This window comes from Rutidosis leptorrhynchoides, chromosome 11 (assembly GCF_046630445.1).
Source record: "Rutidosis leptorrhynchoides isolate AG116_Rl617_1_P2 chromosome 11, CSIRO_AGI_Rlap_v1, whole genome shotgun sequence".
Lineage (NCBI taxonomy): Eukaryota > Viridiplantae > Streptophyta > Magnoliopsida > Asterales > Asteraceae > Rutidosis > Rutidosis leptorrhynchoides.
The window spans coordinates 314498417-314570505 of NC_092343.1; the positions used below are offsets into that span (position 1 = coordinate 314498417).

The following is a 72089-nucleotide window of genomic DNA, read 5'->3' on the forward strand; positions in this document are numbered from 1 at the left end:
CGTATATCTATAGGTTTGAGCAGTATAGTTAATGATTGCTGAATCAGAATTGAAGAATGTATAGTGTAACATATTAATGTGGAATTTATATATTTCTAGGGTATTACCTACCCGTTAAAATATTCTCATCATTAACAGTTTGTACAAAAGGATTTTCAATTACAATCTTTATGAAAATATATGTATGTATATTTCCTTCGGATGTAATATAGATTTAATGAGTTATTAAACTCATTTGATTTTCGGTTGGAACTAGAAACGAATAATCTCTTCTATATTAAAGATTACATAATCGTCGCAGGATATTTCTCCAATGAAGTTATGAATTAATACTTCATCGTTTATAGTTATTAGTATTCTTCGGTGTCTACGGTGCGTATGAGGTTGATACTCGTGGGACAGATTGTGAAGTTGAGGTTTGCGATGCAGATGTTGTTGGTGATGGTAATGGTACTGTTGGTGTTGTTGTCGATGGTACTGTTGATGCCGGTGATGCTGCTGGTGTTTGTAACCTTTGCACCATATTCTCCAAAGCCACTACCCGAGCACGAAGCTCGTTGACTTCTTCTACTACACCAGGATGATTGGCGGTTCAGACGAGCGGATGAATAAGATCCAGAATTTGAGAGAGTATATGATCATGACGAGATATTCTGGAGATGAGAGAGAAAATGGTATCACGAACAGGTTCGCCGGTAAGTGCTTCAGGTTCTTCGCCAAGAGGGCAATGTGGTGGATGGAAGGGATCGCCTTCTTCTTGTCTCCAATAATTAAGTAGGCTACGAACCCATCCTCAATTCATCCAGAATAGATGATGGCTAATTGGTTGATCCATTCCGGTTACACTGTCTTCGGAATTCAGGTGAATATCCATATCGGAATAGCTGTCAGTGTTTGAACTAGATATGGGATCCATCTTGTATAAATAGGGAGATGATTTTTTATATGAATTAGATTATAGAATTTAGTTTGGTATTCTTCAATACATAATTTACATATGTATATATAATACCAAATTCCATAAATCACGGAGAAATTTTCGGAAGATATCAGGAAAAGTTTACAGTAATAGATACGCTAAGATATGAATTTTTGTCTATACACTATTTATGCAATAAATGCAGGAAAACGTGTCTAGACTTAAGAATGATAAGCATGTAATTTTCGATAAGAAATGATAAGCAAAACTTTTAACTTGCAGACACGGTCGAAGTCCAGACTTACTAATGCATCTTAACAACTATCAGTTAGACACATTCATAAAAGACCTGATTCGCTAGGACCAACGCTCTGATACCAACTGTGACGATCGCTCCAAATCCATATGGACAATACGTCATTCATTGATTTCATTGCGAGGTATTTGACCTCTATATGATACGTTTTGTAAACATTGCATTCTTTTAAAAAGGCACACCATAATGAATATTTAAATCAAAGGTTTTCGACATCTGATAATTTCTACATATATACAATCACTGTAAATAATAGTTTACAATAGTACTTCTGTTGACAATGCAGTCAAAATAAGATACATGGTGATGATTTGGTGAATGCAACGTTTCCTTGAAAAATATGCCATGTATGACTCCATGCACATAGCTTGTCTAACATATAAGCAAACAGCGGAAGACTTCTAGGAAACCTGAGAATAAACATGCTAACAAGTGTCAACACAAAGGTTGGTGAGTTCATAGTTTTAATGTTTCGTATAATCTGTATATAAAGGTGGATCACAAGATTTCAGTTGTTTCATCCAGAAACGTTTATCAATAGATTATATAAAAGTGGATCACAAGATTTCAGTTGTTTCATCCAGAAACGTTTATCAAAATATTCTACGAAATTGAGCACCCTGGTAACTAAACTTAACGTATATATAATTTGTACCCTTTGTATAATCATCTTAATAATACACGCAAACCAACGTGTACGCTTCTCAAATAGCATACGTCCGTTAAAAGGCTAGTGCTCTAGCTCGGACGGGGATATCAAACCCTATGGATCCATATACTACTACTCGCGCCCACCAGTTCTTATAACTGGCAGTTACTAGTTACCAAAGCTAAGGGATTTTCGGTTCAAACTCAGTGTAGAATTTAGTATGTACTTGTATCCATTGTTTTTAAAATAAAGTGCATGTATTCTCAGCCCAAAAATATATATTGCAAAAGCAATTAAAAAGGGAGCAAATGAAACTCACGCATATAAATATTGTAAATCAGTTAATAAAGCATTTGCATGTATTCTCAGCCCAAAAATGTAGAGAGTAAAAGGGATCATATGAAACTCACACAAAATCAGTTTTAGTATTTGTATCCATTTAGTAAAACAATTTATAAAACTGCGCATGTATTCTCAGCCCAAAAATATATGTAAAAAGGGATCAAATGAACTCACTGTTTAATATTGATATACAATATTGTAGGAAAGCACATAGACGCATCGGAGATGATAAACACGAGGTTTGATTCACAAAAATACCCCCGAACATTACCCATAATTTCCTTGGCAATAACCCATAATTTCCTTAGCTCTAGCTCGCTTGGAAACCATTTTGAAAGTTACTTGGACAGCACTCCGTCGTAATATTTTAGGTACATTTTTATTTTTGTATCGCAAAAATAATAATACTAATAATAAAAATAATAAGATTAATAATAATCTTATTATTAATAATAATAATAATAATAATAATAATAATAATAATAATAATAATAATAATAATAATAATAATAATAATAATAATAATAAATACGGAGTAAAAATAAATATCTGTGTGTGTGTTTGTGTGTGATTATCATCGAGCAAAACGAGCAATTTATAGCAATCAGAGCTGAAATCTATCCCCATGCGATCGCATGGGGTTTCTTCTATATGGCCATGCGATCGCATGGCCTCCAATTACAGCTCACATTTCTTTTGTTTTTTGTTTGTCGACATGAATAAATAAATATATAATATATATAATTTAAATAATTAATTATATATTATATTAAATTCACATGCATAGTTGATTTGTAATTTTAGTTCCGATAAGTCGTACGTCATCACTCAACTTATGTCCCGGTTCCGGTTTTTCAAATGTCCTTTTGTACGCTGAGAAAACTTGCATTTTACGTTTCGTGTCACATACATTTGTCAAAATATAGCCCTAAATTATCCCTAAATTATATCACTCAAATTATAACTTATACATTTGAGTGTTTTGGTCATTTACTTCTATAAATCATCGTCTCGCTATTTGTTAAAATACATTTTAAAATAGTGTTTTACTGCAGCAAAGTCAATTTTTACTGTAGCAATTCACTGTAGCAAGTCAATTTCACTGTAGCAAATAGTGATTTTCGAAAACACTGTAGCATTTTGAGTAATGTGGCAATTTGAAAACACTGTAGCAAATTAGTGTTTTACTTGTTTATTTTAAACGTTTTAGTTCACTTATCTAAATATCAATCGAATTAACAAACGAATGTTACTATCGTTTACTAAATAACTTGAAATCATATATATATATATATATATATGCACATTAAGTTATATATATATTGTTCGTGAATCATAGGGAACAGTCAAAGAATAATTGATTATATGAATATAGTTCCAAAACTGTCGTGACTCAATATTACAGACTTTGTTTATCGTGTCGAAAATGTTAATCATACAAAGATTAAGTTTAAATTTGGTCAGAAATTTTCGGGTCATCACAACAGTGATAGGAATCACCAATACAACAACCACAGCAATTACAACAATAATCGCAATAATTATCCCAACAATCGCAACATCAATCGCAACTACAACAAACGGCCCAACAACAACAACAACAACAACAACAGCAACTACAACAATCATCCCAACAACAATAATAACCGCAACAACAACAACAACAATCAGAAGCAGCTATGCCAAAGGTGTGAAAAGTATCACTCGGGGTTCTGCACCAAATTTTGCAACAAGTGTAAAAGAAATGGTCATAGCGCGGCGAAGTGTGAGGTCTACGGACCAGGGGTTAATAGAACGAAAGGAACAGATGGTGTCGGAACGAGTAATGGCCGAGCAAGTAGTGTCAGAGCAAGTTATGCCAATGTAGTTTGTTATAAATGTGGAAAACCGGGCCACATTATTAGAAATTGCCCGAACCAGGAGAACACGAATGGACAAGGCCGCGGAAGAGTTTTCAATATTAATGCGGCAGAGGCACAGGAAGACCCGGAGCTTGTTACAGGTACGTTTCTTATTGACAATAAATCTGCTTACGTTTTATTTGATTCGGGTGCGGATAGAAGCTATATGAGTAGAGATTTTTGTGCTAAATTAAGTTGTCCATTGACGCCTTTGGATAGTAAATTTTTACTCGAATTAGCAAATGGTAAATTAATTTCAGCAGATAATATATGTCGGAATCGAGAAATTAAACTGGTTAGCGAAACATTTAAGATTGATTTGATACCAGTAGAGTTAGGGAGTTTTGATGTGATAATCAGTATGGACTGGTTGAAAGAAGTGAAAGCAGAGATTGTTTGTTACAAAAATGCAATTCACATTATACGAGAAAAAGGAAAACCCTTAATGGTGTACGGAGAAAAGGGCAACACGAAGCTACATCTTATTAGTAATTTGAAGGCACAAAAACTAATAAGAAAAGGTTGCTATGCTGTTCTAGCACACGTCGAGAAAGTACAAACTAAAGAAAAGAGCATCAATGATGTTCCCATTGCAAAAGAATTTCCCTATGTATTTCCGAAAGAATTATCGGGATTACCCCCACATCGATCCGTTGAATTTCAAATAGATCTTGTATCAGGAGCTGCACCAATAGCTCGTGCTCCTTACAGACTCGCACCCAGCGAGATGAAAGAACTGCAAAGCCAATTACAAGAACTTTTAGAGCGTGGTTTCATTCGACCAAGCACATCACCGTGGGGAGCTCCTGTTTTGTTTGTCAAGAAGAAAGATGGTACATTCAGGTTGTGTATCGACTACCGAGAGTTGAACAAACTTACCATCAAGAACCGCTACCCAATACCGAGAATCGATGACTTATTTGATCAACTACAAGGCTCGTCTGTTTATTCAAAGATTGACTTACGTTCCGGGTATCATCAAATGCGGGTGAAAGAAGATGATATTCCAAAGACTGCTTTCAGAACACGTTACGGTCATTATGAGTTTATGGTCATGCCGTTTGGTTTAACTAATGCACCAGCTGTGTTCATGGACCTTATGAACCGAGTGTGTGGACCATACCTTGACAAGTTTGTCATTGTTTTCATTGATGACATACTTATTTACTCAAAGAATGACCAAGAACACGGTGAACATTTGAGAAAGGTGTTAGAAGTATTGAGGAAGGAAGAATTGTACGCTAAGTTTTCAAAGTGTGCATTTTGGTTGGAAGAAGTTCAATTCCTCGGTCATATAGTGAACAAAGAAGGTATTAAGTTGGATCCGACAAAGATAGAAACTGTTGAAAAGTGGGAAACCCCGAAAACTCCGAAACACATACGCCAATTTTTAGGACTAGCTGGTTACTACAGAAGGTTCATCCAAGACTTTTCCAGAATAGCAAAACCCTTGACTGCATTAACGCATAAAGGGAAGAAATTTGAATGGAATGATGAACAAGAGAAAGTGTTTCAGTTATTGAAGAAAAAGCTAACTACGGCACCTATATTGTCATTGCCTGAAGGGAATGATGATTTTGTGATTTATTGTGACGCATCAAAGCAAGGTCTCGGATGTGTATTAATGCAACGAACGAAGGTGATTGCTTATGCGTCTAGACAATTGAAGATTCACGAACAAAATTATACGACGCATGATTTGGAATTAGGCACAGTTGTTTTTGCATTAAAGACTTGGAGGCACTACTTATATGGGGTCAAAAGTATTATATATACCGACTAAAAAAGTCTTCAACATATATTTAATCAGAAACAACTGAATATGAGGCAGCGTAGGTGGATTGAATTGTTGAATGATTACTACTTTGAGATTCGTTACCACCCGGGGAAGGCAAATGTGGTAGCCGACGCCTTGAGCAGGAAGGACAGAGAACCCATTCGAGTAAAATCTATGAATATAATGATTCATAATAACCTTACTACTCAAATAAAGGAGGCGCAACAAGGAGTTTTAAAAGAGGGAAATTTAAAGGATGAAATACTCAAAGGATCGGAGAAGCATCTTAATATTCGGGAAGACGGAACCCGGTATAGGGCTGAAAGGATTTGGGTACCAAAATTTGGAGATATGAGAGAAATGGTACTTAGAGAAGCTCATAAAACCAGACAGACAATACATCCTGGAACGGGGAAGATGTACAAGGATCTCAAGAAACATTTTTGGTGGCCGGGTATGAAAGCCGATGTTGCTAAATACGTAGGAGAATGTTTGACGTGTTCTAAGGTCAGAGCTGAGCATCAGAAACCATCAGGTCTACTTCAACAACCCAAAATCCCGGAATGGAAATGGGAAAACATTACCATGGATTTCATCACTAAATTGCCAAGGACTGCAAGTGGTTTTGATACTATTTGGGTAATAGTTGATCGTCTCACCAAATCAGCACATTTCCTGCCAATAAGAGAAGATGACAAGATGGAGAAGTTAGCACGACTGTATTTGAAGGAAGTCGTCTCCAGAAATGGAATACCAATCTCTATTATCTCTGATAGGGATGGCAGATTTATTTCAAGATTCTGGCAGACATTACAGCAAGCATTAGGAACTCGTCTAGACATGAGTACTGCCTATCATCTACAAACTGATGGGCAGAGCGAAAGGATGATACAAACGCTTGAAGACATGCTACGAGCATGTGTTATTGATTTCAGAAACAGTTGGGATCGACATCTACCATTTGTAGAATTTTCCTACAACAACAGCTACCATTCAAGCATTGAGATGGCGCCGTTTGAAGCACTTTATGGTAGAAAGTGCAGGTCTCCGATTTGTTGGAGTGAAGTGGGGGATAGACAGATTACGGGTCCGGAGATTATACAAGAAACTACCGAGAAGATCATCCAAATTCAACAATGGTTGAAAACCGCCCAAAGTCGACAAAAGAGCTATGCTGACATTAAAAGAAAAGATATAAAATTTGAAATTGGAGAGATGGTCATGCTTAAAGTTGCACCTTGGAAAGGCGTTGTTCGATTTGGTAAATGAGGGAAATTAAATCCAAGGTATATTGGACCATTCAAGATTATTGATCGTGTCGGACCAGTAGCTTACCGACTTGAGTTACCTCAACAACTCGCGGCTGTACATAACACTTTACACGTCTCGAATTTGAAGAAATGTTTTGCTAAAGAAGATCTCACTATTCTGTTAGATGAAATCCAAATCAACGAAAAACTTCAATTCATCGAAGAACCCGTCGAAATAATGGATCGTGAGGTTAAAAGACTTAAGCAAAACAAGATACCAATTGTTAAGGTTCGATGGAATGCTCGTAGAGGACCCGAGTTCACCTGGGAGCGTGAAGATCAGATGAAGAAGAAATACCCACATCTATTTCCAGAAGATTCGTCAACACCTTCAACAGCTTAAAATTTCGGGACGAAATTTATTTAACGGGTAGGTACTGTAGTGACCCGAACTTTTACATGTTTATATATATTAATTGAGATTTATATTTACATGATTAAATGTTTCCAACATGTTAAGCAATCAAACTTGTTAAGACTTGATTAATTGAAATAGGTTTCATATAGACAATTGACCACCCAAGTTGACCGGTGATTCACGAACGTTAAAACTTGCAAAAACTATACGATGACATATATATGGTTATATATATAGTTAACATGATTTTATTATAAGTATGTATCTCATTAGGTATTTTAACAATGAGTTATATACATAAAAATGAGACTATTAATTTAAGAAACTCGAAAATGATATATATAACGATTATCGTTATAACAACGTCTTACTAGGTACATATGAATCATATTAAGATATTGATACACTTGGTTAATTATGTTAAATGATAAGTAAATATATTATTAAGTATATTAACAATGAAATACATATGTAAAAATAAGACTACTAACTTAATGATTTCGAAACGAGACAGATATGTAACGATTATCGTTGTAACGACATTTAACTGTATATATATCATACTAAGATATATTATATATCATAATATCATGATAATATACCAATTTAACATCTCATTTGTTATAATAAACAATGGGTTAACAACATTCAACAAGATCGTTAACCTAAAGGTTTCAAAACAACATTTACATGTAACGACTAACGATGACTTAACGACTCAGTTAAAATGTATATACATGTAGTGTTTTAATATGTATTCATACACTTTTGAAAGACTTCAAGACACTTATCAAAATACTTCTACTTAACAAAAATGCTTACAATTACATCATCGTTCAGTTTCATCAACAATTCTACTCGTATGCACCCGTATTCGTACTCATACAATACACAGCTTTTAGATGTATGTACTATTGGTATATACACTCCAATGATCAGCTCTTAGCATCCCATGTGAGTCACCTAACACATGTGGGAACCATCATTTGGCAACTAGCATGAAATATCTCATAAAATTACAAAAATTTGAGTAATCATTCATGACTTATATTTACATGAAAACAAAATTACATATCCTTTATATCTAATCCATACACCAATGACCAAAAACACCTACAAACACTTTAATTCTTCAATTTTATTCATCTAATTGATCTCTCTCAAGTTCTATCTTCAAGTTCTAAGTGTTCTTCATATATTCTACAAGTTCTAGTTACATAAAATCAAGAATACTTTCAAGTTTGCTAGCTCACTTCCAATCTTGTAAGGTGATCATCCAACCTCAAGAAATCTTTGTTTCTTACAGTAGGTTATCATTCTAATACAAGGTAATAATCATATTCAAACTTTGGTTCAATTTCTATAACTATAACAATCTTATTTCAAGTGATGATCTTACTTGAACTTGTTTTCGTGTCATGATTCTGCTTCAAGAACTTCGAGCCATCCAAGGATCCGTTGAAGCTAGATCCATTTTTCTCTTTTCCAGTAGGTTTATCCAAGGAACTTAAGGTAGTAATGATGTTCATAACATCATTCGATTCATACATATAAAACTATCTTATTCGAAGGTTTAAACTTGTAATCACTAGAACATAGTTTAGTTAATTCTAAACTTGTTCGCAAACAAAAGTTAATCCTTCTTACTTGACTTTTAAAATCAACTAAACACATGTTCTATATCTATATGATATGCTAACTTAATGATTTAAAACCTGGAAACATGAAAAACACCGTAAAACCGGATTTACGCCGTCGTAGTAACACCGCGGGCTGTTTTGGGTTAGTTAATTAAAAACTATGATAAACTTTGATTTAAAAGTTGTTATTCTGAGAAAATGATTTTTATTATGAACATGAAACTATATCCAAAAATTATGGTTAAACTCAAAGTGGAAGTATGTTTTCTAAAATGGTCATCTAGACGTCGTTCTTTCGACTTAAATGACTACCTTTACAAAAACGACTTGTAACTTATTTTTCCGACTATAAACCTATACTTTTTCTGTTTAGATTCATAAAATAGAGTTCAATATGAAACCATAGCAATTTGAATCACTCAAAACGGATTTAAATGAAGAAGTTATGGGTAAAACAAGATTGGATAATTTTTCTCATTTTAGCTACGTGAAAATTGGTAACAAATCTATTCCAACCATAACTTAATCAACTTGTATTGTATATTATGTAATCTTGAGATACCATAGACACGTATACAATGTTTCGACCTATCATGTCGACACATCTATATATATTTCGGAACAACCATAGACACTCTATATGTGAATGTTGGAGTTAGCTATACAGGGTTGAGGTTGATTCCAAAATATATATAGTTTGAGTTGTGATCAATACTGAGATACGTATACACTGGGTCGTGGATTGATTCAAGATAATATTTATCGATTTATTTCTGTACATCTAACTGTGGACAACTAGTTGTAGGTTACTAACGAGGACAGCTGACTTAATAAACTTAAAACATCAAAATATATTAAAAGTATTGTAAATATATTTTGAACATACTTTGATATATATGTATATATTGTTATAGGCTCGTGAATCAACCAATGGCCAAGTCTTACTTCCCGACGAAGTAAAAATCTGTGAAAGTGAGTTATAGTCCCACTTTTAAAATCTAATATTTTTGGGATGAGAATACATGCAGGTTTTATAAATGATTTACAAAATAGACACAAGTACGTGAAACTACATTCTATGGTTGAATTATCGAAATCGAATATGCCCCTTTTTATTAAGTCTGGTAATCTAAGAATTAGGGAACAGACACCCTAATTGATGCGAATCCTAAAGATAGATCTATTGGGCTTAACAAACCCCATCCAAAGTACCGGATGCTTTAGTACTTCGAAATTTATATCATATCCGAAGGGTGTCCCGGAATGATGGGGATATTCTTATATATGCATCTTGTTAATGTCGGTTACCAGGTGTTCACCATATGAATGATTTTTATCTCTATGTATGGGATGTGTATTGAAATATGAAATCTTGTGGTCTATTGTTACGATTTGATATATATAGGTTAAACCTATAACTCACCAACATTTTTGTTGACGTTTAAAGCATGTTTATTCTCAGGTGAATACTAAGAGCTTCCGATGTTGCATACTAAAATAAGGACAAGATTTGGAGTCCATGTTTGTATGATATTGTGTAAAAACTGCATTCAAGAAACTGATTTTGATGTAACATATTTGTATTGTAAACCATTATGTAATGGTCGCGTGTAAACAAGATATTTTAGATTATCATTATTTGATAATCTACGTAAAGCTTTTTAAACCTTTATTGATGAAATAAAGGTTATGGTTTGTTTTAAAATGAATGCAGTCTTTGAAAAAATGTCTAATATAGAGGTCAAAACCTCGCAACGAAATCAATTAATATGGAACGTTTTTAATCAATAAGAACGGGACATTTCATAACTAAGTTCTCATACAATAATAGCTACCATACGAATATTAAAGCTACACCTTTCGAAGCGTTGTATGGAAGGAAGTGTAGATCTCCCGTGTGTTGGAGCGAATTGGGAGATAGTCAATTGACAGGTCATGAGATTATTCAGGAGACAACGGAGAAAATCCTGCAGACTCAAGAATGATTGAGAATGGCTCGGAGTCATCAAAAGAGTTATGCCAATGTTAGAAGGCAGGATTTAGAATTCCAAGTTGGTGACAAAGTCATGCTTAAAGTATCACCCTGGAAGGGTGTTGTACGGTTCGAAAAATGAGGTAAATTGAGTCCTAGATATGTTGGACAATTTGAGATAACTGAAAGAGTTGGACCAGTGGCTTACAGATTGAAACTGCCATAAGCACTCAGTGGTATACAAGACACTTTCCATGTATCCAACCTGAAGAAGTGCCTAGCCGATGAAAACTTGGTGATTCCTTTAGAGGAACCGCGTATCGATGACCAACTTCATTTCATTGAAGAACCTGTTGAGATCATGGGCCGTGAGGTTAAACAGTTAAAGCAAAGCAAAATTCCTATCGTTAAGGTTCGCTGGAACGCGAGAAGAGGACCAGAGTTCACGTGGGAGCGTGAAGATCAAATGAAACAAAAATATCCGCAATTGATTTCAAACGAAAAAACTCCAGCCGACGTGCATTAAATTTTGGGACGAAATTTCATTAACGGGGGGATAATGTAACAACCGTGCTATTTTCGTTAAGCTTAACTGACTGTTAAGTTATTTAACGGAACTTACTTGAATTTTGTGTATTTAATTGAATTAAGTGCATACTTGGTTCCTTGAGGACTACTATAATTAATATGAGAATATATTAATCAGAAAACCTATTTCATGTTTTGAAATACTGAGGAAACGATACGGTTTTGAAAACTGCAACAGAGGTCCCGTGAGATTGCGAAACATTTGATTTTTGATAAAATAATTATTTTTAATAATTATTAACTTTAAGAAAAACATATTTGATTCATTATATATTTAATGAATTAAACTTGGTGGGATGCGTTTTAACGATCAGTAAATGTTCTGGGAACCCGATACGGTTAACGGCAACTAGAAACGAACCACACTTAGCGTACTAGCAAGTCAAGGCATAATGTAAATTAATTTTAATAATTATATTATATAATATTATGTTTTAAATATACTTTCAATTCATTAGAATTTATATTGATTAAAAACGCGAGAAATTAACGTTTATCGATTCGGTTTGCGTTTTCGGCTAACGACATTTAATGGGTGTACTTAGGAAATTTGTCTAGCAATATTTATGAGCCCATGGACTCCTTTATGAGTCTCTTAGTCGAAATTCACACACACCTGGGCATCCCTTGATCTAATTTTTGGCCCACTTGTTAAATATATCCCTTAAATGAGTAAACCTAGCTTTTTATCTAATATATATATATATATATATATATATATATATATATATATATATATATATATATATATATATATATACACACGCATACTTCCTACCTCAAAATTTCGACCAGCTGCTGATCTTACAACCCCACAATACCTTCATCTCATCGTGATTCTTCAGCATCATCATTTGCCCTCGATTTCTTGCCCGATCGTCAAATTGATTACGTATTTGTGACCTACGCTTCCTTCTCTACGCATACATGCCACAATTTTGCTGTAGGGTATAAATCTTAAATCTCTAGTTTTCTTATTTTCATCTTTTTGATACATAATAGGGTTGTACTAGTGTCTAGTGCTCAAGTCTTGATTTGTATACGTCTAATTCGGTTGTTAATTGACCGTATGTGCTACTTTTATTTACCCACGATTTTGATCAGACCAAAACAGAAATTTTCATGCTAGATAATGTTAATATTTGTACATATTTGGATTTCTATCGAAAAATTATTAATTTTGCATATAGATAACGCGCGATTTCGATAAACGGTTGGCAAGATACGTGCGATTAGGGTTTTAATATAACTTCATTCTTAAATCTGATTTTTATGAGATATTTTGACATGCAACTGATGCTTATTATTGATTAGCTTTCGAAAAACTATTAAATTTGCGTTTAGATATTGTATGGTTTCGATTTACGGGTCGAAAGTTATGATTAAAGCGGTTTCGATATGGTTTATTGTGTAATCTGATTTTCTGGAATTGCATGATTTAGAATAAGTTCATGAAATGTTTATCATTATAATCTTTTTGAAAAAACTATTGAGTTTGCTCTTTTGAATTGCTTGATTTCGTTTTGTATAGATCAAGTTATGATCAATTGAATTATCGTTGTGTTTTATGCATTAATCTGAAAACTGGTATTGATTGGTGATGAATTGGCTTATGTATGTTACATGGTTGGAAAAATAATTTAAAAACACTCAAGTTAGACTAGGATATCATGCGATTTGGACTTGTATAGCTCACGTTATTCTTAGTTGAACGTTATTGGAAAAACTGATTTGCTCATTATCATGAAACTGACTTTTTAATTCATTTGAATTAAGATATTGAATTAGAACTTTACATTTCTGGAAATTTCATATGTTTTCGTTAACTTTTCATCTAGGCCTTGCATCATCTGGATTTGTGAAGCTTGTGTAATGTGCATGTCGAAATGGTAACCTGTATGCTGTCCAAATCTGTAATGTATGCACCTATAGCTTTATAGCATGAGTTGTGGACCTTTTGAGACCTTGGCCTTCTGGATATTGAAATCTTGTATGTTATGTGACTTAAGTCTAGTTTATGTCAAGTCGTGAAAACTGATTTATTGTGCACACTAAGACCATAGTTTTGATGACTACTGAATTGAGCTGAAACAAGATGTGCAACTTGCACGAATAAACTGTATCAACTGGCTAAACAAAAATGTCTAAATTTTTTATATGTGATAATTTGACTTGTCCTTAAACCATGGGCAGTGACCTTGCATTAATTGCATGTTCCTAGCTCCGGTTATAACCATTACGAGATTGGTGCGCAGTCTGAAACCGATTCAGTGAACCATAACTGCACCCCTTATGAAACCCAAATTGTGGACATCGTATGAGACCCTGGTTATGCTTTTTGGTAACGTTTATATGTCTAGTTGAGATCTGGAGTTTGGCATACTACCATGTATTATGTGCTATGAGATTTTGTGCATTGTTTGCAACTTGTACATGAACTTTATACTAGACGATAAACTATGGTCGCGTACTTGACAAATTATGAACTAAAACGTGTTAGTTGACTTAGGATTGACACGTTAACCAACATTTGACATCAACCTACTGATGTTGACTTTAGTTGACCACTTCGACCAAGTTTGACTTTTGGTTTGACTTTGGTTGACTTGCATGAATTAGTTGACTATGTGTTGACTTTTACTTTGAAACGCGTCGAGTCGTGCAATAGGACAACTTACGCTATGAAACAACTTTTATATAAGACTTATATGTTGACCAACCTAGCTTGATTACTTTTATTACCTTCGGGTAAGCACAATTTAGATGGACGGATCCGTTCGGTTAGACGAACCTCACCCTACATTATTAACTGTGGTGCATTTACTTTGAACATTAGATACACTCGAATAAGTGTATACGTTTTATGGGGTAAAGGGAGTGTAGTGGATACTATACTCTGGTCATTGCAAGTATTCAGGTGCTCATGGATTATGTAAACGTTTTGCAACTTGGAGTTGTACTTTTGAAATCTTGTAGTCAATGAACTTGAACTACGTTTCTGAATAATGTTTTTCAGATACTATAATACGTTACTTAAAACTGTAGTTTACAAACATTTGAAACTAGACATGGTAATGTCTACAAATATTTGAAACGAAACTATTTTTGATGTCATACACATTTGAAACTCGACATTACTGATTACGAACAGTTAACACTTGACATTGCTGTATGCAAGCTTTTGACATCGAACCTTGGTGGTCTTCCACAAATAAACGTTTTCTGAATGTCATTTCATAAACATACTAAATTATTTACCTAAAATCTATAGATTCACTCAACATTATTATTGACCCGTTTTGCGTGTTATTTCTCAACTATTAATTGCTTCTGCTGTACAATATTGTCATTACGTTGAAGTCAAGCCAATCACTGGGACCAGAGTTAATATTCCGTTAATGAATTTTGATGGGGTGTTAAACTATTTAAATTAGACCACAAGATTTATGTTTGGAAACATTTATAAAAAGTTCTACATAGGCACAAGGATTTATAGTGGTTCGGGTGAATGTTAACTAGTCCACCTTAATCCACTCCCCAATTACACTAATCAGGATTTCTTGCTTCACTAAGCACTTTTTCTCCAAACCCGGTGGAGATCCGATTTACAAGCCTTCAAAAACTTCTTTGGTAGACAACAAACCTAATCAATCTATCCCTTTGAAAGACCAACTCCAACCTAGCTCAACTTGTCTTCAACTTAGATAAGTATTAATCTTCAAATAAGATTAATCAACTTCCTAAGTCCCTTTAAGGAAGTAGATTACTAAGCTAGCATATGCTTCTACTAATTAAAGTTACAAGACTTATACAATTTGCAATGATGATCCTAAGACAATACAAGGACATACATCACACTAAATAAACTCACAAGATAAACAATTTTGATTAGTAAGTTTACAACAACCAAATTCTATATCTATAAGATTATAGAATCTTCTTTTACTTGATCACATTTTAGTAGTAATTAAAGCACTTGTGATCTATGGCAATCAGCCTTTGAAATATGTAAGAGGGTCAGCATCAAATGCTCTTCAATGCTTGCTATTTATAGTGAGATTCAAAAACTAGCCGTTGTTAGACAAGTACCGGCACGGTCGACCGTGGTTCGACCACGCGTATCCCATTCCAAAATATGTATCCGTTGTATAGTCGATTAAATCAGATTTGAACACCACATTTTGGAATCTTTACTCCATCTAGCACATGCAAAAGAAACTTAATATCCTATACAAGTACTATATGCATTAAGTGTGTGAGATTTGGTCTTATTGAGTGAAAATGACATAACACTCCAAATGTGGTAAACCCAGCATTATTGGAAAAGTGTCTTGATTGACATTTTGGGTAATCTCAGTTTAGCAAGACTAAGTTAGGTTCATTAATGCATTTGGTTCAATCCTAAATAATATAGTCAACATGTCATTAACTTCCTAGATTCAATTAATCACAAGTCATATTCATTTTAAGACTAAGTTGAGATTAATTGGATGATGTCTTTCTAAATAAAACATTAAGTGTGTAAAGACATTAATGTTAAGTCATACTTGGACATGTTACACAATGTGTTATTTAGACAAAACCAAATAGATTATTGACCATTATTCTTTTGTGAACCATTTTACACTTAATTCATTGAAGTAAGCTAGTTACTTGAATCCTAGTATTCTAAATAGTAACACATAGCAAGCATGTTAATCAAGTTGACAAATTAATGAATATTAAACATATTAGAAAGTAATACTCACACATAGCAAGAGATCTTTAATCTATAATAAATCATATGGATATTTGCACAATACTATTGTTTAAGCTTTAGCAAGCTTTCTTGCAATATAGCATATTGCATGATTAATGTGTAAGCACACATTAATGTCCAACACATGCACAAGGGAAGAGCAATCTCTAGTTGGGACTTGGTGACCATCCTAAATGTATCTAAGTATATTTTAGGATTACAAGTCTTTGCTAGTCATACTTAAAATTATTGTTCTTCATTTAGCCTTAATTTGTCACTAAGTAATCTTTAATTCTAATTAGTGTTCTAGTGACATTAGCTTATGTGTGTTGGTACTTGGTGATCATCCTAAGAATGTCTAGACAAGTTTTAAGATCACAAGTTATTGATTAACATTTATGTGTTATGCCTAATCATGGTTAATTTATGATTAAGATGTAATTAAGCGTAATTAACCAAGATTAGTGTTTTTATGACCAAAACTCAATTGAGTATGGAGAGGGCATCTATTCCAAGCGTGTTGAGAAAGGTTTCATGAATTATAGATGTCGGGAAGTGGTCAAACTAAATTTGATCAAATATGGTGACAGAGAATTCCGCGGTCGCACTACGGTTGATCGTGGTGGCAGCCGTGCAACTTGTTTTCACAAAACTGCGTTGCAGATTCAGTCTGGGCTTCTACAGCTAAGTATACGGTCGACCGTACTTTGGCCGTGTACTTTATTTTCATTTTATAAGTTTTGTTTGACTTGGTCATTTGCAAGATCAAGTATGGATTAGTGAACTTGCGTGTTTTATGTTAAGATGTCGATAATCACTTATGCATATGTATGTGCCATCATCAAAACAAATTCTTTGGTTAAATATCATACTTAACTTTGTTGGTTAGTCCATTAACCAACATTCAACCAACATGGCCAATTACGTAACAACTCGCAAGAGTCGATTTTTTCATCATTTTCAGCATCTTTTATCTTCATTTCGTACATTTTTTCTTAATACTTGATATTCATCAAAACCCACTAGAACACTTTGTTTTCACCATTAAAATCACATAAAACCCTTGTCAAATAACACCATTGTGAACACAAGTTAGGGACCGATCAACTACCACGTTTGTTTTTAATAACACTAAACCAAAGTGGTTGAAGTTCAAATATGTGACATGGACGACAATTAGAACACCTAGAAGATTTATAGATAAAGATTTGCAAAATGATTAATTTTACTAGACATGAACTTTCCCGGAAGATTACTTCTGAATAAGATATCGTATGAGCTAGTCATTGTTCTTTCACATATGTAGAGTTACAATGACTTATTCTCAAGTACATATTCCTAATTACTTTACTTAATTTTATCAAAGGTGTGTACAATGTAAGGTAACACCCACTACACCTTACACACTTGTAAACTCACCGAGAGATTCGTCAATTAGATAGGCATCCTACCATGGTACAAGAACATGAACAACACTTAAATGAACATTACCTTCACATTATTTTCTCGTAATTCATATCCCATGGAAGGAAAAAATGTTATATATTACTTATTGTATAGTCTCTACAATATCCATTGAAGAGATTGTTATTTTAATTAGAACAATTGCGATACATAGTCACCACACAAGACCTTTTTTTGACTACTTTGTTGATAATTATATCTATTCAACAAAGTAGTTAATAATTTAAATAGAAATACTATTTGGGACCCCCATACTAGTAACACCAGATTCTGAATAAGGCTTTAAAAGGTTGTAACGAGAAATCCCAGCTCCCTTTCTGTTCTTCAACTTGCCATCTGCATTCCTAGTATCAATGTTTTCTGCCAACGTGTCTAAATTCTTTTTAAAGTCTACATAAGCTTTGTGTATCTCTGGAACAGCCTCAAATGTGGTTGAAGTTTTCCCAATATATTCCTCGTCTGAAGAATGGGTGGATAACACGTCTAAAATTGCCATAACTTTTGTTGCTTGAAGCTGAGTAGGAAATGCAGATAACAATACATCTTCGGGCTTATCATTAAAAGCTTCCCATTCATCATCAGTAGGGTCTTCACATGGCATCTTGACTCGGGTTATTGTGGACCTGTTTGGAATGTACCCTGCATAGTCATATTGTCAGAAAGTTGACAGCTGCATGGTGACCTGACGCGACCCAAATGATAGTTGTGAGAATACCGATGAGGTCTTTAGGTGTTTTGAGAATTGGCCACCATGGTTCGTCTTTTTTGTCTGCATGGCCCACTGTTCTAATCTCCGTCCACCATGCTTGAAGCTCTGAGTCCGATTCTACAAGGTTTTCTTCAGGGTAGTAATGGTTGACGTAGACTGTAACCCAGTCTTTTAGATAACCCCAAAGGTCCAAACCATCATTTGCATACGGATAATCTTCAATAGTGAGCTTCAGACCATGAGACGATTGGGGATCTTCCACAGCCATACCCCTAAAATCAAAAGGAGGTTTACATATGTAAGTTAATTAAACATATAAGACGGTAAGTTTCAATAAAAATAGGAAGACGAGTTTATTGGACATGTTGGGTAACGGGTCAAAACTCACATTTTCTTGGGGGGTTTGAATGAGTTGTATTGGGTTGTCATGAAACCCTTTTTGGTGCATAATTTAATTTTTTATTTAATAATCATCATATTTAACTAGGATATATTTTGGTTCCCTTTCGGCCCCGAATGATCCAACTCACTATTCGAGCTGACTAATCTTAAGTGACAACTCGCTTTGGTGAACGGCCTCAAGGGGACAATTCACTTTGCGAATAGATTTACAATTAACCTATGGTTTATTTAACTAGGACTACAACCTACGTTTATTTAACAAGGATAATATTCATGGTTCGAATTTGAAAACAAAATAATAGATGTGGTCAAAAATTACCTAGCAATAAGATCAGCTGGTAATGCTTCATGATCAAAACGCCATTGTAGACCATATACAATTGAGCTCATCTCCATGCTATACTTCCCTGGTGAAAAGCATGATTCGATAATTCCACCAGCATTTATTAGGCTTTCCCGAGCTAAAGCATTAATCTCCATAGTGTATCGTAAATGAGGGTGTAATAGATTATGTATGGGATGCATTTTACTAAGCTGGCGATTGGTTGCAATTATATATGGCTCTGTGCAACAATGTGTTCTCAACCTGTAAAATCGGTCACAACATTAGTATATGTTACTAAATACATGAAATGGGTTTGAAGTACCGATCGGGAAGCTGAAAATATAAAAAAATTTCTGCTGTATTTGCTGCTACCCGATTGCATGGACATGTCCTCATAGCAACCCTTTTGCGTGAACATGGAATTTCAATAAAAACATAATTTTGTATTGTTGGACATGTTCACGCAATAAGTCGTCTGTATCAACACTTATTTCGTGGACATGTCCACGCTATAGGTCTAATGTGAACACTTATTGCGTTGACATGTTCATAAAATAGGTAATTTGAGTATAAATAGTAAACTTAATATTTATTTTCTATTGAGTGGAAAATCTAGTGCACACAATAAGATAATTTCCTTTTCTTTTTTCTTTTTCTAATAAATAACATGTAGCGTGGATACCGTTCACGCAACAGACTCGTTGAGTGGAAGGTATCATTGTGTGGATTTATCCACACAATAACCTTCGTGGCTATTGCATGGACATGTTTCCACGCTAAATGTGACATTTGTTATAGTGTTGTTAATTGCGTACCAGTGACTAACAAGCTGATGATAGCCAGTATCGTGAGAAAGAACATGCATCTTAGCTAACTTCCATAGCCACGCACCAGTTGCATCCCAAGAAGGAGTGAATACCTGTTTCCATTGAGGTTTGTCGTTACCGGGTGGCCTAACCAACTCGATGGCTATTGGTCGTAAAGTTTCGTTCGGAGTAAGGTACATCAATGTTCTTGAACCGTATAAAGTTGTACTCATAGTTTTGATGTCTCTAACTCTGTTGACATACGGTAGGAAGATATCATGATAATCCAACATGAAAAGCTTCTTGTTCTCCAATGCCTACATATGATATAGGACACCAATGTGTTAAGGGATATTTGTACAGACTTGTATTTATGGACTTGTATTTATCACTTGACTCTTGGCTTATCCATCATTGTATCTATATAAACACTTTATGTATTTCATTGGAGATCAATAAAACATGACTTTAGATATGATTTACAACATGGTATCAGTAGCTGCGATCCACCCCTAATTCCCCTTTATTTTCTTTACCTTTGGCAATCCTTTTCCACCACTGTTTCTTTCTATCACAAAGAATGGCAAACACTTACGACAAAATCTATACCGTCACCTCTGTTACACATCTTATTCCCGTTAAACTCGATCTAACTAAACTAAACTATGGTCATTGGAAAAAGCTTTTCACCACTCATTGCGCAGGTTTTGACGTGAGTAAATTCATCCTTGGAACATCGACAGCAGAAGAAAAAGTTACACCCGAATGGCTTAAAGCCGACGCGGTTGTCTCAACTTGGATTTACAATACCATATCAGAGCCACTCCTCGAACGTGTGCTCAATTCTGAGCCGTCAACAGCCCATGATGCTTGGGTATTTCTCGAACAAATTTTTAAAGATAACCAACTCTCAAAAATAATGGAATTAAATGCCGAACTTCGCGGACTCGATATTGGTGATCAATCAGTAGAGGAATACTTCCGCAAAATTGATCGAATTGCCACTTACCTTCGGAATTTGGACTCGACTGTGGAGGATAAGAACCTTGTTATGTACGCCGTTAATGGTCTCAATAACAAGTATCTCCATGCCAAGCACATCATCCTTCATCGTCAACCGTTTCCTGATCTAGATACAGTTCGATCCATGCTTTAGATGGAAGAAATGTCGCTAGTTAGACAGCAAAAAGTGGCCCCTGAATCGAGCCCCATCCCTTCGAATCCCTCTGTTCTTGTTGTGCAATCAACGACTCCACCATCAAATCCACCAACGCCTGCAAAAACTCAGATTTGTCGTAATTATTCAAGAGGGTACTATAGGTTTGAGTCACGCTGTCGATATCTTCATCAGGATAACCCTAAGAGGCCTGGTACGAATGCTTCTCCTACTCAGATTAATCGATCTAATAACCTCAACCAGGCCCAATTGCTACAAATCATTGCAGCCCAACAGCAACAATTGGCTAATTCTTATTTTCGGGCCCCTATTCCTTCGTACATGGCCCAACTCCCTGGCTACTGGCCTGGCTCATCTATCCGTGCTGTCTCACAGGCTGGCATCTTACCCAGCCCACCTGGTTTTTCTAGGCCATCTGCTCCTGTTGTGCCTCAGCCAGCTGGTCCTTCTGTTGGGCCGCAGGCACACTTTGCTGGCCCATTTTCGACTTCCACTTATGCTTCACAAATGGCAGCCCAACCAAGCTCCTTTGGGTCTTTTATGGTTAATCCTGCAATACATACTCAAGAGACATACCTCTCTGATGCGTTTAACACTATGACACTTCAAGATTATGGTGCGACTGGGTGGCACATGGACACAGGTGCATCCACACATCTTACCTCTAACATTAAAAATCTAAGTACTGTTTTTAATCATCGCAAATATTCATCAGTTGCCGTTGGGAACGGGAATACTATTCCAGTTACCAACAAGGCCATAGTTTGTTGCCTAATGCCCATCGACCCCTCCATTTACATAATATTCTTCTTACCCCTAATATTGTCAAAAACCTCATTTCTGTTCGTCAATTTACGCGTGATAACATTGTTTCTGTTAAATTTGATCCATTTGGTTTTTATGTGAAGGATTACCTGACACGTCGTCAGCTTCTCCGATGTGATAGCACTGGGGATCTCTACCCACTCACGTCTCCCTCTTCTCCGCAAGCTCACCTCACCAGCACTGTCACTTGGCATCAACGTCTTGGACATCCTGGACATGATGTTTTCCGAAGACTTTTATCTAATAAAGATATTGTTTGTAATAAAGTATCGTCACCCGTTCTTTGCCATGCCTGTCAGCTTGGCAAACACGTGCGACTTCCCTTTTCTGTTTCCAGCTCTAATGTTAATGAAACCTTTGATATTATTCACTCTGATTTGTGGACATCTCCCGTTTCTAGTCTTAGTGGCTTAAAATATTATATTATCTTTCTTGATCATTTTTCACATTATGTTCGGGTATTTCCGTTACATAACAAATCTGACACACTTAACACATTTATTAAATTTCGCACATTTATTCGCACCCAATTCAACAAAGATATAAAAGCTTTTCAGTGTGATAATGGCGGTGAATTTGACAACATCGCCTTCCATCAACTTCTTCAATCTAACGGCATCCAGTTCCGTTTCTCATGTCCCTATACCTCTCAGCAAAATGGCAAATCCGAACGCATGCTCCGCACCATTAACAATCTCATCCACACACTCCTATTTCAAGCCCACCTTCCTCCCACCTACTGGGTTGAAGCCCTTCATATGGCAGCTTACCTACTTAATATCCTTCCCTCTTCCGCCATCAATCATGACGTTTCTCATTTTCGCCTCTACAAACAAAAACCTGACTATTCTACTCTTCGTGTCTTCGGCTGTCTCTGCTACCCTCACCTTCCCACCACAAATAAACTCGCTCCTCGCTCTACCCCCTGTATCTTCCTCGGTTACCCCTCCAACCATCGGGGTTACCGTTGTCTAGACCTTTCCACTCACAAAATCATCCTCTCCCGACATGTCACATTCGACGAAACCTCCTTCCCTTTCGGTTCCATGACTCCCACTCAACCACCTTCCTATGACTTCCTAGACCCTCCACCGAACGTATTTTCTCGCACTTTTCATCTACCTACCTCCTCGGAGACACAGCCTCCTCCTAACGAGGCTACCAATCACATACCTCCACCACCACCTCCTCCAGAGCCACAGCCTCCTCCTACTGAGGCTACCGATCCCACACCTCCACCACCTCCTCCTCCGGAGCCACAGCCTCCTCCTAATGAGGCTACTCACCCTATGGTCACCCGCTCTCGTCATGGCATCACCAAACCCGTTCACCGCCTAAATCTTCACACCAATGTCATCTCTCCCATCCCCCGTACTTATCCCGAAGCTCTTCACGACCCTAACTAGAAACACGCTATGACTGATGAATATAATGCTTTAATTAATAACTGTACTTGGACTCTTGTGCCCCGCCCATCGAACATGCATATTGTTCGCTCCATGTGGCTCTTTCGGCACAAGTATAATGCTGATGGTAGTTTAAGCAGGTATAAGGCTCGTCTCGTGGCTAACTGTCGCAGCCAACAGATTGGCATTGATTACGATGAGACTTTCAGTCCGGTAGTCAAACTGGCATCGATTCGTACGGTTCTTAGCTTAGCTGTCTCTCGAAACTGGCCTATACATCAGCTGGATGTCAAGAACGCCTTCTTACACGGACAGCTTTCTGAGACTGTCTATATGCATCAGCCTCCTGGCTTTCGGGATCCTCGATACCCTGATCATGTCTGCTTACTGCAGAAATCTCTATACGGCCTCAAGCAGGCCCCTCGTGCATGGTTTCAGCGGTTTTCTAGTTATGCTCAGCGCCTCGGCTTTGTTCAAAGTCGGTGTGATACATCTCTGTTCATATACCGCCAAGGTTCCGATACTGCATACCTACTTTTATATGTTGATGATATTGTGTTGACAACATCTTCCACTGGTTTCCTTCAACAGATCATCTCCTCCTTAAATAAGGAGTTCGCTATGACAGATTTGGGGCCTTTGAATTTTTTTCTCGGGATTAACGCCACTCGTACCAAAACTGGCATGTTGCTATCTCAGAGACAGTACGCCACCGAGATCATTGAGCGGGTAGGTATATCCACATGTCATCCCTGTAGGACCCCGGTTGAATCGAGTGCCAAACTTACTAGTCACGGACCACCTGTGAAAGACCAGACTCTTTACCGCAGCCTTGCAGGAGCTTTACAGTATCTCACGTTCACACGACCAGACATTTCGTACGCTGTTCAACAGATTTGCCTGTTTATGCACGATCCTCGCGAGCAACACATGCATGCTCTTCGGCGGATCATACGTTATCTTCAGGGAACGATCGATCTTGGTCTCCAACTTTATGCATCTTCCCCCAACACTCTTGTCGCCTACTCTGATGCCGATTGGGCCGGCTGCCCCACCACCAGGTGCTCTACATCTGGTTACTGTGTGTTTCTTGGCAACAATCTTCTATCATGGTCATCAAAGCGGCAACCCACGCCTTCTCGCTCTAGTGCTGAGGCGGAATATCGCGGGGTCGCCGATGCCGTTGCCGAAACTTGCTGGGTTCGTAATCTTTTGCGTGAATTGCATTGTCCTCTCATGTCTGCTACATTGGTCTATTGCGATAATGTTAGCTCAGTTTATCTCTCTTCCAACCCGGTCCAGCATCAGCGGACTAAGCACATTGAGATTGACATTCACTTTGTACGCGACTTAGTTGCTCGGGGACAAGTTCGCGTCCTACATGTCCCATCCAGATACCAGTTCGCTGACATCTTCACCAAAGGCCTTCCGTATGCATTATTTAATGAGTTCCGATCCAGTTTGAGCATCCGAAGTACTCCTGCTCCAACTACGGGGGGCTGTTAAGGGATATTTGTACAGACTTGTATTTATGGACTTGTATTTATCACTTGACTCTTGGCTTATCCATCATTGTATCTATATAAACACTTTATGTATTTCATTGGAGATCAATAAAACATGCCTTTACATATGATTTACAACACAATGTTGTTATAATATTTAACTTTGCCAATTATCGTCAAAAGAAGTCGTACATGATCACAATTTTTATAAATCACAAACCCAATTATAAAACCAGATATGTTATAAATCACAAACCCAATGGGTTAATTTCGATTACGAAAACCAACATGATTATGATAATAACATAATACGCCACTTGAATTAGGAGGTTGTAATGTTGTATTCCTAAATATAAGTCAAATATTAATCTGTTTCAGCTAACACGACAGAGATTGAACTCATTTTCTCAATTATAACCAACTAAAGTTTGGACGATTATTCATACCTCCTCAAGCGTACCGAATCCTCTGATATGTTTCTCAACGATCTCTTTGGTTATTGCTGATTCAGGGTGACCGTAGACCTCTGGGTCAAGTTTACTTTTCAATGGCCATTCCTACACATGTTAAGGTTTACCAGATAATCAGATATTCTTATTCTTAATTAATTAATAGTGATAATGCTAAAAACAAACATATATTTCATAGCATTATTCCTCAAGAAAGACAAGCTTTTAGTTGCAATTGTTCTATTTACAAGTGATATTCGTTTAAATAATAAAAGGTGAAGACAAAAGACAGATTCGACGAATTGAAGACGCAAACGACCAAAAAGCTCAAAAGTACAAAATACAATCAAAGAGGTTCCAATTATTGATAAGAAACGTCTCGAAATTACAAGAGTACAAGATTCAAAACGCAAAGTACAAGATATTAAATTGTACGCAAGGACGTTCGAAAATCCGGAACCGGGACCGGAGTCAACTCTCAACGCTCGACGCAACGGACTAAAAATTACAAGTCAACTATGCACATAAATATAATATAATATTTAAATAATTCTTATAATTATTTAATATATTATATTATTTATGAAACCGTCGGCAGAAGAAAACAACCAAAAATGAGCCTCCCCAGCTGGACATGCGATCGCATGGCCTGGAAGGCATAAATCCATGCGATCGCATGAGCCCCAGTTCCAGCCTACATGCCTATAAAAATCGAGCTTTGGTGCACCAAAAATCATCCATCTTTCTCTTTTCTCATACGTAAAACATATATATATATTTATAATTTATATTTTAATTTTAATTATAATTCTAATAATAAGGGTATGTTAGCGAATGTTGTAAGGGTGTAAGTCGAAATTCTGTCCGTGTAATGCTACGCTATTTTTAATCATTGTAAGTTATGTTCAACCTTTTTACATTAATGTCTCGTAGCTAAGTTATTATTATGCTTATTTAATCCGAAGTAATCATGATGTTGGGCTAATTACTAAAATTGGGTAATTGGGCTTTGTACCATAATTGAGGTTTGGACAAAAGAACGACACTTGTGGAAATTAGACTATGAGCTATTAATGGGCTTTATATTTGTTTAACTAAATGATAGTTTGTTAACGTTAATATAAAGATTTACAATTGGGCGTCCCTATAAATTACCATATACACTCGATCGGACACGATGGGCGGGGTATTTATATGTACGAATAATCGTTCATTTAACCGGACACGGGAATGGATTAATAGCCACTAGAATAATTAAAACAGGGGTGAAATTATGTAAAAGGACACTTGGTATAATTGATAACAAAATATTAAAACCTTGGGTTACACTCAGTCGACATCCTGGTGTAATTATTAAACAAAGTATTAAAATCTTGTTACAGTTTAAGTCCTCAATTAGTTGGAATATTTAACTTCGGGTATAAGGATAATTTGACGAGGACACTCGCACTTTATATTTATGACTGATGGACTGTTATGGACAAAAACCAGACGGACATATTAAATAATCCAGGACAAAGGACAATTAACCCATGGGCATAAAACTAAAATCAACACGTCAAACATCATGATTACGGAAGTTTAAATAAGCATAATTCTTTTATTTCATATTTAATTTCCTTTATTTTATATTTAATTGCACTTCTAATTATCGCATTTTTATTGTTATTGTATTGCACTTTTAATTATCGTACTTTTTAATTATCGCAAGTTTATTTTATCGTACTTTTATTATTCGCAATTTCATTATCGTTATTTACTTTATGCTTTAATTTAAGTCTTGTATTTATTTTTAATATTTTACATTTGGTTTTAACTGCGACTAAAGTTTTAAAATCGACAAACCTTTCATTAAACGGTAAAAACCTCCCTTTATAATAATAATATTACTTATATATATATATATATATATATATATATATATATATATATATATATATATATATATATATATATATATATATATATATATTTGTATTTTTATAAAAGTAAACTCATATAGCGTTAAGCTTTGTTTAAAAAGATTTCCCGTGGAACGAACCGGACTTACTAAAAACTACACTACTGTACGATTAGGTACACTGCCTATAAGTGTTGTAGCAAGGTTTAAGTATATCCATTCTATAAATAAATAAATATCTTGTGTAAAATTGTATCGTATTTAATAGTATTTCCTTGTAAAAATTAATAGTATTTTATACCCCTCTGCTTTGACATCAAGTATTTTTGGCGCCGCTGCCGGGGATCGTCTTAAAAGCCGGAAGCGCAACGCTATAAAAAAAAGATTTTTACTTTTAGTACGCTTTTGTAAAAATACGTTTTAAATATTCAAAAATAAAAAAAAATAAAAAAAACAAAAATATAAATATTTTTTCTTAGAGTTTGGTAAATATTTAAGTTTTATAAAGTTTCTTTATTTCTATTTTTTTTATTTTGTAAAAATATAAGTTTTATTTAATTAATAAATATATTTTATATTTTACAGCAAAAACAGAAAAAAAAAAAAATTTTAATCGGCCTGTACTGTAGCAGCCCAACTCTGGCCCGAAACCCTAGCCCATGCGATCGCATGGCTGGATAACTTAGAACTCATGCGATTGCATGAGCATATCTGACAGGCCATCATCGTACAGCAATTAATGCGATTAGGGTTTTAATTAATTATTAATTTTATTATTAACCCTAATTAAGTTTTATTATTTAATTAGTTATTAGTTTAAGTTTAATTTGTATTTTTAGTTTAATTAGTTTATTTAAATTGTAAAATTAATAGTTTTATAAAATAAATAATATAAAAATAATATTTTTATAAAAATTGTACTTTTTACAACTTTTTATATATTTTTATATTTTTTTCCTTTATAATCGTTTTAGCTTAACTTTTGTATTTTTAGCTCATATTTAGTTTTAATTCATAGTTTTTGCCATAGTTATTTTTACTTCTAGATTTTTAGGCTTTGCCGTAAAATCCCTTAAGTGCTTTTTCTTTAGACTAAGATTTAGGTACTTTAGAATTTTGCGACGCCTTTTTAAGTTTTAGTTTCTTTTTAAGTTAATTCCATTTGGGATTTAGTTTTTCTTGTAAGCTTTAATATTTTTAGACGACTTTTACCTATGTATCAATTATCATTCCAATTAGTAATCTCAATTTGCGATTATAATTTTAAGTTAGTTGTAGTAATAAGGTTAGGTTAGTCAAGTATTTTTAAGTTTTTATAAGTTTCTTTTATTTTTCCGTCACCTTTTATTTTTCAACCATTTTTCTTTTTTTTCAATTTTTTTTCCGACGAACTCTTTTTCTTTCTTATTTCTCGCTATTCTAGTTTTAGGACATAGATTTTTATTCTACTTCTTATCTAAATTTCTTAAAATTACGAAAATTTATTTTAAGTGGTTAAATTAATAGACATCAAAATTTTCTGGTTCGTAGTAATAGTTGGATTTGTACGTGGACCGGGTTATTGGAGCCAAACAGTCCTCAATTATATTGAGACCAAACGAATCCTGCCCCTCTGCTGCATCTTTTGGCTATTCGAAACGTGGGCAAAATCAGAAAAGTCTATTGGTTGGATAACTTATTATAATTTTTCTTTCCTTTTAAAAACTAATAGGATATTCAGTGAATGCACCGAGCAAGACGTTCACCACCTTTTGTACGTTCACCACCTGTAACTAGATCAAGACATTTAGCAAATATTACCACCGTTGATTTTTCTTTAGAATCATCATCCAGTCGACCAAGTACTTCAGTTCAAATTTCTGATAATCCATTTTTTGAACCCGACCTTACAATTGAGAATCCGGAGAATATTCAGGAACGGTTCATAGATCCTGAACCACTAAACTTTCCTCCGGAACCACCAATCATTCAAACAGAGATTGTTGAGGAACGAACCATTAAATCAGAATCTTCTAGTGATTCCGATTCAACAAATTCAATTATGGAGAATCTGGAACCTTTAAGTATGGAAGACCGAATGAGAGCTAAACGCACTGGCCAAGGTCACGCAATTACTCATCCAGACATTAATGCGCCAGATTATGAAATCAAAGGACAAATTCTACACATGGTGACTAATCAATGCCAATTTAGTGGTGTGCCGAAGGAAGATCCAAATGAACACCTACGTACCTTTAATAGGATCTGCACACTATTTAAAATCCGAGAAGTGGAGGATGAACAGATATATCTCATGTTATTTCCCTGGACTTTAAAGGGAGAAGCCAAAGATTGGTTGGAATCGTTACCTGAAGGGGCGATTGATACATGGGATGTTTTAGTTGACAAATTTCTTAAACAATTCTTTCCTGCATCTAAAGCCGTAAGACTTCAAGCAGAAATTGTTACGTTTACACAGAAGCCAAATGAAACTCTATATGAGGCATGGACAAGATATGGAAAGTTGTTAAGAGGATGTCCGCAACATGGTTTAGACACCTGTTAAATAGTACAAATATTCTACCAAGGATGCGACATCACTACAAGGAAAGACATAGATATAGCAGCTGGTGGTTCTATTATGAAGAAAACCGAAACTGATGCTTACAAAATTATTGATAACACTGCTTCCCAATCACATGAGTGGCACCAAGAAAAAGATATCATTAGATCATCTAAAGCAGCTAGAGCCGATTCTAGCCATGACTTAGATTCCATTTCCGCAAAGATAGATGCTGTGGAGAGACGAATGGAAAAGATGACTAAAGATATTCACTCAATACGAATTAGTTGTGAGCAGTGTGGAGGACCACATTTGACAAAAGATTGTCTCAGTATTGAATTAACAATGGAACAAAGAGAGAATATTTCATACATAAACCAAAGGCCTGGAAATAATTATCAAAATAATTATCAACCGCCAAGACCAATTTACAATCAAAACCAGAATTATAACCGAAATATTCCATACAACAACCAACAAGGTCCTAGCAATCAACAAGTATCCAATAATACTTACAATCAGTAAAGACCTAATTTTCAAAACAAGCCACCACAACAAACCGATGATAAAAAGCCGAATTTAGAAGATATGATGACGAAGCTAGTTGAAACTCAAACGCAGTTTTTAAAAAAAAAATGTGAATTTTGAAACTAGTTGTAAACTTTGTAAAAACAATATTTAAAAAAAAAATGTAAATATTTGAAAAATTAATATAAGTTTGGTGTGAATTTATAATGTGAATTTTTAAAATTAAGTTTGGTGTGAATTTATAATGTGAATTTTTAAAATTAAGTTTGGTGTGAATTTTTAATTTTTAAAATATGAATTTTTAATTTTATGCATTTCAAATTTTAAGTTTGGTGTGAATTTTTAATATTAATTTTGAATTTTATATTTATGTTGTGTGAATTTAAAAACAAAAATTTACTTTATCTCATTAAGTTAAAAATATGATTTTTAAAATTCGTCGTAAGTTGAAGACTAGGTCTTTGAATCGAAATTGCTTTACCCGAGGGAGGGACGAGAACTTTTATTATCATTATTTTTAATCTTATTGAATTAAAGTATGCCAAAAACATTAAAAAACCCAAAAATCTTTACTTTTAAAAACCGCGCTTTGATTTGACAAATTTTAAAATTTTGTCGAGAGACAGACTAGGACAACGATCCGAAACGCCCTCGATCCTAAAGGAAAAAAAATTTTTTAAAATTTAATTAATTATAAGTTTTATAAAGCATAAGGTTTAAAAAAAAAAAAAAAACCTGAAAACACTGTAGCCGGCACCCTATGCGATCGCATGGGGTTTGTACTTGGAACCCATGCGATCGCATGGGGACCAAATGCAGGTCAGAAACAAATAACAGCAGCGGGTCTGTTCTTCACCACAACACACACACATACACCCGAAACTCACCCAAAAATTCACCAATTTTCGCCATTTTTCCACCGTAATTCGTCATTTTTCTTGCTCTAATCATGCATAGATTCTCATTCTTCAGCAAATTGGTAAAAATTACACCCCTAAACTCTATAAATTCCTAGTTTTTGTGATAATTACCAATTTTTTTACCTAATGCAATTTTGTTAATTTCTAGTGTAATTAGTGATAAATTGTTAATATTTTATGCATGTATAACCTAGATTGATGCTATTTAACATGATTTGAAGCCAAAAACTTCAAAATTTTTAGAAATCTAGGGTTTGTGTTCTTGAGCAATTTGGGGCTTTTTGATATAAACAGGTTATGGCCGATTTTTGTCATGAATTATTGCTAAATTGAGTAGTGTAACATGTTTAGATAGTTAAATGATCCAAACAATGATCCTAAACATGATTTTTGGAGATTAAAGTGGACTTTTTAAGTCCAAAATTCATGAACTTGATTAATTTGATATATTTGCCATTTGAGACTTGTTTAATTATTAATAATGAATATTTTGACATGTTATTTGAGTTAAATGCTTATGAATTTTGTATACATTTTCATATGTGCTTATTTGAAAAGTGTAGAATTGTGAAAAATTGTGAAAATGTGTATAAGTTTAATTTTGATTTAACATGTTATAGTAATTGTTTTAAATTGTTATTTTGCTAACACTAATGCATATTTGGATGCACAATTTCTGTGTTTAATGTGTTTTACAGAGAGCCGATACTGGAGGTTCAGGAGCATCATCATCTAGACGACCAGCACCAGCACAAGAACCACAGCCAGAAATGCAACACGAACAAGAACCACAACAGGAACAAAAATAGCCTGATCAGCACATACCTTATTATGATCCAGTACAGTTTGTTGATGAATTCATAGTATTCCCAATGAGGCCGCCAGTAGAATTCCCAACGATTCCTGAGCACACTCTACATCCTAATCTGAGATTTGATAGAAGATGGAGAGATTACGAGACATATCAAAGGAACAAATTCAAATTGGTAAAAAAAAATGTAGAGGTGACAAGGGTAATTGATTGGGCCCCTTTGGAAACGGTCCATCTAGCTGACCGTGTTAGACAGCTTTTAGTTCAAAGGTATGGCAGTTCTTCTTTTACATATTGGGAACGTCTTTTCACCATTCGTAGACCTGTATATAAGGAATGGTGTGTTGAGTTGATGAGTAATGTATCACTTGATACAAATATAGTTAGGATAGATGATAGAAGATTTCTTAGGTTTATCCTTGGCGGTAGGATGTACAGAATGTCCATGCTGGACATGGCCAGGGCCTTACAGATATATACTCCTGGTGAGTTGCTATTACCCGATTGTACAAACTTGATTCATTATGGTGAACGGGTAGATAGTAACTTTGACGCTGACGCCATTTGGAGGCGTATGTCACATTTTGATGTTTTTACACGAGCAGGAGGACACTCCTATACACATATTGACAGAGCCGAGCTTCGTATTATTCATAGATTTTTGGCTAACTCGATTACACAAAGAGGTCATAATAAAGAAAAAATTACCTTATATGATTTATTCTACCTAAAGTGTATTCGGGATCCTAGAAGCTTTGTCAATATCCCTTACTGTGTTGCTTTTTATTTATCTAAAATGGTAGAGGGATTGCAGGACGGGAGTATAATAGGAGGAGGTATTTTTGTTACTCTCATTGGAGAGTATTTAGGTGTTGATAGGAACCAAGGGGGTCCATTACAGATTTGTAGAGAACAGGTTGAGCCCTTAGGATTGAAAGTTTATGTGGGTGCTAAGGTATTGAAAAGTAGACGTAACCAGGCAGTACCCTATGAGGGATCTCATCCTCAGGTAGAGAGAGGCTCAGACGAGGAAATGGAGGAGGCGGAAGACATTAGGGATGTCTTTCGAGATGCTATTCTTGACGTCCACGTTCGTATAGATGAGGAAGCAATGACGAACGCGGCAAGACATAGTATGTATGAGCGGTGGAACTCCGAGCGAGTATACGAGGATTATAGGCGACGCCAACACGATAGCTGGTTAGTTCATCAGCACCAAATCATGAGCCAGCTATCATATCAGGTACCAAATAACTATGTACCTACTCGACCTGCTCATTTTCCGCCACATAGCCCCGATATCCGACCACCCTTTAACCGGTATGACTATAACCAAGCCTATCAGAACACCTATAACCAACAATGGAACCCGCCCGATGAGATGAACTGGAACCCCTATCCAGACTGATTTAGTTCCATTTGGTTATTTTTATGATTATTATGTTTTTATCTTTTGACTTTTTCATGTTTAAACTTATGTTATTGGATAAATTTGTGTAATTTTTATTATTTTATTATTATTGTGTACTAATATTTCATATTTAGAATTTGAAAGTGGGATATTAAGTCCCATTTCAAATTGCCATGCATGATTATACTTGTATGTATGTATATTGTCGATTGTTCAAAACAGGGTAAAACAGCGCATTTTCAAATACTGGCATTAAGTTCAGCAAAAGCTACTAATTTTGACGACAAGATGACAAATAAATGTGATGTAACAACAGACGAAATGAACAAATGCTATGCACCATTTATCATTCAGCAAACAAACGCCAATATATTTGGAAACTTTGGTAAAATTTAATCATTTCTACGCTAATCACCCTCAATAATTTAAATTGTACTGATTTCTTGCAAATGAGGGCATTGCAAGATCTTAAGTGTGGGAAGGGGTTAAATTCTTTCGGATTTTTAAAATTTTTATCTTTATACACTTGGTTACCATTAAAAATACTAGTAACGTAGTAGTTGTATTAGAATCTAGTGCTCTCTGATAATAAAGAACAGCCTTAGTCTTATATACTGACTACCCAATTCTAGTAAAAATTTTCAAAATTTTCAATTAAATCAACTTAAAATCATGTTTATACATATTTATGAACGATAAAACTAGGTTTTAACACCGAAATTATTGTTACCTCGGAAAGGACATAAATTGAGAAACAAACCAAAATGTTGAAATTCATTTAAAATGGAATAGAGGACGATAAAGAGGAAAATAAAAGCCAAGTGTGGGAAAATTTACCAAGTTATCTTAAACATATGTCACATATATCTGTAACAAATAACTGAAAATACTTTTGCTTTGGACTAAACTAAACCATTTTACCAGATGAAAGAAAAGAAGAGATGGATCTACACGATGAATCAATTCCATCATTAAAAGGAAGTAAAGTCTTCCGAAAAAGACACGCGCTTCTTGATTTAGGTCAAGAAGTTGTCGTCCAGACCAGCTGTAGGTTGACAAAAAATCTAGAAAAGTCATCACTAAAATCAGCAGGAAATCCACGGACCTCAGCATTAAACAGGGTCGTCAAGTGGTCAGATTTATCCTAACCATGAGAAGGATTTATCTCGTACAATGGGGGGGCACCATGCAAATTAGCTGGATAAGACTAATGAATCAGATCCCCAGAAAGGATAATCTCCTTAAAGATTAAAAATCAGCTTTTAAGACTGATATTACTCAATCCTAGAGATTGACCTTAAAGATTGAGAATTACAAACTCATGAAATTCGATGATATCTAAACTCGAGCTTGAACGAGAAAATATTTTGATCAAATTAAAACCGATTTGTTTTCTGAAAACCCATTTTCGATGCGTTCATTACCATTGAACGTAAAATCCTAGGAATTCACCTGGAATTCATTAGGTCACCTGAACCAAATCGGGTGTCAACTGTAAGAACGGTGGTTGCATAGTGGTCAAAGACAGGACCTTGTGCCAGACCGAAAAATCATAAGGGTGAGCTTTACTATTGCTCCTACCAAGGATAGTAATTGCATCCGACACGTTATAGACCATAATTATAAGCATGTCAGGGGACATTGCCTTAACAGTTGCTTGTTCAACGCTTTCCTTTACAACCGGACGGTAGTTTATCGAAAGGTAATATACGGGACAAGTAAACTGGACGTGTTGCTTTCCAAATACAAGGTTAGCAAGTGGGTGACACAAAACCGCAAGTTTTGAGCTAAAATTTTCAAATCTGAAACCCACCAAAACCACAAAAATATTTTGCAAACACCGGTGAAGGGTTATTCCGGAAAACTTATCTAGGGTAAAAGCTAGATTGAATTTTCAAAAGATCAAATATTTTCATAAAGATCCAATTTCCTTAAGGATCTACATTTTCATAGTCATGTGGGACTGTAAACCGCCTTTCAAATGTGCACTTTGCTTTGGAAACCGAAAGTAAATCGGCTATTTGATTGCAAGTGTCGTTGACCTAAACCCGAGGCAACTGTGGATGACACACCCACCTTTAACCATGGTTCTATCGTTACTATCATTGTTTATACCGCCGTATAGAAATCACTGATGTACAAAGTGTGAAGAATAAAGAAGTGATTCTAGTATTTCAAGACGATATTGCTTGAGGACAAGCAACGCTCAAGTGTGGGAATATTTGATAATGCTAAAAACAAACATATATTTCATAGCATTATTCCTCAAGAAAGACAAGCTTTTAGTTGCAATTGTTCTATTTACAAGTGATATTCGTTTAAATAATAAAAGGCGAAGACAAAAGACAGATTCGACGAATTGAAGACGCAAACGACCAAAAAGCTCAAAAGTACAAAATACAATCAAAGAGGTTCCAATTATTGATAAGAAACGTCTCGAAATTACAAGAGTACAAGATTCAAAACGCAAAGTACAAGATATTAAATTGTACGCAAGGACGTTCGAAAATCCGGAACCGGGACCGGAGTCAACTCTCAACGCTCGACGCAACGGACTAAAAATTACAAGTCAACTATGCACATAAATATAATATAATATTTAAATAATTCTTATAATTATTTAATATATTATATTATTTATAAAACCGTCGGCAGAAGAAAACAACCAAAAATGAGCCTCCCCAGCTGGCCATGCGATCGCATGGCCTGGAAGGCATAAATCCATGCGATCGCATGAGCCCCAGTTCCAGCCTACATGCCTATAAAAATCGAGCTTTGGTGCACCAAAAATCATCCATCTTTCTCTTTTCTCATACGTAAAACATATATATATATTTATAATTTATATTTTAATTTTAATTATAATTCTAATAATAAGGGTATGTTAGCGAATGTTGTAAGGGTGTAAGTCGAAATTCTGTCCGTGTAACGCTACGCTATTTTTAATCATTGTAAGTTATGTTCAACCTTTTTACATTAATGTCTCGTAGCTAAGTTATTATTATGCTTATTTAATCCGAAGTAATCATGATGTTGGGCTAATTACTAAAATTGGGTAATTGGGCTTTGTACCATAATTGGGGTTTGGACAAAAGAACGACACTTGTGGAAATTAGACTATGAGCTATTAATGGGCTTTATATTTGTTTAACTAAATGATAGTTTGTTAATGTTAATATAAAGATTTACAATTGGGCGTCCCTATAAATTACCATATACACTCGATCGGACACGATGAGCGGGGTATTTATATGTACGAATAATCGTTCATTTAACCGGACACGGGAATGGATTAATAGCCACTAGAATAATTAAAACATGGGTGAAATTATGTAAAAGGACACTTGGTATAATTGATAACAAAATATTAAAACTTTGGGTTACACTCAGTCGACATCCTGGTGTAATTATTAAACAAAGTATTAAAATCTTGTTACAGTTTAAGTCCTCAATTAGTTGGAATATTTAACTTCGGGTATAAGGATAATTTGACGAGGATACTCGCACTTTATATTTATGACTGATGGACTGTTATGGACAAAAACCAGACAGACATATTAAATAATCCAGGACAAAGGACAATTAACCCATGGGCATAAAACTAAAATCAACACGTCAAACATCATGATTACGGAAGTTTAAATAAGCATAATTCTTTTATTTCATATTTAATTTCCTTTATTTTATATTTAATTGCACTTCTAATTATCGCATTTTTATTGTTATTGTATTGCACTTTTAATTATCGTACTTTTTAATTATCGCAAGTTTATTTTATCGCACTTTTATTATTCGCAATTTCATTATCGTTATTTACTTTATGCTTTAATTTAAGTCTTGTATTTATTTTTAATATTTTACATTTGGTTTTAACTGCGACTAAAGTTTTAAAATCGACAAACCGGTCATTAAACGGTAAAAACCCCCCTTTATAATAATAATATTACTTATATATATATATATATATATTTGTATTTTTATAAAAGTAAACTCATATAGCGTTAAGCTTTGTTTAAAAAGATTCCCCGTGGAACGAACCGGACTTACTAAAAACTACACTACTGTACGATTAGGTACACTGCCTATAAGTGTTGTAGCAAGGTTTAAGTATATCCATTCTATAAATAAATAAATATCTTGTGTAAAATTGTATCGTATTTAATAGTATTTCCTTGTAAAAATTAATAGTATTTTATACCCCTCTGCTTTGACATCAAATAGTGAAATCATTTAATATTCTGGATTTTGAGACGTGAAAGGTGTGCAATTGCACAGAGTCCAAAATCTTTAAAGGGTCTAAAAATATAACCCAACAATAAATTATTTATAAGGTTTTAGAATTTTACATTTGTTTGCAAGATTATTAAACTTATTATTATGAACAAATTTCCTATACGAAGGGCCTTTTTCATATTAACAGGGCCTTAAAGTTAACATGAAGGCCATGTTGGCAATGGATTAAACTATCTTATAGAATATAGTAATTTGTATTTGAGATACACCATTAAACTATCTTTAGTGGTGTGGTTTCCATCACTTTAATTTATTTTCTAATTGTTTAAATCGTGCATGTGGTTTCATTATTTTATTAGTTTATTTATTACATACTAATGACTAATGATTTTGGGAGTTGATATTTTTAAACATATTTTTGATAAATTCACACAAATTTACTAAACTGCCCTTAATGAGATGTTCACAAGTTTTTTTGTTATAATTTATTGAAGGGGCATTATTGAAAAGTATCACCAAACTTGTGTGGATCTATCAAAAGATTGTTTGGAAATATCAGATTTTGTTTAAAAACGTACTGTGACACAAGTAATGCTCAATGGATTAAGGCCTGCAACGGTTTGTCTAGAAAATTCTTCATCTCTTATCCACCGGAACTTATCTCCTGTAAATCGATCAACAAATTAGCTTATTAGGTCTTTAATTTTTTGATCACCAACATATCTGGCAATTGAGACCCAAACACTCAAATTTAGGTCAAATGGGTCAAGCTTTCGGGTCAATTGGGTCTTGAAAAAAATTAGGCCTAACGATGTAAATCAAAACTTAAAAAAAGATTCAAATGAGTTTCTCACTAACCTATTGAGTCCTGTACAAAAAATGAATGAACGGGTCTAATGGGTATCAATACTCAAAGATCAATAAATAGAAATGGGTCTAATGGGTTTTGTGAATGGGTCAAATGGGTCAAGCATAAAAAGTTTCATTCGTAAAAAATTTATAAAGCATTCATGTTTATATCATTTATTATGTATATTAATGTTTCTTATGTGTATTTAATAAATAATAATAACTAAAATAATGTAATAAATGTAAAAAAAGTGATGTAACCCGTTTGACCCATTTGACCCAATTGACAGGTGACCCGTTTCGACCTGTTACCCAAACCAACCCAACCCGACCCATTTTGACCCGTTTAAAAAATTGACCTGTTTGACCTATGACCCATTTCAACCCAAAACCATTTTGACCCGTTACCCAAACCGACCGAACCTGACCCGCTTGCCAGGCATAATCACTTGTTGGTGCATAATCCTGAGTTCTATTATGTAATAAGTTCTATTAGTTTTGTATTTCGTATTTCAGTCATGTATGAACATCGTCATTAATACTTTGTATTTGAATTGCTTAGTATAATGTCGTGAACTGGTTAAGAGCTGTTGGTTGGCTGCTCAGGCCATCGACCGATGGTAGGGACCATCGGTCGAGGGACTCTCACCATCGGCCGAAGGTCACAGACCACCGGCCGATGGTCACTGAAGATATATATATATACGGGTTTTGTCCCAGATCAATTCCCAACCGAATACAAGGCTCTAGGCATCGATTATATCAACTATTTGTTGGTTAGATTGATACCGATAGTTAATTAAGTATTCGACTCGCCCTAATTATCGTTTCCGCCGTTAATCTAGGTTAATACGTTTGATCTAAGGTCCCTAGTTCATCTACAAAGTGGTATCAGAGCTTTGAGTTGCTGATCCAAATGTTTTTAGTCGATTTGATAGTTTTTCTTGTTTTAGGGTTTTGGTCAAAACGGGTTTTCAATCAAAAGTTGAAATTTTTACGTTTAGATCTTGTGTTTTCGAGTTTCTTTTTGCTCAAGGGTGTTTTTCTGAGGTTTCTATCGGTTTTGTTTAAGTCTAGAACGTCAAATTTGATCAAGTTTGAAGTTTTTGTCGAAAAACCCTAGTTTTATCTGCCCAGAATTCGTAAGAACTACCCTCGGCCGATCGTCCTCGACCATCGACCGTTCGTCACGACCCTCGACCATACGTCAGACACAATCGACCGATCGTTTAGCAGTGAACCGGAGGACAGTCTTTCATAACTTCGAACCGTTTGTCTTAACCATCGGCCGTTCATCTTTTGTCCATCGGCCGATCGTCTGTTATCATCGGCCGACTGACTCGTCCATCGACCGAAGGTCCTTACGCTAAGATTGAGCTACTGAGTTTTCACCATCGGCCGTCAGTCTTAGACCTCCGACCGATTGTCACAGTCCTCCGACCGATCGTCTCGTCCTTCGGCCGATCCACTTTTGAGACAGAATCTTTTAATTGCACTTAAGTATTCTTAATCAATCTTAATCAGCCAAAATGTCTGACACTAATGAACAAATGACAAATGAATGCAGCGCGTTAGTAATTGCTCCTGGACTACAAAAACTGTTACTTAATGAAAGTGAATCTGGATCAGCGAATAAAGTACCTAGACTTGACAACCTTAAGAATTTCTTGGACTGGAAAGTTAGGTTTGTTATTTACTTAAACGGAGTTGACTCTAGACTTTGGGAAAGTATTGAGAATCCGTATGTATGGCCATGCGGAGCAGATGGTGAACCCAAAGAAACTTCACAGTTTAGTCCCACAGAGCGTGAAGAGTACAATCTTGAGTGTAGATGTTATGCTCAGCTAACCCAAGCGTTGTCTAAGGAGATTTTTCAGCAATTTAAGAACCGGAACAAAACATCATATACTATCTGGTTGGCTCTTCAATCAGCAACAGAGGGTACAGCTACTTATCGTGCGACTAAGGGTAAGGTTTTGAAGGATGAATGAAGGGTGTTTGCGGCTCTTCCCTCAGAATCTCTAGGACAGACTTTGGAAAGATATCGATTATTGGTTACAGAGATGGCAGATTATGGAATTGAGGTGCCTGATGAAAAGGCAGTAAGGGTGTTGAAAGATGGTCTTCCAAAAAAGTGGGATCATGAGATTGAAAAGATTCAGAACAGGTACAGCTCATCAGGTCGTCCGTTAACACTAACAGCTTTTACGTTGAAATTTATGGAGAAAGACATTCAAGATGAAGCAAAGAGAAAGAGACTTGGTTCTGTAGCAGCTGCTGCATCATCTTTAGCTTCGTCTTCTGGTACTCATGCTCCACTACAGACAGCATACATATCAGCCAATGCATCACAAATGTCTGCACCATCGTCTCAGTCGGGCTACTTTAATGCTAAATTACAAGCTCAAAATTCTACAATTAAGATGATTGAGGATTCTCCGATTCAACAGACTCAGACTCAGACTCAAACTCCTGTGTTTCACACTGAGAATATCAAGAAGAGATCTCGGGAATCTATTCAGGAAGATATGGCATTAGCAGCTATTGTTGTTAACTCATACAATGATATGATTGGTGGACAGGTGCTTAATAGTCATCTTGAAAATGAAGACTATGATCAGATTGATGAGGACGAGCTTGAGAGAATGGATATACTTTACTGTATGGGTAGCATTGTGAGACGTGCTAGAAAGTACTTGAAGAAAACAGGACAAAGATCTTTGAGTTTGAATCGAGATTCTAAGTTTGGTTTTGATATGTCAAAGGTTAGGTACTTCAATTGTGATGAGCTTGGTCATTTTAAGAAGACTTGCACGAGGCCACCCAAGACTGGTTTTTCTGATCCTTTTCACAATACAACCATTTCAGTTACTCTTCAACATGTTATTGTTGAGAAAGAATCTTTGGGGTCTATTCAATCTAAGGCCTTGACGACCACGTATACTGATGAAGTGTGTGACTGGTCCATCACGGCAGATACACATAAAGCTAATGTTGTGTTTGTGGGTAAAACTGAAGCTGAAATTGAAGAAGAAAGAATTGCTAGGAGAAATGCATGTTGTACGGGTAAGGATAATCCGAATTGCACATGCTATGTGTGCAAATGTGATGCTAGGTTGAAGAGAGCAGAAGAGCTGATGAAACTTTGCTTCAGGAAGAGGATTAAGGATAGGTTGTATGATAAGTTTTGAAAAGCTCAGGACTTATCAGATTTTGAGTTCACTACTGACTCGTCTGATGAAGAAGAAGGGACGAGTTGTCATGTTGGTACTTGGTTCAGAGAGGAGCTGGAACATTTGCTCAACTGTGATCTTAAGAGTGATGATGAGACGATTGTTACTGTTCAGAGTCCAGTTTGTGGAGATCAAGGTGAGAGTAGAGGTGGTTATGAGGCTGATTACTCAGATAGTACGAGCTCAGAGTCAGAGTCAGAATCAGATGCAGATTCTCAGGTTGGAAGAAATGACTATGCATTCATGGCTAACACGCCCAGAAATGATAAGGTATGTATTGACTCAGTTTTTAATTATTCTAAATGCATTGGTTATGAACAGGAAATTGAGAGGATTGAATGTGTTATCACGAAGCTTAATGAGATATCTGTTACATGTGAAACTTGTCCTAAGCTTAGAGTTGACCTTAAGAATTTAAGTTTGGAGAATCAGACTAATAAAAAGAACTATGATGATGCGCTTTTCTACCTTAATAAACAGAAAGACTATGTTGATGTGATTAAGTCTTTAGAAAATCAGGTGGGTCACTTAAAATCAACGGTTATAGATGATGAAAAAGTGATTACTATGTATTTGGGACAGATAGAGACTCTTAAGGCTGAAAGGGATTCATTTAAGTTGAAATACGAGTCTGAAAAAGCTAGGATCGACAATTGGCAGAGGATGTCTTATGTGAAACAGACTTTGAATCCTCCTAAACAGCAGGGTTTAGGTTACAACCAGGTTGCCCCGCCACTTTTAGGTAAGTATACTAACAAACCAGTTGAGAAAAGTAAGGGTCCTTTTGTAGAACTAGAATATGGTAAGCCTAAAGAAGCACCTGTTGAGAGTACTGTTAAGATAGTTGAGTCGAAAAAACCTTTAGATGTTGTCTATGAAATAGAGTCAGATACTGATATCGACACTGAAAAAGACAGCAAACCATTTGAGCTTGTCACTAAACCAGTTACCATTCTGAAAAATCCAGTTAATGCTAGTAAGATGACTGAGAGTCAAAAGGCTTAGCCTAAGAAAACTGTGACTCCCAAACAGAATAAGAAGAAGAACACCCAGGGAGTGTCACCTAAGTTTGTCAGTAAGGGCATGATAGATAAATCAGGTCCTAAGGTAGAACAATCACCAACAGAGGCAAGTTCCAAATCTGGGAGTGTGTCCAAGTATGTTCCGCCTGGTCGTCGACAGACTGTTAAGCAACAAGTCTCGTCATCCCCTATGACCAGACAACATACTGAACCACCTAGGAGACAGTTTTCACCAATTAGATGCAAAGTGTTTAATTCACATGATTTTGATAATGTTAACTGCTTCAATTGTGGGAGGTTGGGACACAGGGCTATGAATTGTAGACCCATTCGACAGACACCAAGTATGAAGGTTGATCTTAGTCCAAATCGGTTCTTTAATAGGAGATCACCTTCGCCAGTGTTTAATTCTTTTTCAGTGCAAACAAATGATAAAAAGGTTTTTCAAACTAATGATTATTATAGAAAACCATTACCGAATAACACAGTTTGGAAACCTAAATCAGAAGTTAAGAGTGTTCAACATCCTGAAGGTCCTTCTGGATCTAAAGGACAATGGGTGGAGTTGCCAGTTGTTGGTGTTGATGGGAAACCCACTGCCATTAGGGCATGGGTGGCCCTTTCTAACTAATCCTCTTACTTTAATGTGCAGGTGGCCTACAATCCACGCTGCAGTACTTGGATTGTTGATAGTGGGGCGTCCAGGCACATGACAGGGAACTTATCTTTACTGTCTAATGTGAAAACAGTAGATGGAGGACCAGTTTCTTTTGCAGGTAGTAAAGGAGGATTTATTACTGCTCAGGGTGTTATTGCTAATGAGAATGTCAGCTTTGATAAAGTTAACTATGTAGAGTAGATGTCGAACAATCTGCTTTATGTTTCACAAGTTGCTGATAAGAAATATACGGTTGCTTTTGATGATAAGTTTTGTTATATTTTGAGAAAAGAGTTCGTAATTCCGGAGGACATGATTCTGATGACTACTCCGAGGTGCAAGGATCTCTATATCCTTGATATGCGTAAGGCTCATGTTAAGGCAGCTACAGGCCATCAGGCCTTTGTCTCTAAAGCTATTAAACAGGAGTTGATTATTTGGCACAAGCGTATAGGTCATCTGAGTCTAAGGAAGATGAATAATCTAGTCCACAATGGATTAGTTGATGGTGTGAATGTTAAGAGTTTTTATATTCCTGAAGTATGTATTCTGTGTAAACAGGGAAAGCAGACTAGAAAGTCACATACTACCAAAAAGCATCATTCTGTTAATATTCCTTTGGAACTGTTACACATGGATCTCTTTGGTCCAGTTAACTGTAAAACTCTCACCGGAGAGTCTTACTGCTTGGTGGTTATAGATGAGTATTCCCGGTTTTCGTGGGTCGTAATGTTGAAACACAAGTCAGATACTTTCGATCATATTAAAGTTTTGATTCTGAAGCTCGAAAGTTTGTATAAGTTGAAGGTTAGAAAGATTTGTACTGATAATGGTACGGAATTTAAGAACAATCAGATGCTGCTGTTCTGTAATGAGAAGGGGATACAACAACAGTTCAGTCCTGCTTATACACCTCAATCAAACGGTGTAGCTGAAAGAAAGAACAGGACTCTAATTGAGACTGCAAGAACAATGCTAGCAGATTCGTGTCTTCCAATTGTTTTCTGGGGTGAAGCCGTGAGTACTGCATGCTACGTGATGAACAGAGTTCTAGTGGTGAAGAGACATGGTAAAACATGTTATGAACTGTTACACAAGAGAAAGCCAAACATTAAACATTTTGAACCCTTTGGTGCACCTTGTACTATTCTGGTACGAGACGCTGGAGGAAAATTTAATTCAAAGTTGATCTTTGGTATCTTCTTGGGATATGGGAATCCGAACAAACAGGTGTATAATACTGAGTCCAAGTGTGTGGAAGAACGTTATGAGGTTGATATTCAACGCAATGCTCCACCTCGTGTCAGTAAAGGATTCGCATGGCAGTTTGAATATGATAAGTTATTTGATTCCTTCAATCTTCCGCCAGACGCTACAGATGAAGAAGTTCTGACTCAGATATTGTTTGATTCTCAAAACACTTCTGAAAATGTTATCCCTACTCCAGTGCAGGTTCAGAATCCGGTTTCTAGCTTGCAACCAGGTCCGCAGAGTGTTAGAGGTGATTTTGATTCAAATGAGGATGGGGTAGTATATACAGATGAAGATAGTGAGCTTGAAGATGACGAAGAAGTTAGTCAAACACAACTGACTGAGGAACATCTTAATCCTCTATATAATCAACCACCAACTGTAACAGTGACTGAACCGCCAACTGAAGCAGGAGGTGTACGCAGATCCAATCGTGTGATTTTGCTACCTAAACGACTTGATGATTATTATGTGGATTCAAGAGGCATTCCTCACATTAGTATTCCTCTAGGGAAGTCTAATGCATCCTCTACATCTGAAGTTCCAACTACATCAGAGGTTCCCGTGACTAGTATAAGTTCAACAGTAGCGGAAGATGTTCAGACAGAGAGTGCGAATGTGGCAACAGCTTTTTATTCAACATTGAATAAGACAGGAAGAATATATATGCATGCTCACTCATATTATGTGTGTCAAATTGAACCTAAAGATGCTTATGAGGCATTGAAGTTTGACGAGTGGGTTAGTGCAATGCAAGAGGAGCTGTTACAATTCAAACACTTAAAGGTTTGGAAGCTAGTCAATCCACCACATGGTTGTGTACCCTATGGTCTTCGATGGGTTTTGAAGAACAAGAAGGATGAACAGGGTATCGTTATCAGAAACAAAGCTAGATTGGTGGTAAAGGGATATCAACAGATCCCTGAAATTGACTATGATGAGGTTTTTGCTCCAGTTGCACGAATGGAAGCAATCAGGATTTTCTTGGCTTTTGCATCGTTCATGGGGTTTAAAGTTTTTCAGATGGATGTTAAAAGTGCATTTCTGTACGGCGAGATCAATGAAAGAGTGTTTGTTGAACAACCACCTGGTTTTGAAGATCCGCATTTTCCAGAAAAGGTTTATCGACTAGAAAAGGCACTGTATGGTCTTTACCAAGCTCCTAGAGCATGGTATGCTACGTTGTCCAATTACATGATAGAGAATGGTTTTCGGAGAGGTGTCATTGATCAGACACTTTTCATCAAAAAGAAGGGACAACACCTTATGTTAGTGCAGGTCTATGTTGATGATATTATCTTCGGGTCTACAGATCAGAGTATGGTTGATGAATTTGAGAAGGTTATGCAACGAAAGTTTAAAATGAGTTCCATGGGAACTATAAAGTTTTTCTTAGGTTTGCAGGTAGCTCAAATGGATAAAGGCATCTTCTTGCATCAGACTAAGTATGTTGCTGATATCCTAAAGCGCTTTCAGGCAGATACAGAGAGACCAACTAAGACTCCGTTGTCGGTTAATCATGAGATCTCACCCGATTGTGAGGGTGCTCCAGTAGATCCTACTTTGTATAGGGCGATCATAGGTTCTCTAATGTATCTTACAGCTTCTCGACCAGATATTATGTTTGCAGTTTTCCTGTGTGCTCGTTATCAGGAGAATCCTAATGTTCATCATATGTTTGTGGTTAAGAAGATTCTGAGGTATCTGAAAGATACTCCCAGCTTAGGGTTATGGTATCCGTGTAAGGATGGTTTTGATCTCACAGCATACAGTGATTCATACTATGGAGGATGTAAGAAAGATTTTAAGTCAACATCAGGAGGTTGTCAGTTTCTGGGAAGCAAACTAGTTACATGGCAGTGTAAGAAGCAGATAGCGGTGGCTCAGTCCACGTGTGAAGCAGAATATATTGCCGCAGCCAGCTGTGCATCGCAGGTCATCTGGATCCAACAGCAACTACGTGACTACGGTTTGCAAATTTCTAACACTCCTATTTATGTTGATAATACTGCGGCCATAGCTGTCACTAAGAATCCCGTAAAGCATTCTAAAACGAAACACATAGGGATTAAATACCATTTCATTAGAGATTGCTATGAGAAAAAGTTGATAGATGTAGTGCAAATAGACACTAGAGCCCAAAGGGCTGATCTCTTCACAAAAGCTTTTGATAAACCGCGTTTTAATTACTTGTTAAACGAAATAGGTATTAAATTGCTTTCTGATGTGATTCCTGAAACGGAGGTTCCTAACACAGAGGAGCCAAACCAAGAGACTGAGTTGTGAAGGGTTTGCAACATCTTGTATAGTATGTGTAGCATTGCATGGTAGTTTGTAGATCATTTGCATGTTTACTTTTCATTTAAATGATAGATTAGTTTTTTCCTAATATTTCTGCATGTTTGCTTATGTTTTTAGATAAATTTATGCTTTTGTACAGAGAAAATCAAAAAGCCATAAAAATTAAAAACCAGAAAAACATATAAAAATTGAAAAATGGAAAATCCATAAAAAAAATTTGAAAAACTTTAAAATGAGTTGCTTGTTATGTTTGTGGGAAGTGATTGCAATACTGAACTGACATGTAAGTTATGAAATAAAAGTAATATAGAATGTTTGATAATGTGTTAGTAGACTTTATTGGCCTAATTCTAGATAGAGATGATCACACGAACAAAGCGTAAATATCATGACAAGGAAATCATGGAAAGGTTTACAGCGGTTGAGGGTAGTCACCTACTTATCACTGAATATGTACTGAGAAATGGTTGTTCAGAAACTCAACAGACGGTTGAGGTCTTCCCTACTACGATTTATATTTGGTAGCAAAAGGATAATTTTGTGAGTCCCCAAGGTGAGCATACTTTATCTAGGATGCATACTTGTTTCTATTTACCTTTATTACTTGGACCGAAATCCAACAACGTACATATCGGATACCCAAAGGGAGGTGTTTTATCTTGAAGGGTTGAGAAGTGCAGTCTTGTATCACAGACATAGAATGATGTGTATATTGCAATGTCATCGGGTTCTAGATTTCAATATCAGAAGATTGGTTTTCCGTGCAGTTACTACTAACGTCAAAGACAGTAGTGCATCATCATCATGTATAGTTGTATTTACTTATTTATTTTGTTTGTTTTATTTATGAAGAATAGGCAATATCAGAAAATCCAAAAAAAAAAAAATAAAAAATTTGCAAGTTATGGTTTGTTTATGTTTATTCATTTAAGGTTGTAAATAATTTGATGCGCCACCTAGCTGCAAGAGCATCATGGATCAAGAATTGAACAAAGCTTCAGAGATTCCTTGGTTTTCTATGTCTGCGACAACATATATTCCAATCGGAGACTTATTATGAACATTTTAGTTATCTACATCCGAGGGGGAGAATTTATCAGATCATCAGATATAGAGAACTTAAATCATTCAGTTCAACTTACATTTGGTGATCTGTACTTCTTTTGTCTGTGGTATGGGATTGTGCCTATTGACCTGGATAGAGAGAATATCTTCTGGAGGATATCTTAGCGTTCCATCACTCAAATATATGTTTCACTGCCATCCATCCAACATCATACATCATACGATTTTCGTTTAAGTATGGGGTTTATAGCGGCCGCTATGCGTCTTTTCAAAGTATGCAATAAATTTGAGATTCACAAGGTTATCTGAAACGAAAAGTGTAAGTTTAAGGTAGAAGCTCATGGCTGACAGGGTTGCTAGAAACATCGTGAGATGGTTCTGTTCAATCAAATTGAAAGTACATTGATGTGATAAGAGGACAGCGTCAACATGTTGTGCTCAATTGTTCTACCTGAAACATCGTGCGATCTCAAATGAGGACTGACTTCGTGATCAAAGTCTAACATTGAAAAGTGTTAAGGTAATTAATATAACGTGATCATCGAAGTCTGGGGTGAGAGTTGATAAATGTTTACTGATATATTTGAAAGTTGTTCTGTATATGCTTTATCAAATAAGTTAATGAACTGTGAAAAACATGTCAATGTAGTTCAGTTCTGATCCACGAATCAAAAGATTTAATCAATTTGATATATCAACTCACAAAAAGATGTGCTATACTCCTTGAAGTGTGATTCATGATAAGCAGTTTTTCTTGTTCTTATGTTGATAACATCATGAATTTGTTAATGGTAATGTTTAATGAAACTGATGTTAGAAGTTAATTCACTACAGATATAAAAGGTTAAATGTTACTGATTACGTCTGTTATAATATTGCTAATCATGACACACTGGGTCTTGTACAGTTATTTGCTTTGTGTATTTGCATGAGCATGCATATCTGATATAGTTTGCAATTATAGATTAGTTGCATGAGCATTTCTGTTTATGGTTTAAGCTAAACAATTCAGTTCTCGGAAAGGTTTACTGTGAAAGGAATCCAATGTTTTTCATTAAATTTGAAAACAAGTTGTTTAGAGCTTAAAGGAACAAAGCGTGTCTGATTTATACTGTGGAGATCAGGTCCAGGGGGAGTAAATGTGATAAAAGAAGTATTGTTTGAATATGAAAAGGGTTAAGTTTTAAAGTTTTTCAAAAGCCCAGACCACCGGCGGACTGTAATTACATCCGGCCGATGGACAAAGACACTCGACCGAGTGTCAAGACCTTCGGGCCGAAGGATTAGACCATCGGCCGATGGTCATTGACAGGATATAAAAGGACCCAGAGTCGAACGGGTCAGTCTCATTGTGCAATTTTGAGTGATTTTACCCTAGATTTTCAAGTGAAAGTGAAAAGAGCTTTGTCTGACTACTTTGTGCATCTTTCTTTTGTGATTCCAGCGCCGTAATCGAGGTACCCTAATTTTTTTTTCATTCGGTTTTAATCGTTAATTTTGTGCTCGTAGTCTAAACTTTCAATCGAATGATTTTTGGTTGCTATCTGTTATAATTGGTGATATATATGTGTTTATCGGTCCCTTTAGCATATACTGTGACCAGGTTTTGAACCAGAAACTCCAGATTGATCGAATTCAATTTTTTATCAAACAGATCTGATGAACTACCTCCGGCCGATGGTCTTTGACCATCGACCGATGGTGTATCACACTCGGTCGGATGACACTTCACTCGGCTGTAGGTCCTAAATTGATAGGTTTGTAGATGTGCTTTAGACCAACTGCCGTAGGTCTAGACCATCGGACCGATGGTCCAGTCCATCGACCGATGGTCACTTGATTGAACCGATGGTAGATTTTTATATTGAATTTAATTGAATTTTTGGTCTCTGGTATTTGATGTTATGTCTCTCTAATGCTAGTGCTTGTAGTATGTATTAGGATGTCAGGTGGATCCTTTGTTGGGCAATGGATGTTTAACATTGACCGTAGGAGAATTCTAGCTAGAGGACGACCCATCTTAGTGGAACAAAAGGTCATTGCTACTCGACAGACCTATAGTCTTTGGGAACAAATTGGATGTCAAGCGTTCTTAGACATTGGGGATTATTTTTGTCCTGAATTACTGTGGGAATTTTATGCCAATGTTGCCTTAGAAGATGGTAAGAAGAAGTTTGTGCATTCAGGCCTATTTAACCATCAGTTTAAGTGGACTATGGAGGAATTTTCAAACCTATTGAATGTCCCGTACACTGGGGTTAAAATTTTGTATCCTAGCAAAGATATTCGAAAGATTCCCAACAGATTCAGACTATCTGACATAGTTGCAAGGTTATGCAAGCCAGGGAAAGTAGTTAATGCAGGTAGGGTTGAAATTAGTGATGACGAGGTATCACAACAACATGAGATACACTTGAGAATCATCAAAAGGAATGTGACCTTTAGGAAAGAAGGCGATAATTTGTTGTCAGGTACTGAAGCTATGTTTTTGTATTGCCTGCTAGAAGGTATTCAAGTGAATATGGGCCATTTTCTCATTCATGTGATGAAAGATTTTCTTGAGATGGAAGAACCATTTCCATACGCAGCTTTACTATATACCTTGTTTGAGAAACTTGGTGTAATTCAACATGAGAAAAAGCTAGTGCCAGAGGATTCCATTATGGGATGAATGATTCTGAATTTATGTTTATGTGTTTGTTTATTTTCAGCTTGTTATGTAATTTGATAATTCTAGCTTGTTAGCATTAATACACTATTCTATGTCTGTATTAATTCTACTTCGGACATGTAATCGTGTAACTGAGATCCTGATCAATTAGTCTTTATAATGTAATATCTTCTGTGATGATCATTTTGTGATATTGTCTTTGTGATGATGATTTGAATTGTGTTTGCAGTTATTTTCATAATGTCAGGTGTTCAAGCTGATCCAGAAAACATTGCACATGAATTCGATACTGAGTCATCGGGAGGTCCATTTTCTATTGATCTTCCAGGATTGAAAGCTAACAGTGGCTCTAATCTCACTGTATGTCTAAATGAGAAAGGTCCTAATGCTGGTAAGTACAAGGGGGTAATTGAGTTTCTGAAACGTTCAAGAGTATTTGCAGCTATCTCTATGCCGTGTACAGCATATTACTCACATCAGAGAGAGTTCCGAGAACGTTAAAGAGTTGAGACTGTAGATGAGAGGAAGGTAATTATAAGTACTGTTTGTGGTCAGGAAATTCAGATTTCTGAAGATACAATTCGAAACACTTTCTTGTTTGAGGACGATGAGAATATGCCGAAGAAGTTGTCAAAGACAAAGATTACTGGATGTGTGTTAATATGCAAGTATTCTGGTGATATTACGAGAGCAACGATTAAGAGAAGTGGATTCACACCACCGTATAGATATTTGTCACTTGTTGTGCTGAGGTGTTTAAGTCCGTTGCAAGGAGGGTTTGATGAACTGAGCGAGATCTATCAAGGAATGTTTGCTGCTTTGGTTTTGAAGGCTGATTTCAATTTCTCAGGAGTTATCTTTGATCTACTGATGGAGAATGTGACGAGCAAGTCATATCTGATTTATCCAAGGTTCCTACAAATTATGATCAACCAGCAAACTGTTGATTTGCCAAGATTGAGGAAAGATGCCACTGATTTGAAACACATGACAGATCTTACGTTCAACCGATTGAAACAGATGAAAAGTGCTAGTGATGGCAAGCTGGTGTGTCATCTTGCTCGAGAGGATTATCGGTGTCCACCAGGAAAGAAGTGGAGAAACGAAAACAGTTTATCTGATCGAGAGCCTAATTTTGAGGTAGCTAACAGTGATGAAGAAGTTGATCAACCTGTGAATACCCAAGCTGCAGGTGGTTCTGGTACAGAAGGTTTAGTTGATGAGATTGGTGATATTAATCCTGATGTTGGTGAAGAAGCCACAAGGGGATCAAAAAGAAGAATGGTTGAAGATGAGAGTTCTTAGGTTTCAACTAAGCTAAAATTGAAAAGAAGGTTCAAGTTGGTTTATAAAGATGCTGGCAGATCTGCAGCTGGTGCTACCCTAGGAACACCGCCCGCTCAGACTCAAGGACAACAAACTTCACAACAACAACATCCGTCAACGCAACAGTCACCACCCGTGGTTCAACAGGTTTCTCAAGAGACGGTTTCTACTCCAATTCCTAGTGCTCCACCGCGTACAGGGGCAGAAGGAGGTGTTAGCTCATCTACTCTTCAGAATTTGAATGATTTATATGTTCAAGCAATGGCTGAAAACTTGAGGTTGAGAAAGGAAATGGATGAGAAGGTTGAGAATTTGAAGGAAGAGAATCGTGTGAAGTCCGAGGACGTTACTCAGTTAAGTATGCAAGTTGAATTGCTTCAGAAGAAGGTTGGTGATCAGTCGTTGTTATTGACTAATGCGAAAAGAGAGGCTTCTCAAGCTAGGAAGTTGGCTGAATCTGCTCTAGCAAAGGTTACAGCTTGGGAAGAAAAGTTTGATTTGATTGAATTGCCTGAGGGAGAGACTGATAATCAAATGGTGGAGGCACCTGGTTCCTCCAAAGCTACAGCACTGTCAGTAATTCCTCTTAAAATTGATTATAGTTTTAGTGATTTCTTTTCTAAACAGGATGAGCTCAAGCATTCTGTTGTTTATAATGATTTAGAAGAGGGAGAGATTCCTCACAACTTCACTAGAGCTGAGCTGGACGAAATGGTTCGTCTAGAGCAAGAAGAAGCTAAAGCTGCTGACGCACAGTCCGATGATCCTCCATCAGAGGATGATTCTTTTGGGCCTGAGATTTCTGAAGATCTTGATGATCGGGATGTTGATGATTTAGTTGAGAATGTTACTCATGAAGATTTTCCTACATATCAAAATGATGAGAATGAGGATCTTCCGGGTTTTGAGGAGTTGTTTAGAACTGATGATGAGATTTTGAATAGAATGTGTAAAGAGAAGGAAAGGACAGAGGTTTTACCTGAAGGTTTCTTGCCGGTTAAGTATAATGATGAAGTTGTCGAGAAGTTAGAAGCTGATTGGCGTGATATATTGAGAATCAGGAAGTACTTTGAGAAACCGAAGCTTGAGCCAAAGTATTTGAAGATGATTAATTTGAGAAAGAGTGCGAAAGGAAGAATTCTTGCCTGGGCGTACATTGAAGAATTCAACATGTTTGCGATTAAGAGAGAGTTTGGTGTTGATTATATTAAACATGGTCATGAATTGAAATCACTGCCGTATTTTGAGCTAATGCAGATTGCCAGGTTAAGAATGTTATATTGTGGATTTGGTGATCGATCTTCGTTGCTGGTGAAGAAGATTCGAATTGCTTTTAATTCAAAGAATTGGGAAGGTTTTAGACCACAATTTCCTAGGATTAGTTTCAAAGTTAATCCTAGAACTGGTGAATCTCGAAGAATTGTGAAGTATAAGCGAGAAAAGACTATGAAGAAGGTACCTTTAAGGAAGTTGCCGCAGAATTGGAGTCAGAGATTCAGATGGTGGTTTTATGATGATCGTTCTGAAGAAGCTGTGATTGTTTTGGATATGCTGAAAGAAGATGATATTGATTGCATTCGTGTGTTGGATTCGATTTGGTTAAGAAACTGTACCGAGGCTGATATTTTCACATTGTATTACAACCGTATGCTCTATCGTCGTGAGAACAGGGTACAGGCTGAACAGTATGTGAAAGTAGCTAAGCTGTGCTACTCGAACAACATGGTAATCGATCCGTACGAATGAAGTAAATGATGACTGAAGATTTTTGAAATAGAACTAGGTCTTAGGGGGAGTTTGTTGGTGCATAATCCCGAGTTCTATTATGTAATAAGTTCTATTAGTTTTGTATTTCGTATTTCAGTCATGTATGAACATCGTCATTAATACTTTGTATTTAAATTGCTTAGTATAATGTCGTGAACTGGTTAAGAGCAGTTGGTTGGCTGCTCAGACCATCGACCGATGGTAGGGACCATCGGTCGAGGGACTCTCACCATCGGCCGTAGGTCACAAACCACCGGCCGATGGTCACTGAAGATATATATATATATATATATATATATATATATATATATATATATATATATATATATATATATATATATATATATACGGGTTTTGTGGTTCATTGCAAGGTTACACACCACAAACCCTTTAGCCGTCGTATCATTCTGTGCTTATCGTCCCAGATCAATTCCCAACCGAATACAAGGCTCTAGGCATCGATTATATCAACTATTTGTTGGTTAGATTGATCCCGATAGTTAATTAAGTATTCGACTCGCCCTAGTTATCGTTTCCGCCGTTAGTCTAGGTTAATACGTTTGATCTAAGGTCCCTATCTACATCACCAATAAGAAATGTGTGAGATTGTGTATCATATGGAGTATAATAATTACTTTCAAGTGATTCAGGAGTCTCAAACTGCAACACACAATTTTCCCTTTCTTTTATATACTTCAAAATTCTGGGAAGAATTCCAGCAAGTCCCGTGTCATCTAATGATGGCAAATTAGCCCCCTCATTATACAAAGAATCTATGTCTGTAAAATTCAGGAACCCTAATACATCTTGATTGTGAGTCAAAAAATCTTTTTCTAATTCCGGTATAAGTGTCTTGAGCACTGAGGCCAGAACCTTAATGCCAAATGAGTTAGACTTGATTTCTGAAAACGCTTCATCTCTCGGCACGTAAACCTCCTCACTCCGTGATTCTAATAACGGATCTGAATAAAAGAATAAGTCATCAGGCGTACCTTAAAGGTTGTCATTAACATGCATTAAATCATTGTACATGGCAGTTAATGGTCAATTTTATCATAGAGGTTATCAAAATGTACAATATTTTAAAGCGTGTTAATAACAACCATAAGGTTGCCATTAGAAAAATCGTACTATTTATCTACATATGCTAAATTTTGTGTTCTAAAAGTAAGATATTATACTTAGATGAACATATATTATATGTTGTACTATTTTAAAAGCAAACGCTAACGACGATCTTTAAAGATATTGTTAAAATGTTATTAGATACGAAATATATGTAAATAACATAACAAGCTTAGGACAACTGATTAATGATAATAAACTATTTTATTTGACAGAATTATTAAATCGTATAGTTCCAACAACATGTCTAACATATAAGCTCATGAGTATATCTTTTTCTAAAGTCAAATGGTGATAGAGGGACTTTCCAACACGCCCTCACATCGAGATGTGGAACAGCTGTAGAGATGGCGGGACATACATGGAAGCCTGACTCGATCTCTAGACCTAGCTCTGTTACCATGATAGAATTAATAAATCTTATAGTCCAACAATATGTCCAACAATATGTCCAACATATAAGTCCAAGAATATATCTTTTTCTAAAAGAGATGGTCTTTCCCTTAAATTTATATGGATATATTTGTTTTGTCTCATTACCGATGTGGGATAACTTCCCAACACTACACATATAAGGGTACTTTAAAATTTCAAAACTAGCTATGAAGAGAATCACAATGCGTAATTGTATGAGTAAAATACCCTTTTTAGATCGAGGGCGGCCAGTTTTGCAACGTCTGGGATAAGGAAAATCCTTGGTGCCTAGCACGAGGCGTTCCAATTCAAGATTGTTGTCAGGATCACCAAGATCATTATACACATCGTAATCATATATTCTATCGTTCTTCTGACGGGGGCTTTCTGGTACAACATCGCCTCGTAGAATAGCTAGTTCCTTTTCCCGAATAGACTTGAGACCGGTTGGAGTATTTGATGGTAAACATGATACCTATAAAAAAACTTGAAATGTGAGTTTGTCGATCTAAAAGATAAAAAAGATAAAAAAAAAAAAAAAAAAACTTGAAATATTATTTTGTTCATAAGGCCATTTCACATTACTATTTTAACTGAAAAAACATAACCGTCAAGCTGTTACGAGCATAAACATATTAGATTACTGAAAACTCAAATTTTACTAGAAATCATTTGTTCATGCAGCAACAAATATAATGAACATTTTGCCTTCTTGTAAAATATTTCAGTTATAGTATCAGTTATAGTATCGTGAATTAAAATTCATTCATATAATTGAAGTCAAACAAATTCTTTAAATTTATCCACTTATTTCTATCCATTAAGTTTTCTCTGAATGAAATAAAATAACATGACCTTTCGGAGGCCGAGTATTGTGTAAATACATATTACTCGTACGTTATTAATCGGGAAGGACCATACACATTAATGTGTTTATGTGAGACTAACCTTATCAACAAAGAAGACACGTGAGTCAGAGTTGTCTTTATAAGAGTGAACCCAGGAGTTGCAGGTAACCAAAATAGGTTCAATAGAAATGCCTTCAATCTTAACAGATTCAACAAATATTTCCTTATAGTGTTCATTCTGTAACCGAATTGCACCAACTTCAAAATCTCCCGGTACTTTTTTAAACTCTACTGAATACGTTAACTTGTCTGCATTTTGAGCCGTATAATGCGCATAATCCATTATCGTTGGCTTTATTTGTCCCGTCTCTTCACAAAATCAAATTTTAAGAATGTTAATTAGTGTTAAGACGATGAATTTGTTTTATTAGTATTAACACTTACATAAGGTACTCGCACGTAAACACTTGCAATATTAAATTATAAATTAAAAATGTATGAATTACGTCAATGTATGAGGTAGTTTGAATGTCTTCTTAAATTTTTTTTAATTAAACATGTAAATAATCGAATCGTATGTTTTCTCTGTACTTGTTTTTTCACGAAATCAAGATGACCAGTACTTCATTTCATTCCATTTATTTAAAGCTGTTAAATAAATGTTCCAGACATAATAATTTATTTTAGGATATATAGTCATCTCAAAGTATTAGTCCTGTACATTTTAGTTTTAGATAGATATTATAATATAATGAATTCTATTTATTTCAGTCGTTCGATCTTGTTTTTTCAAAAAAAAAATAAAAATAATAAAAAAATAAAAATAAAAATAACGACAGATCATGTACGAAACTTACTAGAGTCAGCCTTAGCAGCAACGAGCTCCAGCTTGAACGCTTTTCCACCTAAATGATCGGTTATATAATCAGGAATATTTGTCAATGGGTTTAAAACATGAACTATAATCTCAGCTTTAACAGTAACATTTGTAACACCAATCAAAACATTAAATTCGGTAGCAATTGCTTTTATTTGGCCAACTGATTTGCGTCGATATTGAGAATTAGGTTTAATAGGGAATGCAAGTGTGTTGTGAGTTAAAAAGGAACTAATGTTTCTACTAGCATTACCGCCATTATCTCCGGCGAGAAAAGCTTTGTTGCTCCGGCAGTAGTTTTGATGGTGGTGGTTGAGTTGAGGTTTTAACATGTTTGTGTTGTGGTTGATTTACTTGCTGAAAGTACCATGCACAAGCCCTAGTATTTATAGAAAAGATTGCAGTATTAAATTACAAAATTGTCCCCGGAAATATCAAATTCATTTATGTTTTTTTTCCAGTCACATTTTCATTAATGACTAGAATATATTCATTTTATAACAAAATGAGTTTTTTTAGTAATCCTTCAAACTAAACTGTCTTCTGTATAATGTAAAAATATATGGTTTTTTTTAAAGGCAAAGAAACAAAAAATTAATTATAGGTTTGAAATCAATTTTTCATGCCACCTTGTGAGATAAATTTGGTAAAATGCATATATCCACGAGTTGCATGTCTTATTATTTTTTACAACATATCTCATATTTCACTATCTATATACAAATATTTTAGGTGGTAAAAAGAATCAGCTAAAACAGAATACAAAAACTCCAGTAAAATTAAACTGCATACATTTACGTTGTGTTTTCGAATTCATTTGAAATGGAAAAGAATGTACTCCTAGAAAGCAGAAAAGAGAAAAATAATAGAAAAAATGTAATATAAAATAAGATGCATGTATTCTGAAATGAGAGTAATAGAAAAATAAATGAATGTAAGCAAAATAAACATTTTTTACAATTATATAATTTGCATTATATATAAACTAAATAAATTTGTAACTAAATATGTAACGCATATATAACATCTAGCTGGTAATTAAATGTTCGTTTGATGCGTATTATTATTTTTGAACTTGAAAAAAAGTAGAGAAAGACGAATTGGTTATTTTTTTTCAAAGGATTAAGAGATTCTGAATGTTAAGTTGATCCTTAATATTTAGGTAGTGTACAAGGCCGATGTTATTTTAAGAAAATAGGGTTGTAATTGATAATTTTTTTTTTTTGAACGGCGAAATTTGTGGCATCAGTAGATCATTTCTTTCAACGACCTACATCATTTGCATGTAACACACACGTTCCTGCGGAAACCCGAACCTGATCGACGGTACCCGGGACCGCATCCATTCAGTCAGTGGTTCCGGATAGGGGTCCGTGAACGAATCCGGTAAAATCTCCCTATAGGGTCAATATATACCACTATTATTGGTGTTCAATTGGTTTAAAGAAAATCATGTCATCCCTAAGGATCGAACCCATTACCTCTCCCTATCCCATGACACAAAGTACATGGGGAGAACCTTTGGGCTATGCCCGTAAGTTCTGTAATTGATAATTTGATTGGTTCTTGAATCGTATAATCACTTTCTCGATTAAGTATTTCGACCCTACAATCATCGGGTATCACGAAATCCTAATCAAGATAAGACAAGAACAAGATTCGATTCGAGGCTAGAAGATTCAAAAGTGAGTGTATATGAGAAATGTGTTTTCTGTATATTTTCGTATGAATGAAAGCAAGTATGCTAAAACAAAAATATAAATTCGGCAGTTAAATTTTAAGGGATGCATCCCTTCAATTTGGCGGAAAAAGCTGTTATTAAACAGACATGTCTTTTGGTGGGAAAACCGGTTGGAAGGAAACTTTTCAATGTAGACTACAGTGCCTTTTTGGTTGAGGTTTTGGGGCGTTGCACCTTGGACCCGCCAGGGGTGATGCCCCTTAGACCCCGCAAGGGGGCACAACCCCCTTGATCCCCGCTATATTCGCAACAGTGTCTAGCCAACTCTTACGGTCATGTACTTCACACTCTCCGAACCGGTTGTTAAGTATAACTAGCTCACTCCTGCTTTCACATAAATCCCAATTAACCAAAATGATGTTGGATAACACTAAAATCACCAACAATTCCCCCCCCCCCCCATTTAAGTGTAATCCTTGATTTACTAAATGATACGAACACACAGACAAACTAATGCATAAATGAAAATGTTCTAGGAATTGAATTCTCACTTAGTATATTATTTGCAAGAATTCGAGAATCAGGGTGCTCTAATATTTGAACCCATCAACCCATTTAAAAACGAGAAAATAATTTACACATTAGTTTCTTACATGTCTCAAATACAAACTTGACACTATTATAAGCCATGTGTCTCAATCCTGCAGTGAACATATCAGCAGCTAAGTCTAAAGCTTCCATGAAGCGACAAGACTTCATGCTCACATATGTAGTTATTTTACATCTTGCACCTGCATATGCAATTTTTCAAAAGAACTATTAAGAAGTAAAACTTCAACCGAACTCAAGTTGCAGGTCTAAACACATACCTCGGGATCATAACATACATGTGTTTCAATCTTCAGAAAGTAAGCTTTCCACATTGAATTCAGCTCCTAGCGTTGTACTAGAAGTGTAACATCCTCAAACTGGGCCTAGTTGTAAGATTACTTATTTACCCTTAGTGTGCCTATGTGGCTTTATTTAGGTGTTTATTTTAAATTAATATTTATTGATATTTAGTGATGTGGTTAGGACAAGTTCGTGACAAGGGTCACATAACATGTTTGTTTATTTAATTTAGACTCCATTAGGGTCGCCTAATAATATACGAAAGATATCAGATAACTGATAAATACCCTTGTGTTATGGAGTATGGGATTTAATCCCCAACTAAGTGACCTTGTGCTGACTTTCCTCTTCATTTCTCCATTCTTCCAGAAACACTAACAAACACACACCTCGTTCTTTACCATCTCCACCTACCAAACCCTAGATTTCAAATGCTTATTCTTGAGCTCAAATCTTTTATATCATTGTGTTCTTTGTGACTTACTGATTCTATCAAGGTGAGAATAAAAACATTTCATGTTTTAATCTTTAAGAAAATGACGATTTTGTGTTAGGTTTTACAAAAAGTGTAATTTGGGTCAAAATGGTTTGATTTGGTGTTGTTTGTGTCAATATCATATGTGTTTATGCTTCTATATGTTTAGTATACTTGATTTGGTCAGTTTTAAGGTCAGAATCGAGCTCTAGAGCAAGAATTGATGGATTTTGGGTAAAACCCATAGCTAAGTTCATCTTCATCTATAGATGAACATGGTCGGTCGAGTGTCTCTTGACACTCGACCGACGGTCTCGACCATTGATCGAGTGAGTAGACCATCGACCGAAGGTGTTTGTAATTGACCATCGACCGAGTGACTAGACACTCGGTCGAGTCTGTGACTGACAGTCGGCCGACTGTCTCTGACAGTCGACCGTGGGTCTTTCGCAGTTGAATTTTTACTAAGTGTCGATGCCTAGTCGTTATGCTACCCGTGCGTCGAATTTTATTGTGAATACCTTAAATGTTAGGAATGTACATTTACATGAATGTTTTATGTATGCCTCATGTGGGGGCGTGTAAAACCTTGCCATTGAAGAAGTATGTAGCTTTGTAAGGGGTCGTTAGACTTCACTACAAGAAAATTGTTATCTTAGGATCCCCAAAAGGGTCCTAAAAAGCCCATTCTTAGGACCTTTGGCCTTATAGGACCCTTAAACCAGTGGACGTATAGGTGGGTATCCTATTAACCAAAAAGGGTTCTAACAGCCATAGGACCTTTTTCATGAGTCCTATTAATTAACAACATAGAAAGGGTCCTTATAGAGTGATATATTAGGATCCTTTATAATATATTATGACGCATAAATTTGTATTGTTAGAACATATTAGGACTCCAAAAAAGTGTACTAATATAATTTAGTACCACAAAAAGGGTCATAATATAACTAGATGTTAATTAAGTACCACTAAAAAGGGTCATAATTTAATTTAGTACCACAAAAAAGGGTCCTAATATAATTTAGTACCACAAAAAAGGGGTCCTAATAAAACTAGATGTTAATTAAGTACCACAGAAAAGGGTCCTAATATAATTTAGTACCACAAAAAAGGGTCCTAATATAACTTAATGTTAATTAAGTACCACAAAAGAGGGTCCTAATATAAGTAGATGTCAATTTTGTACCACAAAAAAAGGTCCTAATATAAGTATACGTTAGTACAAAAAAAAAGGTCCTAAAAAGTAATAGGAGTTTCGAATATCCGGTTCGAATATTCGGGTCGATTTCGGGTTTTGAGCTAGATTATGGTAATTGGGCCTTTCTAGCCCAGTTCAGATAATTGGGCCTTTTGGATCTGGTTATGCTAATTGGCCCGTTTATGCTTACTGGGCCTTTTGGGCCAGATTATGCTATTTGTACCTTACGGGCCTGCTTTAGTTATCTGGGCCTTTCGGGCCTGCTTCAACTTTCTGGGCCTTTCGGGCCTGCTTCAGCTATTTGGTTCTTTTGGTCCCAGTTCGGATCCAGTTTTCTTTTGCTGCATCAATTTATTATTCATTAAAATTACAATAAAATTTAAATTACAAAACAAATATTAAATATAAAACATAATATTGTTTCAATACAAATAATATTATAGATTACAGATTATAATATTGTTTCAACACCACAAATGCAAGAACATGTCTGGGTAACATCAACATATTACAGATCATTGTCTCAAACACATAAACTCATAAAACAATATTCATGTTCAAACATTATAATCAAACCGGCCAACATTACAAAAGACACAAACTCTTCAACTCGCCACCATCTATCTTGATCACTCATCAAAATCTGCCACCTACAATTAAACCATCCATGTATAAGCATAAAGGTTCACATTATATAAATGAATCATAATTTTAGTACAAAATTAACAAAGACATACGTCGATCAACGCAGTAGGTCAAACAATAGACATACCAATGATGTCATGAATGTATCTCATATGCTCAAATGGCCTAAACAAAACTTCAATTCTTTTGATGGCCACTTGAAGCTCTACCTCACACCAACCAGCTCCAAGTTCTTTCTACAAAACAACCGTAGTTGGATCCATGCTTACCAACCTTTCTCTTGCTACCTTGTTATTTGTAATGCTTTTCACATACACTTCATCTCTCACCTAAAATTTAGTTTCCAAAAAAAAAAAAAACATTTATGAACGCTAAAAGGGTAGAAAAACAGTAAGGTAAGTTATTAAATTGAAACATACTTTTAAACGTTTAACAACCGAACCATTATCCTGAACACCCGAACCTTCATTCTCAACACCAGAACCATTATCAGTTTCACCGTCCACAAGTTTATCCATAAGTTTTTTCATTTGTTTATGCATAAAAAAACTTAATATTTAAACAGTTATATAAATATATGTCATGCAACATATTTCGGTATGGCAGAAATGATTCTACTCTGGTATTCGATATATGCAATGGCCAATCAAAGTATAGCCCAATCACACCCAGATATTCGATGTATATCCAATGCTTAACGTATTGATTTTAGACTAGGATTTTGGGATTTTGACATTAATACATAATGAAAAGCAAGTGGTCACTATCAATTGAAGACTCTACCTTGTTGTTTGTAATGCTTTTCACATACACTTCATCTCTCACCTAAAATTTAGTTTAAAAAAAAAAAACATTTATGAACGCTAAAAGGGTAGAAAAACAGTAAGGTAAGCTATTAAATTGAATATACCTTTAAACGTTGAACAACCGAACCATTATCCTGATTCCTGAACACCCGAACCTTCATTCTCAACACCAGAACCATTATCAGTTTCACCGTCCACAAGTTTGTCCGTAAGTTCTTTATTTGTTTCTGCATAAAAAAACTTAAAATTTAAATAGGTATATAAATATATGTCATGCAACATATTTCGGTATGGCAGAAATGATTCTACTCTGGTATTCGATATATGCAATGCCCAATCAAAGTATAGCCCAATCACACCCAGATATTCGATATATATCCAATGCTTAACGTATTAATGCTAGACTAGGATTTTGGAATTTCGACATTAATACATAATGAAAAGCAAGTGGTCACTATCAATTGAAGACTATTAATATTCACCTCCAATAAATTGGCAGGAAGATTATCAAGTGGTTTATGGTGATTATCATATAATTAACTTAAAGATAAAATAATCCAACTGAAGTGCATGAACATATCACAAAGGTAAATATACAACTAATTAACTTAAAGATAAAATAACCCAACTGAAGTGCAGGAACATGATTAAAAGAATGTAACGAACAATACGTACTCAGCAATTATATGAATAACATCTATTCATTTAACATAAAATACTTGTATATTTATAAACCTTTTAGCTACATAAAAATAGACATATCAATGTCATCATCTAAATAAAAATTAATAAAGCAAGCATAATACGCATTTTGGATTGTCCATACTCCACACATAATACGGAGTTACATCTTTTCATCGTCTTATGCTCACAAAGATTTAAAATTGGTTGGAAGTTAATTCAAGTTTATGGCTATTTTTATTTAAAATACTTGCTATTGGAAGTTAATTCTAAAGAGTGGTTGAGTATTTTAAATGCACAATTAATCAAAGCGTGTCCGAATTTGTTAAAGACATCATTCTCATTAGAAAACTTCTTATATGAAGAACATCTATTTATTTAACACAATTGAGTTATAAACAATTTTATATATGGAGTAGCTAGCAACAGTGTTATAAACAATCTAAAAGAATCGTTAATAACATACAAGAGAGATACCTGTGTTCTTTGGTGAAAAAAGAGATAGCTGAGTTCTTTGGTAAAAAAAGAGATAGCTTGAGTTCTTTGGTAAAAAAATGAGATAAGTGTATTGTTCAGAAACCTTTTAGCTACCCCAATTTGATTTGGCGCCTTGAATTTGGGAGGTGATTTTTGCACACTAGCATTTGATCCATCCACACCAAATTAATACAAACTTCATATTCTACCCTTAAACTACTATTTAGTCAATATACTATTTATAAGGGTAAAATATGTAATTTATATTGTTTTGGTGTGGATGGTTCAAAACTAGTGTGGCAAGATCAACCCCGAATTTTTTGAATTTACCAAAATTTTTGAATGAAAACATTTGGGTCAGCTTAACAATTTGGCTCCGAAATCCGTGATATTGGCGATAATGTTTGAGAGGGTAAATTTTGGTAAAAATTAATTGAGGATAACTTCTCTATCTAGTCACATATTTACATATACTTCGTATAAGTTAAATAAATAATATGTATATATATATAACTAACATAATATAAGTATAAGTTATATGTTAAATAAATAGTATAAGTATTAATTTATAAACTTTATAGAATAAATGTACACATAATTAATTTAATTAGTCATAAAATATTTTTTTTAATTATATATTTGGGTCTAAAAAATCGGCAATATATAAGTTCATGTTGTCCGTTAACCTAAATGAACATCGTCTATCATAATTGATCCTAATTGAACATTGTTTATCATATATGTTAATTTGTTTAACGTAAGTACAGTGCACTAAGATCAATATATGAATCAACATTATTAAGATCATCGAATGCCCGATAAGCCTTTAGAGCGTTCGACATCGATATATATATATATATATATATATATATATATATATATATATATATATATATATATATATATATATATATGATAATTAGTCTACCTCGGATCATTCAATCAATGGTATATTATAATTGAGATCGCCTGATCGATTGAGTTCATATGACTTATCATATCATCCGTCAAGTTCTAAACTGCTTGAATAACTTGTTTGGTGATATACCATGCTCGCATTAAGTTTGTTCGATAAGCAAGCTCATCCTTGATCATCATTACGATGGCCCTAAACCCTAAACACTAAACCATAAACCCTAAACCCTAAACACTAAACCCTAAACCCTGAGCTCTAAACCCTAAACAATAAACCCTAAACCCTAAACCGTAAACCCTAAACCCTAAAACCTAAACATTAAACCATAAAACCTACCCCAAACCCTAAACCCTTATAAACCATAAACCTAAACCCAAAATCCTAAATTACCCTAGTCATTAAACCATAAACCTTAAACCCAAATACAAAACCATAAACCCAATTCCTAGACAAAAGTTAAAACGAGAACCATAAAAATGACGAGAACTGCGAGAACCATTGAATTTCAAGGATTTTGACACCACCTGATCGACTTGATTCACATATAAATGTTAATGGATAGTAATTAAGATTTAACAAAAAAATATTTTTAAAAAAATATATCTAATCTAACCATATAAATATTAGATATATATAATTTCTCGTATGTACGTGCAGGTCTGTTGTGAGCATACGAAAATTTATACCCTAAACCCTATGCCCTAAAGTACCGGCCTAAACCCTATACCCCAAACCCTATACCTAAACCCTAAACCCTAAACCCTGAACCATAAACCCTAAACCCAGCATATACCCTAAACCCTACACGAACCCTAATCCCTAATTAGCATGAACATTAATTAAACCATGCATATATATATATATATATATATATATATATATATATATATATATATATATATATATATATATATATATATATATATATATATATATATATATATCCTAAGAATTATATTAAACCATAAACAACCCTAAAGCCTAAATCATTAGTGCCGTCTATTATAGCTAGCTTTAAGCTTGTCCAAGTCGATCTTATGATTATACGTCACTCTTTAGATCTTCCGATATGATTTAATCTCGTCCGATAAGCCTAGGTGTATAAGATCTATTTGGACAATCTTAACCTACATTATTTATATTATTTTATATTTTATATTTTATTAATTATTTGAATTCTTATCTTAAACTTATATTACTAGTTACATCTTAAAATTAGATGTATCATAATAATCATAATTCAAAATTATTATTATTATTATTATTATTATTATTATTATTATTATTATTATTATTATTATTATTATTAATTATATTACTATTAACAATTTATAATAGCATCATACGAATTTAATTGCAATCATTTACATTTATTGATCAAGATGTGTTCGCAGATCTAAGTTAATTGCAATCATCAAGTACGTTTGTAATTGCTATCAATCATCATCAGTTATTGAAAATGTGTTTGCAGATCGATCTAAGTTAATACTGTACAAAATTGAAGACATAAGTTAATTGCAATCATCGAAAAATTAGGTCACCTTGTTTCATACGCTGTGTCCATACCCCTGCATACGTAAAAAGACTTGACAAATTTATTGAACCAGGTTAATTTCTTTCTCCTGCTTACTGAACAAAGAATATATATATATATATATATATATATATATATATATATATATATATATATATATATATATATATATATATATATATATATATATATATATATATATATATATATATATTCTAATTAATTAAATGTGTTTGTAAAATACATGTCTATGGTGGATTCGACTTGGATGTCTAATTGTAGATCTACCCCTGAATTCGAAGAAGGACTCGACAAATTTTTAGAATTTATTTTCTCTAAAAAGGAAAGAGGTGGTCATATATATTGTCCTTGCATAAATTGTGGTAATCTCAAACGGGTTGAGGCTAAATCAATCTGCTACGTGATGGGTTTTTTGAAAGCAATAAAATTTCAATTGTGCTCCAATTCTAATAATGCAGTTGCTCCGATTTTGTTATGCCCATTTAGTGTATTATCTGGTTCGAAAAGCACATGATGACATGTCAGATGCTGCCTCTAGCTATAGTTGTTGGGCTGTGAAATGTCCCGTTCATATTGATTATAAATGTTCCTTATTAATTGATTTCGTTGCGAGGTTTTAACCTCTATATGAGACATTTTTCAAAGACTGCATTCGATTTTAGAACAAACCATAACTTTTAAAATATTACGACGATTATCAAATAATGATAATCTAAAATATAGCGTTTCTCACACGACCATTAAATAATGGTTTACAATAATATTACACATCAACATAAGTCTTCGAATGCAGTTTTTAAACAATATTATACAAGCATGGACTCCAAATCTTGTCCTTAATTTACTATGCAACAGCGGAAGCTCTTAATAATCACCTGAGAATAAACATGCTTAAAACGTCAACAAAATTGTTGGTGAGTTATAGCTTTAACCTACATATTATTAAATCATAATAATAGACCACAAGATTTCATTTTTATAACACATCTCTTATCAGGCATTTCGCAAACTGCATAGAGATAAAAATCATTCATATGTTGAACACCTGGTAACCGACCTTAACAAGATGTATATAGAATATCCCCATCATTCCGGGACTCTCATCGGATATGATAAATCGAAGTACTAAAGCATCCGTAACTAGGATGAGGCTTGTTGGGCCAAATAGATCTATCTTTAGGATTCGCGCCAATTAGGGGCCATTTCCCTAATTCTTAGGCTACCAAGCTAAAAAGGGGCATATTCGGTTCGATAATCCAACATAGAAAATATTTTCGATTACTTGTGTCTATTTTGTAAAAACATTTATAAAATCGCATGTATTCTCATCCCAAAAAAAATAATAGATTTTAAAAGTGGGACTATAACTCACTTTCACAGATTTTTACTTCGTCGGGAAGTAAGACTTGGCCACTGGTCGATTCACGAACCTATAACAGATATGTACATATATATCAAAGTATATTCAAAATATATTTACAACATTTTTTTAATACATTTTAATGTTTTAAATATTTTCAGTCAGCTGTCCTCGTTAGTAATCTACAACTAGTTGTCCACAGTTAGATGTACAGAAATAAATCGATATATATTATCTTGAATCAATCCACGACCCAGTGTATACACGTCTCAGGTTAGATCACAACTCAAAGTATATATATTTTTGGAATCAACCTCAACCCTGTATAGAGTGTCTATGGTTGTTCCAAATAATATATATACATGGGTCGATATGATATGTCAAAACATTTGCATACGTGTCTATGGTATCCCAAGATTACATAATATATTAGAATACATGTATAATACAATATAAGTTAGTTAAGATATGATTTGTATAGATTTGTTACCAATTTTCACGTAGCAACAACAAGTAAAAATATCCAATCTTGTTTTACTCATAACTTCTTCGTTTTAAATCCGTTTTGAGTGAATCCAATTGCTATGGTTTCATATTGAACTTAAGTTTATGAATCTATACAGAAAAAATATAAGTTTATAGTCGGAAATACATGTTACAAGTCATTTTTGTAAAGGTAGTCATTTCAGTCGAAAGAACGATGTCTAGATGACCATTTTGAAAAACATACTTCCATTTTGAGTTTAATCATGATTTTTGGATATAGTTTCATGTTCATAAGAAAAATCATTTTCCCAAAAGAACAATTTTAAATCAAAGTTTATCATAGTTTTTAATTATCAAACCCAAAACAGCCCGTGGTGTTACTGCGACGGCATATGTCCGGTTTTACGGTGTTTTTCATGTTTCTAGGTTTTAAATCATTAAGTTAGCATATCATATAGATATAGAACATGCGTTTAGTTGATTTTAAAAGTCAATTTAGAAGGATTAACTTTTGTTTGCGAACAAGTTTAGAATTAACTAAACTATGTTCTAGTGATTTCAAGTTTAAACCTTCGAATAAGGTAGTTTTATATATATGAAACGAATGATGTTATGAACATCATTACTACCTTAAGTTTAGTAGGTAAACCTAATGGAAGTGACAAGGAATGATCTAGCTTCAAAGGATCTTGGATGGCTTGAAAGTTCTTGAAGCAGAATCATGACACGAAAACAAGTTCAAGTAAGATTATCACTCGAATTAAGATAGTTATAGTTATAGGAATTGAATCAAAGTTTGTATATGAGTATTACCTTGATTTAGAATGATATCTTACTGTAAACAATAAGGATTTCTTTAGGTTGGATGATCACTTTACAAGATTGGAAGTGAGCTAGTAAACTTGGAAGTATTCTTGATTTTATGAAACTAGAACTTGTAGAATTTATGAAGAACACTTAGAACTTGAAGATAGAACTTGAGAGAGATCACTTAGATGAAGAAAATTGAAGAATGAAAGTGTTTCTAGGTGTTTTTAGTCGTTGGTATATGGATTAGATATAAAGGATGTGTAATTTTGTTTACATGTAAATAAGTCATGAATGATTACTAATATTTTTGTAATTTTATGAGATATTTCATGCTAGTTGCCAAATGATGGTTCCCACATGTTTTAGGTGACTCAAATGGGCTACTAAGAGCTGATCATTGGAGTGTATATACCAATAGTACATACATCTAAAAGCTGTGTATTGTACGAGTACGAATACAGGTGCATACGAGTAGAATTGTTGATGAAACTGAACGAGGATGTAATTGTAAGCATTTTTGTTAAGTAGAAGTATTTTGATAAGTGTCTTGAAGTCTTCCAAAAGTGTATGAATACATATTAAAACACTACATGTATATACATTTTAACTGAGTCGTTAAGTCATCGTTAGTCGTTACATGTAAATGTTGTTTTGAAACCTTTAGGTTAACGATCTTGTTAAATATTGTTAACCCATTGTTTATTATATCTAAAGAGATGTTAAATTATTACATTATCATGATATTATGATATATTAATATATCTTAGTATGATATATATACAGTTAAATGTTGTTACAACGATAATCGTTACATATATGCCTCGTTTCTAAATTCTTAAGTTAGTAGTCTTGTTTTACATATGTAGTTCATTGTTAACACACTTAATGATATAATTAATTATCATTTTATCATGTTAAACATAGTGTATCAATATCTTAATATGATTCATATGTATTTAGTAAGACGTTGTTATAACGATAATTGTTATATATATCGTTTCGAGTTTCTTAATTCAATAAACTCATTTTTATGTATATAACTCATTGTTAATATACTTATGGAGATACTTACTTATCATAATCTCATGTTAACCATATATATATCCATATATATATCCATATATATATCATCATGTAGTTTTTTTACAAATTTTTAACGTTCGTGAATCGCCGGTCAACTTGGGTGGTCAATTGTCTATATGAAGCACATTTCAAATAATCAAGTCTTAACAAGTTTGATTGCTTAAAATGTTGAAAACATTTAATCATGTAAATATTCCAATTTAATTTAATATATATAAACATGAAAAAGTTCGGGTCACTACAGTACCTACCCGTTAAATAAATTTCGTCCCGAAATTTTAAGCTGTTGAAGGTGTTGACGAATCTTCTGGAAATAGGTATGGGTATTTCAGCTTCATTTGATCTTCACGCTCCCAGGTGAACTCGGGTCCCCTACGAGCATTCCATCGAACCTTGACAATCGGTATCTTATTTTGCTTGAGCCTTTTAACCTCACGATCCATTATCTCGACGGGTTCTTCAATGAATTGTAGTTTTTCATTGATTTTAATTTCGTCTAAAGGAATAGTGAGATCTTGAATGGTCCAATATACCTTGGATTTAATTTCCCTCGTTTACCAAATCGAACAACGCCTTTCCAAGGTGCAACTTTAAGCATGACCATCTCTCCAATTTCAAATTCTATATCTTTTCTTTTAATGTCAGCTTAGCTCTTTTGTCGACTTTGGGCGGTTTTCAACCGTTGTTGAATTTGGATGATCTTCTCGGTAGTTTCTTGTATAATCTCCGGACCCGTAATCTGTCTATCCCCCACTTCACTCCAACAAATCGGACACCTGCACTTTCTACCATAAAGTGCTTCAAACGGCGCCATCTCAATGCTTGAATGGTAGCTGTTGTTGTAGGAAAATTCTGCTAACGGTAGATGTCGATCCCAACTGTTTCCGAAATCAATAACACATGCTCGTAGCATGTCTTCAAGCGTTTGTATCGTCCTTTCGCTCTGCCCATCAGTTTGTGGATGATAGGCAGTACTCATGTCTAGACGAGTTCCTAATGCTTGCTGTAATGTCTGCCAGAATCTTGAAATAAATCTGCCATCCCTATCAGAGATAATAGAGATTGGTATTCCATGTCTGGAGACGACTTCCTTCAAATACAGTCGTGCTAACTTCTCCATCTTGTCCTCTTCTCTTATTGGTAGGAAGTGTGCTGATTTGGTGAGACGATCAACTATTACCCAAATAGTATCAAAACCACTTGCAGTCCTTGGCAATTTAGTGATGAAATCCATGGTAATGTTTTCCCATTTCCATTCCGGGATTTCGGGTTGTTGAAGTAGACCTGATGGTTTCTGATGCTCAGCTTTGACCTTAGAACACGTCAAACATTCTCCTACGTATTTAGCAACATCGGCTTTCATACCCGGCCACCAAAAATGTTTCTTGAGATCCTTGTACATCTTCTCCGTTCCAGGATGTATTGAGTATCTAGTTTTATGAGCTTCTCTAAGTACCATTTCTCTCATCCCTCCAAATTTTGGTACCCAAATCCTTTCAGCCCTATACCGGGTTCCGTCTTCCCGAATATTAAGATGCTTCTCTGATCCTTTGGGTATTTCATCCTTTAAATTTCCCTCTTTTAAAACTCCTTGTTGTGCCTTCTTTATTTGAGTAGTAATGTTATTATGAATCATTATATTCATAGATTTTACTCGAATGGGTTCTCTGTCCTTCCTGCTCAAGGCATCGG

The 72089-nt window shown here is 35.0% G+C and overlaps 1 pseudogene; it reads right to left on the reverse strand.

Moving 5' to 3' along the window:
- Positions 1–18197: 18197 nt before the first annotated feature.
- Positions 18198–57662, reverse strand: LOC139875670 (linoleate 13S-lipoxygenase 2-1, chloroplastic-like; annotated as a pseudogene).
- Positions 57663–72089: the final 14427 nt, after the last annotated feature.